This window comes from Amia ocellicauda, chromosome 17, assembly GCF_036373705.1.
Source record: "Amia ocellicauda isolate fAmiCal2 chromosome 17, fAmiCal2.hap1, whole genome shotgun sequence".
Lineage (NCBI taxonomy): Eukaryota > Metazoa > Chordata > Actinopteri > Amiiformes > Amiidae > Amia > Amia ocellicauda.
The window spans coordinates 13938698-14006447 of record NC_089866.1 but is presented as its reverse complement, the minus strand read 5'-3'; the positions used below and the strand labels follow the sequence as shown (position 1 = coordinate 14006447).

General features: G+C 36.6%; 1 protein-coding gene and 1 pseudogene across 6 annotated transcripts; one reads left to right on the top strand and one right to left on the bottom strand.

Moving 5' to 3' along the window:
• The first annotated feature begins 7056 nt into the window (after window positions 1-7056).
• Window positions 7057-53277, top strand: smurf1 (SMAD specific E3 ubiquitin protein ligase 1). Of its 6 annotated transcripts, none has more exons than XM_066688943.1 (18): window positions 7057-7335; window positions 37630-37668; window positions 39297-39429; window positions 40281-40426; window positions 40665-40730; window positions 40870-40945; window positions 41287-41525; window positions 42010-42094; window positions 44192-44338; window positions 45644-45845; window positions 46541-46644; window positions 46826-46940; window positions 47209-47387; window positions 47523-47660; window positions 48356-48476; window positions 49423-49624; window positions 50330-50405; window positions 50646-53277. In XM_066688943.1, the coding sequence occupies exons 1-18, from the start codon at window positions 7281-7283 to the stop codon at window positions 50743-50745; spliced, it is 2223 nt and encodes a 740-aa protein (XP_066545040.1). In that variant the 5' UTR covers window positions 7057-7280; the 3' UTR covers window positions 50746-53277. The 6 variants fall into 6 exon arrangements, with proteins under 6 accessions (XP_066545040.1, XP_066545039.1, XP_066545044.1 ...); XM_066688942.1 differs by having other exon boundaries at window positions 50321-50405; XM_066688947.1 differs by having other exon boundaries at window positions 7058-7335; window positions 39321-39429; window positions 40281-40414.
• Window positions 53278-53281: 4 nt separating this feature from the next.
• On the bottom strand, window positions 53282-56830 carry LOC136712391 (UDP-glucuronosyltransferase 2B1 pseudogene; annotated as a pseudogene).
• Window positions 56831-67750: the final 10920 nt, after the last annotated feature.

Here is a 67750-nt window from a genome sequence, read left to right as displayed (position 1 = left end):
AAGGGGCCTCTGTAGCTCCTGTTTGGAGTTGTGTTGCTGAGGCCCCATATCGATCACCTTGGGGCAGTTTCCCTTATCAGCTCGCTGACTCCTACCTTGCAACAGTTTTGTTATACAGTAATCCCTCCCCCTTAAGCAGTGCTTCCAACTTGAAAGATAACGATAGGTTGCGAATGTAACCCCAGTTATTTGAAAAAGGAAGCACTGCACAAGGGTTGCAAGGTCACGTGGGAGTCCTAGCTCCCGGCAAAAGAGGACGAACCTGCACAGACTGGGAAGGGACCTGTTCTGAGTGATGTTCTCAGGGTCCAATGGCAGCTTTGATAGAGTGATCTTTTCGATCAGGATTCTATGGAAGTGTGCAGAAACCCCTCCGCCTTGGGCAGTGCTTCCTTTTATAAAAAAACGGGGTTGCATTTGCAACCTATCGATTGAACACAACAGAAAATGAGAGGCAGTTTAATTACAATGCTCAAAGACTGTGGACTTCATTGCCATTTGTTACTAGAAATGCACCCTTGCTGACTGTGTCTGAGTCAAGACTTATGTCACATTTTGATTGTTTTTAATATTTGTATATATATTTTTTTTTGTTTTTTTATGTTTTTATTGTTCTCTGTATTTTATTCTATTTATGTGTTTTATCTTTATTTATTTATCTTAACTGCTTTGAGCTGCTCTTCGTATGAAAAGCGCTATATAAATATGTTTTTATTAAACACACACAGCAAAAGTTTTGGAACCAATATAATGTGCAGACAGACTAGGGCAGAGAACTGTCTGTTTTTCTTTTCTCTACTCTGGAATACTAATATCTCACCTTTAATGAACATTCAACTGATTCCCCTTTGAAAACCCACTGGAGACACCGCTAAAGTGTAATGGCACTTACACTCAGAAGTATCTGGTAAGTGTAATGGCATTCCACCTAGTCTGCCTTTTACTTGGGAAGGTGTGTGTCTTGCATGATAAATTATAGCTACATGCTTTCATTTCAAATTCCATTTAATACAATAAAGATTAGTTTTTTAAGCTATGTAAACACTTTTAATAAACCCTTTATCCCCTTATTGCAATGACATGACAAAATGGTGCAACAAAAAATTACAGTATACCTTCTTTTTACTGCTAAAAAAAAATAGTCTTGGCAAACAGTGCCACGGAAAAAAAATGTCAGCATTCCATCTTTTACGGCAGCATTTTTTGGCAGGAAACTGAGCGAATATTCCTGCATCGGCAGGAAATGTTCCTGCATCATGTCCCTGCTATGGCAGGAAAAGGGTAATATTTTAGACTGTTTGGATTTGTGAAAAAAAGATTGCACTTAAACACATTTCAGATAATTAGAAGAAAACAATTGTTTAAAGTGTTTAAATTGCAAGCAACCTAAAATGATTAATCAGAAGACACCAACCCCAGTTGTAAAAGGTTGGACTGTCATAACATTTCTGAGACAGGTTGTACAGCTGTGTCTACAGTGCATTATTAAACAGGAGTCTATTCTGGAGCAGGAAGTAATTTGCAATGCAAGCAACTTTTGACCTGTAGTCTACTGCTCAACTGTGGCTCAGAAGCATGGTCACAAATGCAACACAAAATGGCAGAGAAACTCCAAACAATGCAAAGAAGAATGGGATGATGTATGCTTGGAACAACAGAAGAGATGGAAAATAAATGTATAAATAAATAGATCCAGAAAAAAAATATATATATATGAAAGAATAAGAATATTAAAACGGCAATTGGATGAATTACATTGGAAGAAAAACAGATCAAAAATTAACTAAAGAAACTAGAATGGATCCAGAGACTAAATCAGAAGCTTTGCTGTTGTAACCTGTAAAGGAGACATTGTAGTTAAGTACTGATGAGGATCATATATATATATATATATATATATATATATATATATATATATATATATATACACACACACACATATATACACATATATACACACACACCGATCAGCAGATCCTTTAAGTCCTGTAAGTTGCGAGGTGGGGCCTCCATGGATCGGACTTGTTTGTCCAGCACATCCCACAGATGCACGATTGGATTGAGATCTGCGGAATTTGGAGGCCAAGTCAACACCTTGAACTCGTGATTCATCAGACCAGGCCACCTTCTTCCATTGCTCCGTGGTCCAGTTCTGATGCTCACGTGCCCATTGTAGGCGCTTTCGGCAGTGGACAGGACTCAGCATGGGCACCCTGACTGGTCTGCGGCTACGCAGTCCCATACACAACAAACTGCAATGCACTGTGTGTTCTGACATCTTTCTATCAGAACCAGCATTAACTTTTTCAGCAATTTGAGCAACAGTAGCTCGTCTGTTGGATCGGACCACACAGGCCAGCCTTCGCTCCCCACGTGCATCAGTGAGCCTTGGCCGCCCATGACCCTGTCGCCGGTTCACTGCTTTTCCTTCCTTGGACCACTTTTGATAGGTACTGACCACTGCAGACCAGGAACACCCCACAAGAGCTGCAGTTTTGGAGATGCTCTGACCCAGTCGCCTAGCCATCACAATTTGGCCCTTGTCAAAGTCCTCAGATCCCATTTTTCCAGCTTCTAACACCTCAACCTTGAGGACAAAATGTTCACTTGCTGCCTAATATATCCCACCCACTGACAGGTGCCATGATAACAAGATTATCAGTGTTATTCACTTCACCTGTCAGTGGTCATAATGTTATGGCTGACAGGTGTGTATATACACTCACCTAAAGGATTATTAGGAACACCTGTTCAATTTCTCATTAATGCAATTATCTAACCAACCAATCACATGGCAGTTGCTTCAATGCATTTAGGGGTGTGGTCCTGGTCAAGACAATCTCCTGAACTCCAAACTGAATGTCTGAATGGGAAAGAAAGGTGATTTAAGCAATTTTGAGCGTGGCATGGTTGTTGGTGCCAGACGGGCCGGTCTGAGTATTTCACAATCTGCTCAGTTACTGGGATTTTCACGCACAACCATTTCTAGGGTTTACAAAGAATGGTGTGAAAAGGGAAAAACATCCAGTGTGCGGCAGTCCTGTGGGCGAAAATGCCTTGTTGATGCTAGAGGTCAGAGGAGAATGGGCCGACTGATTCAAGCTGATAGAAGAGCAACTTTGACTGAAATAACCACTCGTTACAACCGAGGTATGTAGCAAAGCATTTGTGAAGCCACAACACGTACAACCTTGAGGCGGATGGGCTATAACAGCAGAAGACCCCACCGGTTACCACTCATCTCCACTACAAATAGGAAAAAGAGGCTACAATTTGCACAAGCTCACCAAAATTGGACAGTTGAAGACTGGAAAAATGTTGCCTGGTCTGATGAGTCTCGATTTCTGTTGAGACATTCAGATGGTAGAGTCAGAATTTGGCGTAAACAGAATGAGAACATGGATCCATCATGCCTTGTTACCACTGTGCAGGCTGGTGGTGGTGGTGTAATGGTGTGGGGGATGTTTTCTTGGCACACTTTAGGCCCCTTAGTGCCAATTGGGCATCGTTTAAATGCCACGGCCTACCTGAGCATTGTTTCTGACCATGTCCATCCCTTTATGACCACCATGTACCCATCCTCTGATGGCTACTTCCAGCAGGATAATGCACCATGTCACAAAGGTCGAATCATTTCAAATTGGTTTCTTGAACATGACAATAAGTTCACTGTACTAAACTGGCCCCCACAGTCACCAGATCTCAACCCAATAGAGCATCTTTGGGATGTGGTGGAACGGGAGCTTCGTGCCCTGGATGTGCATCCCACAAATCTCCATCAACTGCAAGATGCTATCCTATCAATATGGGCCAACATTTCTAAAGAATGCTTTCAGCACCTTGTTGTATCAATGCCACGTAGAATTAAGGCAGTTCTGAAGGCGAAAGGGGGTCAAACACAGTATTAGTATGGTGTTCCTAATAATCCTTTAGGTAAGTGTATATATACACTGATCAGCCATAACATTATGGCATTACAACTTTACGAGGTATGGTAGTATGTGTGCCAGGTGCACCGGTTTGAGTGTGTCAAGAACTGCAACGCTGCTGTGTTTTTCACACTCAACAGTTTCCTGTGTGTATCAAGGATAGTCCAACACTGAAAGGACATCCACGCAACAGCAGGCCAGTGGCCCTTTGATGAAAGAGGCCAAAAGAGGCCGACACAAATTGCGCAGAGCTACAGACTAACTACAGTTTGTCAACTGACCGTCCAGTACAACATTGGTGCCAAAAGACCCATAAAAGACTCATTGTACCTTGGCATGACTGGGGTATGGGTGCTGACGACCTAACACTTCCACTTTCAGCAAAACACAAAAAACTGTGGTTGCAGTGGGCTAAAGAACACTGAACACCGGAGGATTGGAAAAACATTGCCTGGTCTGATGAATTCCAGTTCCTGCTATATGTCTGCTAATGGCTGTTTTAAGCAGGATAATGCCCCATGCCACAAGGATAGGATTGTTCAGGAATGGTTCCATGAATGTGACATTGAATTCAGCTTATGGCAGTGGCCTACCCATTCAATAGATCTCAATCCAATTGAGAATCTATGGGATGAGATGGCATGAGCTATTTGGAGTTGAAATCCACTAGCAGCCAACTTGACACAACTGTGGGGAGCATTAGAATCAACATGGGCAGCACATGTGGAACGGTCGTTAAGACACTAACAGCTTACAGACGGTCTGCAATTAAGGTCACAGTTATAAAAACTTAGGACACTAAAGAGACCTTTCTACTGACTCTGAAAAACACCAAAAGAAAGATGCCCAGGGTCCCTGCTCATCTGCGCTAACTTGCCTTAGGCATGCTGCAAGGAGGCATGAGGACTGCAGATGTGGCCAGGGCAATAAATTGCAATGTCCGTACTGTGAGACACATAAGACGGCGCTACAAGGAGACAGGCAGGACAGCTGATCATCCTCGCAGTGGCAGACCACATGTAACAACACCTGCACAAGATCGTTACACCCGAATATCACACCTGTAGGACAATACAGGATGGCAACAACAACTGCCCGAGTTACACCAGGAATGCACAATCCCTCCATCGGTGCTCAGACTGTCTGCAATAGGCTGAGAGAGGCTGGACTGAGGGCTTGTAGGCCTGTTGTAAGGCAGGTCCTTACCAGACATCACCAGCAATAGCATTGCCTATTGGCACAAACCCACCTTCGCTGGACATGATTTCCTGACAGGAATGTCAGTGTCTGCCATGGCCAGCGAAGAGCCCGGATCTCAATCCTATTGAGCACGTCTGGGACCTGTTGGATCGGAGGGTGAAGGCTAGGGCCATTCCCCCCAGAAATGTCAGAGAGCTTGCAAGTGCCTTGGTGGAAGGGTGGGGTAACATCTCACAGCATAAACTGGCAAATCTGGGTCAGTCCATGAGGAGTAGATGCACTGCAGTACTTAATGCAGCTGGTGGCCACACCAGATACTGACTGTTACTTTTGATTTTGACCCCCCATTTGTTCAGGGACACATTATTCCATTTCTGTTAGTCACATGTCTGTGAAACTTGTTCAGTTTATGTCTTAGTTGTTGAATCGTTTTATGTTCATACAAATATTTTCAAATGTTAAGTTTGCTGAAAATAAAACCAGTTGAAAGTGAGAGGACGTTTATTTCTTTGCTGAGTGTATACATATGATGTAGGGCTAGGCAGCACTACATCTCTCAGAAGCTCTGGTGGATGAATCAGTATTTGGAGCACCTGACCTGAAGAGCTCTTATGTTAATCAGGAAACCATAAAAGCAGGAAGCAGCTTGAAAAAAGGTTGAGTGTGAGTGAGAGTGTGCTGTCTGGACCAGGGAGCAGATCCCAGAGTGCACTGAAGAGAAGACATAGTAATGAACATTGCTATTGAACTTGGACAGTGGATTTACAATTTTGACTGTTTATTGTCTGATTATATAAATGAGAAGGATGTAAGAAAAGGTAGTCAAGCTCAAAGTTTTGTTTTTCCTTTTTTTTCCCCGTTTTTCAATCACTGCCTCACTGTAAAGAATGTTTTCTTTTCCACCATATACCTGCCTTCATGTTTCTGTTTCCCAGCACTATACACTATTTCACAAGCAAGGCCCGTGGCAATACACCATGGTGTTAAAATGTATATATTGATATTCCACTTATGTATATATAAATCACATATGGTGTTCCATATGCCTAATTATTTTAAACTTGCTAATTAGAAGACATTACAAACTGCCATGCGTGTTAGTATGTTAAATGGTGACAAATGCTGAAACAATGGTTAACAAGGATCTGAAAAGTGTTAGTAAAAAAAGTATTTGTTTTTAAATCGAAACTATGTTTAGATTATGTTTACTACTTGCACTAAACTATGAAGCCCTAGAAAATAATCAATATGTGTGTTTAGACAGATATAGTTATATATATCAAGTGAAATGCAAGAGTTCTGTAGTGTACTGGCTAGCAAGTAAGACATAACATTTCAATAAAGGTTCAGAGTGCCAGTTATTTTGAGAAGTGCAGGATACATTTGTATTTGTATTTACCAAACAAACCTTCAGAAGCATTTATTCAGACCTCTCAAATTAAAGTGAAATGTCTCTGTGTTAAAAAAGAACAACTAAAGCGCTAAAAATGCTAAATACTCGGAAGAGAATGAGTTCAATTTTCTGTTGTGTTTTAGGATAATCGACTTAAGTTTAGTTTAGTATTTCGACTTAAAACGGTATATATTTAATTATACATGCCTGGATTGGGGATCACGTTTATTTATTACACTGCAAAATATGGTAGATATTGTGTCTACACTGTAAGCCTGTGTACATGTAAATCCAGTATGCGTGTATTCATAGTGCAAGTTGTGGCAATGAGTGATACTTGAAAAATGCAATCATCGGCTCCCACAGCAACTGCTTTTATCAGAAAAAATAATGGACACTGTGTTTCCCAGTGTTTTCCTGATCCTCTTGCACCGCCTCTCTCTCTCTCTCTCTCGGAGCCGCGGCCGCAGACAGTCAGCCGCTCGGACACCCAGACGCCATACTCGTGTGCGTGCACGTCCTTCCGTGCGGCGCTGACGTCAGAACGCCTTTGAGCTCGAAAATGTTTAGGAGTGTTATGCGAGCTGGGAGCTTCGGGGGATTTTCCGAGAAGGAAATAATTAAAATATACCCGTGATAAATCATTATAGTGCCCGAAAATTGGTATATTGTGTCTTTCGGCCGTTCAACTTCGTCTTGAAGTTTGAATCTTAGGTCAGTCCTAAGAGAAAGTTAGCTAGCATTTTTTTTCCGGAGTGATGTCGAATCCTGGGACTCGAAGGAACGGGTCCAGCATCAAAATCCGCCTGACAGGTAAGCGTTCACATCGGCCTCCACACGGGCTGGCGTGCAGCGTGGTCTTCTCGGCGAAAACGAGCACTTTCTTTGTGATGTGACTCGGCTGTGGAAGTTAAAGAGGAAGTCGGATTTTTTTCAATGGAAGCATTTTGTGGGCAGACCCTTGCTCTCCTCGAGCGAGGTGAAATACAGTGGACTTGGCAGTTTTTAGCATTGGCAATGAAGCAGACATTTCTTGTTCTGTGCTGTAGAAGGGGTTGTTGTGTTTGTGTGGAGCGTAAACCCTTATATACCCCGCAGGAATTCGTTTGTATAATATCCGTCTGACAATACGGTTTAAGCTGTATTTTGGATTAGGTTTGCACGGCCAAGAATCACATATCGATCGGCCTGTAATGATCCGTGTAACTTTTAATCATTTTGCAGTGCATCGTAGAGTATAGTTGCATAAAAACAAGAACGCAAGCAACGACGTAGCGATATTAATGTCATAATTGTGGGGGTTCCTGGTTACGAGATTGCGCTTTCCGTGTAAATAGATGTAAGGAGACTGTGCACAGGCGCATTCAGTTCGTGGTGTAGCTTCCTTCCTGCCAGATTGAGACTGTGCTAACCCGTCTGTCCTTTTCATTAACAAACTGCCCATATGATTTTGCTTCAGTGGGAGGATACATTGTACATTCATGCAACATCACAACCGTTTCAGGCATGATGTACACCGCTTAATGGAACAGAATTATTTCCAGGATAGGTGTTTTTAAAGCCCGATCATGGAGAAAACGTGAAAAGTCGATGTACATCCGTGACTGTTTATTTTTACATGTTACATATGATGTGTATTTTCAGTAATGTTATGATCCTGTACACTTGTTTCGATGTATTTTCTATTTTGACAGAAACGGAGGCCGCACATGTTCACTTTCTTTCATGGAGATCCCTGAAGTAATCATTGTAAAACGTTTTTCTTGAGTATATTATACATCCTGTAACATGAATCGGGTGTAGTGGGGTGCAGTTTACAGCCTCACGAACTCCATTGTTTTCCTTCTGATAGAGATGGTTTGGCTGGGCTTCTGTGATGCAGAAATCGCCTTTGGCTTTTCAGAGGTAGCAAGGCCTTCCTAATGTCTTAGCATGGTGTCTAGTCGTCTTTATAAATAAGTCCAGCACCTAAACACAGACCTCTACAATACAGTACTGCTCCATTTCCTCCTCAGCTTGGTCTTTACAACTTGGGTTGAAACAAGATAATGGTCAGCAGTTTCCTTTCGCCGAATATCCTGGTGGTTTCAATACACTTACTGTAGCTCATGCCTTGTCTTATTATACATTGTATCAGTCTGGAAGATTTGGATCTACCAGAAAGGCCCCCCGTTAAACGCCATGTCTGAATACATAGCACAGATGTATGTTTTTCAGCAGTTGAAGTCTGGCACATGCTTGGTTCATGCTACACTGGCGTGTCTGGTGGTGTGGCATGCCTGCTCTGATTGGTTGCTGTCCCACAATTGTACAAAAATGGTTTAATATGTCATTTATTTTAGTCGGTATCCGGGACAGATGGGATGTGAAAGCAACGATTTTCTTAATAACTTACTGTACGTGGACTTTAGTACTGACATTTTATTTTAATCTCAAAGAATCTAAAATATTGTATTTGCTTATTTCATGGTTCAGCTTGAATGATTTTGAATTATTTTCACTCTAGTTTGCTAATAGGTTTATTACAGAATTCACTTTACAGTAATGTATAGTATCATGATATGAATTGCCTGCTAAATTATTAATTTCAATACAAAGAAAGGCTTCCTGATGCATCAATTATGTCATGTGGAAGTAGATCACATTTGATACTCTTACTTGAATAAGATACAAGTTAGAAATGGCATGTATTCATAATGGTGATTCACATTTTTTGCCATTCATCCTTCTGGAACTCCAGGGTTGATGACAGGCTAAGAGGTATAGGCAATTCCATACACATGATTAACTTTCTATATTGTATTGCAATTAATCTGCCAAACCCTAGAATAAAATGTAATATTCTGAGCAGTTTTAAATTGTGTGAAGTAGCACTATTAGAAAACTGAATTCTTGAATATGGAAAATACAAATTGTTGAAAAAAGGAAACGTCAGTTTATATGTAGGCCTACATTTGAAATGAGTCAAAGTAAATACTGTACACAAAGTACAATGTACCACACTGTTCACAAAAGTGCTGCCATTATTAGTCCATAGTACATTTCCTTTTAATAACTTTGTATATTTGAAAAGCATGTATCTGTATATCTGCAAAATAATATTAAGTTGTCTACAAATTATTAGTTACTGTTTTCTTAACCATAATTTTATAAAACTCATGTGTTTTGAGAATCAAATGTAAGGTGTCAAGTCATTAATGTTTATACGTTATTCTTTCAATATATCCAGCAGGTAATTTTTTTTTTTTTTTTTAAATGGTGGCAAGACTTATTTATGTATCAAAGTCAGATTTATTATTTTATAACACTTGGCTTTTTCTATACACAAAAGGCTGTAGTTCTTGAAAATGCTATACTCTCATTGCTATAGTTTTTATTGTAGGTTTCAGATGTGGCTTGTGGCTTTGATACATTTTCATCAATTCTTAATAGGCAGATATTTTCTATTTCCGTTTTCATTTTGTGCGGAAATGTTCATGAGCAGCTTTAGTTTCACTAGTTTTAAATGTATGCAGTATGTAGAGCAGAATACATGTTCCTTGCAATGCAAATGTCACACTTCATAAGAGTGTTGTTGGGATCTAGACTAATCCATCAGTTCCAGCTGTGTTCAACCCCCCTGAGCAGATGAAAGGAATTCTAATTGGCTGAGGAATGTCTGGAGTGTCATGTAACAATGAGCATGAAGCCATTACAGTGGCTGCTGCAGTGTTTAGTCTTTCACATATTTTACCTCATCAATCCAGACCTTGTTCTGGGAGATGTTGCCAGGGAGAGTTGTACAGCAAGTTTGCATGATTTTTGGTTAAAATACCCCTTATTAGACCTCTGAATAGGGAACTGGATATTTTAGTTGAATGTTTAATCTAATTTTAACTGCATCAGACAGTTATGCAATGTTGTTTAGGCTAACCCTTGTAAATAGACATAGATAATTATATTAGACAAATATAATAATACTAGATATCTGTGGAAATGTTTGGCTGGATGTGCTCTCACTTTTATTTTTAAAATATGATACAAATAGTTTGTTTTGATTTTAAATAGACCCATATAATCTTGGTAATTTAACATTAAATACTAACAAATGCAAATTGCTTTTGTGAAATACAGAATGGCCTAGTTAAACCTCTAAACCTCCCTTGTTATATCCAGCATGAACTGCAAGTCACATTGTAACCAGCATTTGAAAAACTTTTAACAATTAGGGTACTTTTCACACTGAACGAGCAAGAGAACTTCGTGCTAAGATCGTACTGGCTCTTTTTTTAAGAGGTAAGACTTTTTGAAATCATGAGAGGAGTTAATGGTAAAGTAAAGCTCTGTTTTATTTCGTACTACATTTTCAACTATTTTATGTTTTACTATTAAAACATGTAAAGGATTGGGCCTACTTTAAATTTCTGTTAAAAAAGCATAGTTTTCATTTGAGATTCATATAACATTCCACTAATGATGATACAAATAATAACCATCATTCTAATCATCTTTGTATGAATTTGTATATTATTTCCATTTAATACAATACTTGTCAGCAAACATAATACAATTTAGAGTAGCCAATCAAACTTAAGCAGCAAAGACTTTTCATGATGTGGGAGGAAACAGGAGCACCCGGTGAAAATATAGTATAGAAAGTTTGTGTATTTCATTGGGTATGAAAATGTGATATGATAGTATTTTAAAGGGGTGAATTAAGGTGATAAATGAATCATGAACTTATTAATTCTATTCAATAGAACATGAGATCTGTAGACGGATACCGTTTTAACATGGCAAGAAGTCCAGTCATTATTCCAACACAATTTAAATTAAAATATCATGATCTAGAACAAAAGGTACTTCCTTATAAATGTGGCTTACTTTTTACTTTTTTTTAATGCAGTTTTGTCTTTTTCATCCACCTAAGACATTTGCACAGATGGCAATAAACTTCTGCCTGCAATCCAAATCCAGTGGAATAACCAATCACAGCACAGCCCACTTTCCCACAGGCACTGATCATAATATACAGCCAATCAGAACTTGATATTCAGTGTATAGTTCAACAACATAAGAAAAATAATGATGTCTTTGGCAAAAGCAAAAACTTTAGAAGACGCTTGTGTTTCTGCGGGCTTTGGAACAAACTTTTGGTAGTCTCGGACTATTGATTTTATGTAGGCCTACCTTTTAAACACTAGCTGAATTGATTTATTTTGTTTATTTTTCAAATTACTAATCTTTAACATTGTGCCGTTCCCATGAATTAATGGGAATAAAATGTATTTATTTTAAACTAATCATAACTTACAAATATTGTATCATGTTGTCTAGTTGTACAATGTTAATATACATTGTTTTACAGATTGACTCTTCAATTTTCTATTGAATTTATTACTTAAATGTATTGCTTTCAGTAAAGGGGAAAAGTTAAAAACTTAAGCTTGCTGACATCATGGGACCTGGTGGCAAATCCAGTCAGCATTATAAATTGACAAAAGTAGATTCTGCTTTTTCTTTATCAAAATTGCCTTGTGTAAACCTTTTACCAGCTTGGCAGAAATAGGCTATATTCCACGTATGTTATCTGTTTAAATTGACCATTCACATTCCCAAGGTTTCACAGAGCCTGATTAACACTAGTCTTGGATTTCCATACCCAGAATGTCATTGGGTAGTCCAGGGCTCAAGGTAGTCTATGAAACCAGCCCTTAGTGTCATTCCTTCATTGCCTTAGTTTCTGAAAATCTATAGTAAGAAAGCAGTCCTGAACCATTACTACCATCTCCTATTCTCCTTATTTTACATTCCCCATCTACGTGATGTGCTTTTTATTATCTGAATTCATAGATCTGTAGCATACACCTGTTAATAACCCCAGTGAGGTTTTATGCATGAGTTTCTCCCACATAGATTCTCATTAAATGAATATACTTCTGTGGCATTTCAGATATGAACTTCTTTGTGCTCCATCTCTCCTAACCTTTTTATATCCACTCATATGAAGTATTCCAAAATATGTTTCAGTGACTCCTATAACATCATAACTACATGCTAACATATGTTCCTGTTTTCCTTAGTCTTTAGAAGTGAAATAAATTCTCGCTGACTTTTAAGTGTTTTCCATTTCGATTCTGTATTCTCTTTCCAGTATTTGCGCCTACTTCCTTGAGGACTGTTAATAAGTTACACCTGAACTTCCTTAAATGCTTCTGTACAAGGATGAGAACACCAATTATTTCTGTGGTCCTTATCAATTATTGCAAATGACAAGCAGAACTCAGGAAAAAAAAAATATATATTGTCAAATATGCTGTATCTGTTGAAAAAGGTTTAGTGACTATTTTTTTAAAAACTCTAATTAATTTCTTACAAGTCTTATTGTAGCCAATCCAGTTATATTAAAACAAGTAATAATAAAGAAATTCAATTATTACTAGTTAGAAAAAGAAAACCATTATGAAGAGTATTAGTGGCCATTCAATAAATTTAGCCTACATGTTTAAAGAAAGTCTAAAACTGCTGTAAAAAAGCTGTGTTTAGCACAACAACATTTTTCATAATGGCAAAGTATCAAATTAAATGTTATGGGAAATACAGATATTTTTGTTGATGGTTTATATACACATTTTAAAATTATTCCTGTGGTGATATATATTTTCCTTTATAATACTATTTAGCAGTTATTTTCTAACTAGTAGTTTCTCTTAACAAGTTCTCTGTTTACCTTTTATAACTAACAGCCATTTAAATAATTTTACTAATAGTTGTTTATAGACTTTTAACAAAGTTAGTCAATAGTGGATTTTTTTTTAAAACTGTTATACTTCTATTAGTACAACTACTAATTTATAAAACTATTATTAGTGTTGTTATGGTACCTTTATTTGTAAATAAACATACACAACCATAACAACCATACACCATTGTTATTGTTAAGTTATAAACAAAAGTGCCATGATATACTATTAAAGCATCAATGCTGATTATATCAGGGGTGAAAATAATCTGCATGCATAGTAGACCTTCTTTCTGCACAACTAAATATTTACTGTCACCACTGATTGAAGGTAAAAGAGACCATGTTTCCAAAGAAACCAATCTCAGCAGTTATTTCTCACTTGTTATTGCTTTATGGTATGTTGTAATCTTGATATTTAACACATTCATGTTTATTTGCTACTTGTGTTGTGAAGTCAGTGGAAACAAAACAGTGTTTGCAGTCTTTTCTGCATTCACCTCTTTCATGGAGCTCATTCATGCAATAAACAGGCTAAATTCTTCATAGAAAGAAAAAGATGCCAGGAGAGACTTAATCATCGTACTTCTAGAGTTCCTGCTCTGCTTAGCCCACAAAAAAATGTTGTTCCTTGTAAGCAACCATATGGGATTTCTGTTTTACAGTTGCTAACTGCAGCAGTGGAAAACTTTGTTTAGAGACATTTGTTCTGTTTGCATATATTTGTTTGCAAAATAATTTCCCCATTTATATCATACTGGTATTATTAATGGAGATTTGTTAGTTCATGTTATTGAATAACCTTGACTTTAGTTTAGTTATTGATGAAATTTCAACCTGTACAGGGACATTAAAAGAAAAAGCCAATTTCTCATAATAAACTCCAGTTTGTACTATTTAGTGTAATGACAAAATATTGTTCTCGTATCATAAAGCTGCCAATGATCTCTTCGTAATGAGAACAAAAGGTGCATGCCATTAGTGCTGCAATGATTATTCAAAATATTCTAATCCTCAAATAAGTCGAGTGTAAAAAATATTAGTCAGGTATTCTCTAGATTTTCAAAATGGCCATAAGTGAACAAGCAACAAAGTTGCTCTGTGAGTAACTTTACCTTTTTATTTAAATTCAAAGAATTTAATCTGGTCAACACATCACCCAGTCAGCAGCATCCCATCCCAATCAGCGAGGAATGGGTCAGGATTGGGGGCAAAATGCATAGTACAGGCAAATCTTAAACTTCTTTCACACTAGACAGTTCAACCTGGGGTCACGCCGGATTGAAAAATAAAGTGCTTTCAAATTGTCTAAATGTATGAAAAGTTAAAAGATTACAATCCTAATCATATGTAGGGTAAAACGGTCATGTCCAACCCGGCAGGACTTGTAACCCCTGTATGTAGTGCCAGGCAAATGTGAATGCAATCAGGGGCGAGTTCCCCCAGGGCTGCCCCATGTCCACTCCACCTGGGGTTTGACGTTGTAGTGTGAAAACAGCTTTAGAGGGAAACCTGCTTGAATCAGCCAAGAATCAATAATGTGATGAAAATCACATTTCAGCAAGACCCAAAGTACAAGGCCAAAGCCACACTGGAATGGTTTAAAATGTCTTTCCAATTTGAATACAGTGTAAAAGATATCACAGTGATAAAACTGTGCTGATAGGTATGTAATTGTGAGCTGCTGACCTGCTGAGTAATGACACCACAGCCACTGTTGTCTGAATCCGTCAAGGACTTTTCCCAATTTATCCTGGAAAGGGTTGTTACTTGTCTGGTAATGTCAATGTTACAGGAGCAATCTGCATTACATATTTCTCATGAAATTACCATTACATTGTTTTGGGGTTAAAGTAAGACAGCACTGTGTTTTCAACAGCTAATATTCTTTTGAATGCTTTCTTGCTTTCTACTGTTTTACTTTGCAGCACATGTAAAGTCATTATTTTGTTGAAAATTAAGCCCCTCATTCACTGATTGACTTTCTGTGGGTACTGCATGAAGAATGAAATTGTAATGTAGCTTTCTCCTTTTATTTTTTTTCTAAGAAAGTATCAGATTTTAACATTGCCACTTTCCTTTTTTGCTGAAGGGCACATTACAGTAGAATGTTTTAAGTCTTTTTGACACTGTTTTGACACTTCCAACGTTGTTTCATGTTTCTGTGACATTCCTACCAATGACACACGCATAACAAATCCTCATGGTGAAAAGCTCTTCCTAGGTGTTTTCAATGATTCTTTCATAGTGATAAAAAAAGTTATTTTTTTTAGACCTACTAGTGTGCTTTATACAGGTACTGTGATGGGAATCATTCATGTTGCTGTTTATCAAATAGCCTAGTCTGGTGGTGCTCCAGAACCCTTTGTTTTTTTTAAACAGCTCAGGTAATCTATGTTTTATAATGCACTTGCCAGATCAGCTCTCAGTTGTAGTTCGATTAATTAAAAGGGAATCCCACTTTGTTTTGTATTGACAAGTGTTGGGAAGTTCTACAGGACCTATGTTTTGAACATAGATGGGCATAAAGGTTTATATTATGGAAGATCTTGCTGTATGGAGATTAGGCCTGTGCGATATGACGATGTATATCGTATGACGATAGAAAAACGTCTATCATTTCATATTATGCTATATCTTATATATCGTGGTGTCGCAAATTGCAATCTTTACGGCAGTATTTTTCGTCATTAGGACGCTTTGCGTTCTTCCCGGTTCTTCCACACGTGTCGGATGCGGCAAGAAATGACCATCAGAAACAGAGACATGAGGAGAGAGAAGTGACTCAATAACCAGCACAACCAAGAGATGCTTTAATGCGCAGGCGCACACGGTCCGCCCCGCTCTCGTCGCCGGGCTGAACTCGATCTGCAAGCACCCCCACCCCCGCTAATTTAGACTGATATCATTTGTATAAAATTAATAATAACGTTTGTTTGCATTTTAATAAATTGGAAAGCAATGCAAACACATGCAGAAAGTATCTTTTTTTTTATTAAGATGGTGAAATGGTTCAACAGTTTTTATAATAATAATAATAATAATAATAACAATAATAACAATAACTATTTAGTATTAACACGTGCTGTACCGGTAAGTACAATCGAGACGCGACTGTCAGAGGAGAAATGCGCCGCTATAAACCCGGCTGTGGTAAATCTGCCTGAATCTGTACCTTACAGCGCATGTGTTGCGTGATCACTATTACTTGTATTGTTATGCGACAGTATATCATACTGTGTGTATGTATAGATGTGCTTTGAGGAAGAGAAGTCGAAACGCGTAATGTGTGTGTATGTGTATATATACATATATATACATATATATCCCACAACAAAACACACGTAATGGTAATCACACAACACTTGCCCTGTAATGTGTTGCATTCTGTATTTCCCACGACAGCCTGCATGTGGTGTTTGTTAGTTTTGCATATTCAATGATTAATGAAGTACTTGTAGTTTGAATGTCTTTGGTCATTTTTTGTAGCTTGATTGGATAAAAACGAGTTATCGAGAGATATATCCTGTATCGCCCAAACATCTAAAAATATCGAGATATTATTTTTAAGTCATATCGCCCAGTCCTAATGGAGATACATCTAAAGATAGACAATATTGTAATCAGGAATCCTATCTACTATGTGACCCCTCGATTAAAGTCTGTTTTGTAAATTTGACAGTGCTTTTAACCAGGGCTAAATAATAACTGAGAAATAATATCACTAAAGATTGTAAAATTGCCCCTCCCATCTTTTTCTTAACAATTAAGCTTAGATTACATGTTAATCTGTATAATATATATATATATATATATATATATATATATATATATATATATATATATATATATATATATATATATATATAATTTATAAGCAGGTAGAATATTCAAGCAAAATCCAAGTTTGTTTTGTAGGTATATTCGTTACTGAAATGTAGTCATGTAGTGTTTATATTTAGTGTAAAGTATTTTTTTTGTGTGTGTATAAATTATAATGTCAAGAAACTTTTCAGATGAAAACGATCATACAGCACAGGAAATGTTTCAGTTTCAACAAGTACTCCACATACGTATTGTCAGTCTAACTTTTTTTTTTTTTCATTTTCCATCAAGCTTGTGCTGTTTTGGTTTAAACCTTTGGGAAAATGGAAAGTGCTATTTATAAAAAAAAAACTGTTGACTATCTACACTAGTTAATTATACATTATGATTTATGTAAATGCATTCTTACTTTAAAGGGTATGACCGTGTTTTAATTATGATCCTGATATACTTCAAATTAGAATACAGAAACCACTAGGGATGTGCATTTGGGTGTATTTTTGTAAATATTTAATTAGACATTGACGTCTTATAAACATTTATACTGTAAGGAAATGTAATTGTAGTCATGTAGGTGATTTGGATAATATTACAGTGTTTGGATTTGCCGATTAATGTTTTAATTACTGAATTGTCCTTTTTCTATTTTATGTTCCTTTAATTTACTTGGTATACACTAGTTTACACTTTACATAGGCTTCCATTTTGGCATCATAATTAGACTTATGATTCCACAGTCAAAACATTTCCAAGTATGAATTTTAATTTAAACATACTTGGCTTCTTTCAGATTCGCTTACCTTTCTTCTTTCTTCGCTTCATACATTTTGTTTAGTCTTCCCTTATAGTTTTATGGCTCTGCTAATCTACATCTAAATATTTCAAAAATATTTCATTTGCTACACTTAAAGAGATTGTATATGTTTAAAATAATTTTAGCAATGAAGTGCGGTTCACTTGTTTGACTTACATAACAAACCCTAACATGCAATGTTCTACATATAGTTTTACATTAAAATTAATCTGCACTACATTAATTTACAACGAATAACATTTAAGAGAAGATTACAATGATTTGCAGTTGTAATCTAAAGGGAATGTAGGCTATGCATTTTCAGCTCGCATTAGGCAGTACAACATTTTTGTAGGGGCTAGAAATGTAATATTTGTGACATTTTGCTGAAGCGTGTTTTAAGACCAAAATGACACCACATGTGTTTTTCCTATTTGTCATATCCCAGTTGGTGTAATCCTCTCCTCTAATACACCGGTACCTTCACATAGCAATATTTGGAGAATATCTATCCTTCAGGAAATGAGTTTAGATTTATGAACCTGTTTTCTTTAAACTGCTTGTAATTTTACAATGGTTGGGCGGTGATGCAAAGATCTATAAAAAGCTGCAGAAGTTTGGGACGTGTTTTAAGTAGACTATAAAGGTATTGTTCAAAAGGCAGCATGTGTGCAATGAAAACACTGGAAGTGTGCTTTAGAGTGGCTGATGGAGCTGTATACAAAACAGCTCCACTCCTCACTAATTTACTACACCTTCATTTCTGAAAACTACATCAGTGTAGCATGGCTAAGTAGTATTTCCATTTGGCAGAATTATATTTAATGTTGTGTTTAGGTGTTATGTACGAAAGCTATATGTTATTATATAAATAATACAGATCGATTTATAGCCACCCAGATATTTGTTAATTTTTGAATTTTCTATAATTATTTCAAGAGTTTGGTTGCTTAGAAAAAAAAAATGCTATGACATTGAAAGGGCTTTTACTATACTATAATTTGTTAGGTATGAGATAATCTTCTAAACTTAAAATAACATTTAAACATCAACTGAGGTCGTGGGCTACTGATTATTATATGGGGAACTGTCTGTCACTGTACATTATATCTCTAGTAACCATTAAAATGGGGGGGATAATCTGAGATGTTAGTTAAATTGAATACCTGGTTAAAAATTAGGCTCATCACATTTAACTTTGAGCTGGATTTGAATGCCATTAATTGTGTTTTAATAAATGGGATCCTAATGTTGGCTGGGATGTGGTATTCCCAGAAGCTTACAATTGGCACTGGTATTAATTACTTAAAAATGTTATCAAAAAGAGACTCAGGGTGATGTATAAACAATGAAGTCATTTCAATCTTGCAGATTGTGTGGAAGCACAGAATGTTTTTAAACTTTCAGCATCCGTCTGTCATGACTAAGATTGAGTTTTTGTTTTCCACATAAAAAATTTATAATTTTCGACTTCTTTAGTGCTTGTGAATAAACGGTAGTCAAAAATGCACAAGACCAGTGTAAACCTTTCTGTATACTGTCACATTAGGGTTTTTTTTTGCATTTTGTTTAGATTTGTTTCCTTCCTCCCTCTATCTCCAAGGAAAGGGGCATTGTAGTGTATGTTCATGTTAAAGCCATGTTTGCATCGGTGTAGGCATGTCAACTATGTGGCTTCTCTGACATTCCACTGTCTGTTATGTCACTCAGCTGGAGGAAGGAGAGGGGATGTGGTTTATTATGCAGTCTCCGGTGACAGTCTGCTGCACTACCCTTTGTAAGCCGACACTATTGATTGGCCTGCAATCATTAACTCAACTGTGTAAATAGAAGCTGCTTTGTATAATGGATACAATGAAAGGTAGCCTATATAGTGTACTAATTTCAGTAAACACTAACTGTTGTACTATACATTTTCCTTTTTGCTTTGAAGACTATTTATAATTTATAACATTTTTTATATGTATTTATTTTGCAAAGAATCTGCTTGGTGAAATCTGACGTTTACCTAGCATGAGTGACACAAAGCATGGCAAAGCAAAGCAGATGCATGAAAAAATGCGTACATTGTTCATGCATCTGCACATGTGCTATAGCTTGGATTTCGTTGCTTGCTTGTATAGGACTTCAAGCAAATTCTGCCAAACAGTACATTAGTCTGGATGCCTCTCATCTGGAGATAAGTTTGCGATATTTATGAAGACAATTTAAAGGATTGTCTTTGAATACAGAAAACATTAAATTTGTGCACTCCACATTGAGCCCAATAAATATTCAGCTGTGCAGGAAGTTCAGTTGTGATGTGTGTTGAAGTCACTGACCTTTTGTTTAGCTAGACAAGGAGCTGAATGCAATTAGTTTGTGTGTGTCTCTGTGTGTTCTGTTACAAGACTTCTGGAATTGATACATCCATTAAACTAAGGTTGATCCTTCTGGAATATAATTATAAACTATTGGAAATATTGTTAAAATATAGCCTATATAATGTTTCTTTGGGCAGTGTTAGTATTAAACTTTACACTTTTTTTAAATACAAAAATGATTGTACATTTGCATTCCTTCTGTTAAATTTGCTACAATTTATCAAGGGTATTCAATTTTCTCAGTCCTTTTTCAATCCCCTGCTGGATGAAGTATTCCCCAAGATGTTTCCACTTGTTTCAATGTGCCCCATATCTACAGATCACTTCACAAAGTAAAGAATAGAAAGAAAAAGAAGAAAACATTAGGCATGTAGAATGTACAAAAAACAAAAATCGTTTGGAGGAGATTCTCTTGGCAGGTCTGGGGTCGGCTTATTGCTTAGTCCTAATGGTTGCTTCACCTTAATGCAATATAATGAAATGGTTGATTTTAACATGGAGATCAGGAAGTCCTTTAACATGTCATAAAGATGGACTTTCCCATGGCTTTCCCCAAAACATTCACAATTGTTAGTCAGCAGTTTAGAGATCATAACCTGCTTATGGATTCACCACCTATGTGCAATACTAAAAGAAGACCAGAGACTTTTTTTTACACATTGAAATGTAGTTTATCTTTTATTGGATTGTCTAAATATTATATCATTAGTGCCAGAACATACAACTATGGTAGAAACACAACTGTCTAGTTTGGCCATTTCTGCGTCAGTGTCCGAAGCTTTGGCTCCCAGGAGGCATTTTATTTATACTGCTGCAGCAGAGTGGTTATTTTTTATATTTCTAACTATTGAATCGATGGAGTCACAAGCACCTTTTGGCAGATGCGCCACTAAGAGCAGCAGATCAGTTTTTGGGAGATAGTTGTGCAGGAGCTTTAGCTATTGATACTATACTTCTACAACCCCTTTTCAGAGATCGTCCTCATTGGTTTTAGCTTCTGCCGATGCAAGGTGCTCCCTATGTGTAGGAGAGGCAGGAGGAATGGAGGCTGAAACCGAGTCGTCTAAATCAGAGCCTAGGCAGACTGAGTCGAGACAATTTTCCCTCAATTTTGACAATTTTGATTTACCTCAGTGACTTCTCCCAGTGTACATGTTTTGTCTGTCAATGCTATTAATATAGCATTTGAACAAAGTGTGTGAAAACAAACTAAACATATTACACAAGATGCAGACAACAACTGGGTCTGAAATGGGACAAGCTCTAATCTCTAATTTATGTTGAAATTTGTGTTAGGAAGCTGCTTGCTGAAGTTTGTGCGCTGCTTGTTGCCTGCTGTGTTTCTGCTTGCTCTGCTCTTAGTGCTCTCTCTTATACAGTGCCTGTAGAAAGTCTACAACCCCTTGAACTTTTTTTCTCATATTGTTGTCAGTGCCTCAGAGTTTCATGCATTTAAATTAGGATTTTTTTCCACTTACCTACACACCATGTAAAAATGTATTGTATAATGTTAGATTTGTCAGACCACAATGTTTTGCTACATGGTTACAGAATCACCCAAGTTTGTTTTTAATGCATACTTAAAACAGGATTCAAGGTGGGCTTTTTTAGGTAATGGCTTCCTTCTTAATAGGTGTAATAAGCTTAATAGGCTAATTATTAATATTAATTTGTTTGAAGTCCTCTTTCCTTTTGTCATTGCTAGTGTCACAGAAGGATGTTTGGCTTTTAGGTTGGTTAACATACCAGTTGTAGATTTCTAGTAGTTTAATTGCACTGCACATGTTTTACACTTTGCAGACTTTTTCTGTGAGTTAGCCATCATTTGCCAAGGTATGTTCTAGACAAGAAATAACAACAAATCCCAACCTCCAGTCAATCTGCATTACTGAGAGCCAATAAACAGTACAGGCTTTCAAATAAAATCAATATTTACTTAAAAAATAATTTGGAATGTTGAGTTCACTTCTTGATAGTTGCCATTGTTAATTCATTATTATTCGACTATTTGGTGCCACCCCTACTATAAAGATCACCTTGAGAGATGAAGAAATTAGATACTCTTCTGGTGATCAACTGTGTTGCAGAGGTACATTTCAGCTGGTATAGAAAAAAAGTTGAATGATAGAAAGTATAATGTAATAAAAATGCAGCAGTGTTGAGTAGTGATCAGGGCTCTGGAATCCTGAGCTGAGGGTTGTGGGTTCAATCCCAAGTGGGTGACACTGCTGTTGTACCCTTGAACAGGGTACTGTACATGGATTACTCCATTAAAAACACAGCTATGTAAATGAGTAGTATTATGTACAAGTAATGCGATATATTGTTAAATTGTAAGGGTAAGTGTGTCTGCTAAGAAATATTAATAGTTCTTTGTGGTCATTTTTATAGCATGTTTAATTTATTTTGTCTTTCTTTAAAAAGTATGTAACGATTCAGCATTCACTGTTAGTACTGTGAAACAATTTTTTTCAATATTTAATAAAATGGGTTCTAAAGCTGAACTATGAATTCTGTGTGACCAATTGCTTCTTATGGACCAGTGCACTTCTGCTTTCAGCTATAGCTCTGCATTTTCTCAAGCAAAGGTTGATTGTGTATAAATGAAAAGCTTAGACATGTGCTGGTGTTCGGTTTTGACTATTGTGTAAATAGATTCACATTTTAAAATACCAACAGTGTGTTTTGATAAATATCCTTAAAAAAATAAATAAAACAACAACATTTTTTTAAGTGTGTAAAAATCCACTTTTCCAAAACTCCGGTCTTGCATATCAATTCTGAAAGATATAATAATGAGTGATTGTGACAAATTAAGATGCATTTGATTACTCACTGCTAAGTTATAGTAGGTGTGTTGTATTAATGCTATAATATCTGAATGTGTGTATGTACATGTGAATGTGTGTGTTACATTTTATAATTGTTCTTAGTGCAAAAGATTTGTTATTTAGAACTTAAGCCTAAGTCTTAAATGTTTTTGTTTTGTGGTTCCTTAAATTATACATTATTGGAAAATATGACTTAGTGTGATGTCTTTGCAATCCACATTTATGTGGATATCCATAGTTTATTATAATGCTATAATTATTATGTAAACTGAAGGTATTGTCATGAATGTGGATTTCTCCATCCCACAATTCCATCAAAATACTCTTCCTAGGCAGACAGACCATTCCTAAGCATATAAGTGTACTATGCAATCCACCAGGATTTTATTGACTCAAAAAATTACTCTGAATAAGGGTCACACCAGAGGAAGTGACTGATTCTAAAGTTATGTATAGGCCACATTTTACCCACATCTCAGTTACTTTGGATCTTATCTATAGGTCACTGCTTTTCCTTTGATAACATTTCCAAGGTGGTAATTCCCTTATTAAAATTTTAGGCGTGACATTAATTTTATACACAGAAAGAAAGGTATCGGAACTATAAAGTTTTTAGATCTCGGATATAGTTTCTCCCATGTGCTCCTCCAATGCCGCCTTAATCCTATTCACTAGAGATACACTGATATATCAGTGCTGATACTGGCAAACAAATTACATTATCGTCCGATTACTTTAAACTGGACGATATTTCTTACTTATGGTTCTGCTTTTACTGCGTCTGAACAGTGTCCAAGTTGCTCTACTCGTGTGCCTGACGTGCTAATTAAGTGCCATACTGCTTTGTTGTTTATATGTGCTTTGAATGTGCCTGGTTATGGTCAGGTGTCGATCAGGACAGCAGAAGGAGTATCAAGAGGAGGAAGCTCGGGAAAGTTTTGCAACTGAAATTGTTGTTGAAATACTTTACGGCATAATATTTATTTCCAAATGTTTTTTCTATGTATAAGTAGAACTTTTTAAATGAACATTTATTATAGCCTATTGGTTCATTTGAGTGTTTTTTATGCTTGTATAGGTAACCTAATTTGAAATGTCGGTGCTTCCAGTGTTAAACCCATCCCTGAACAAGTTTTAGACATCTGATTATGGTTTTAAATGAAAAGACAAAAAAAAAAAAAATGACTAACAAAATGTATGCTGGTAAAAATAAAATAAAAAAAATAGATCACTGTCGGGAGCTGCATGTTAGGACTTAAAAAGCCACGGTTTGCCGACCCCTGAACCAGCCCGACTCCCTTGGCAGCCCAAGTATTCAGTAATGGCAGAAAATGATGTCGGCATCACTGAGAGATTCATGGCAGTCATTGCCCTAGATGACCAGCCTTTCTCTGTTGTGGAGGACATTAGTTTTCAGAGGCTGATTGAGCATATTGAGCCCTGTTATACACTACAAGGTTGGTGTTATTTCTCAGATGTGTGTATTTGTTATTATAAAATAATATAGTATTATTTAATTCCTGTCACAGTTCTGTTAATAAAACCTAACAAAATGTATATCCAGGGATTGTAGCCACAATTAAACAGATGTGTATTTATTTTACTCATTATAATTTATTTTCTGTATTCACTGTGCCTTTTTTTGTGATTTAAGTATTTTGTTATTCAAATACATGGAAAAACTGTGTTTTTTGTCGAAGAATGTTACAGAAATGAATACTAAAAGATGTTCCATCACTTTGTAGTTGTATTGAAATTGTGTTAATTGAAAATCATCAAAAGCAAACTATTGATTCATTTTGTGCCAGGGTACACACATGTAAATAACAAAATATCGACATTGGTATCGGCCAATTGTTGTATGAATATCAGTATCCACCCAGAATTTTCATATCGGTGCATTCCTACTTCACGTTTAACCAAATAATATTACAAAATGGAAGGTATTCAGTATTTTTGAATTGTGAGAGAGAATTTGTATATAATAGTTTTTATCAGGACACCAACAAAACCCTATGCTTTAAACCACAATTTAATTTGGTGACATTCTCAACACCAGACCAAACTTAGAAAAGTTTAGTTATATGAGTGTGAAGTTCATTCAATAGATTTCTTCTGTTTGTCCTGCTTGTAAATATCTCATCTTATACAGTATGGGAGCATATTCCAATCTGAGTTTAGGATGTATATATGCCTTTCACCCAGTTTGGTACATCAGCCCTGAAAGGCCTGTCTGAAGGCTAATGTTGCATTGATAATTTGGCACTTCAAAGTGTGCCTATATACAGCTGTTTGGAAACAGATGACTAATATACAATTAACACACATTCATAACCGCAACAAAGTATACTATATGTTTTAATTTCAGTGTGCTCTCTGTGGTCTTTAATTCATTAGATACAGTGTGCTGCAGCTGGCATATTAAAGCCTATTAATTTATACCACCTGCAGTAAAACAATGTTATATATTCTATAGCCTAGATGTCAATAGCCAAATATTATTTCATCTATGTGGAGTGTACATGTATTTATTATTATATAATCATTATATTTATATACACTACAAGGGCATGGACATGTTACCCACGCTCTCAGAATATATTTTTGTTTTCTTTATTTTCTTTTTCCAGCATGCTTTAACCTTTTGCCTGAACTGTGAGATCCTACAGACATAAAGTTTTATATATAATATGCAATGTATGCAATTATTTTGTTTAATTGGGTACTGTTTAAGTTTTAAGCATACATTTGTAAATTTGTAATTCATTTTGTGAATGTATTTTATATATACTTAGAGTAAATACTGAAATAGTATTTTATTTGATAGTTTGCCTTTCTTAAATCTATCATAGTGTTTTTTAATTTAAAAGTATGTACATGAGTGTTATAATCAACAGTATACACCATTACAACTACTTCATAGGGGTAAGCAGATAATAGCAAGATTTGTAATATTACAAGCAACTTCAGTGTGTCAACATCAAAGCAATTTCTGTTATTGATTGTTGCGAGATTCAAAGTAATTTGGGCAGTTTTGACAATTGATGAATCGTAACAGTATTGTTGTTGTCTTTGATGCCCATACTACAGCAGCCCCTTCTTACCCTTAAAATTACTATAAGAGTGAAATGCTTTAGCTATCCAGAACAGAAATTGATTAACGTTGGAAAAAGTGAGTCCATTTGTCTGTTAAAAGGGTGTCATAAGTAAGTGTAAAATGACTCCAGGCTGGGTTACAGACCTCACAGTGTGGATTGAGTGTCCTTTCCTTACCCTTTAACTCAATAGCTTAGATACATTACTGTGCCTGCACTCAGCTTACTGCCCAAACACGCTATCATTCGCCATGTCATTGCAGGACTGTTTGTAAAATGTTGTATTATAGCAAATCAAGAGGCATTCTGTAGTCACCAGATTAGTTATGACATTCCCCTGAAACATCTGCTTTGCTTTAATACGGCAACACACTGTATGTATATAAACATTGTTACAGATTTTTATTTTTTTTATTAATATATGCACGAAACTTGTATTTTAAAGAACCAGATTGTGTTGACAAAATACCCATATACACTTGTCGACTGAGGAAATGTACATAGATTGATTGTACCCTTTTGTACAGTGACTGGAGCTTTGTTTGGCACTCTGAAACAATTTAAGTAACACATTTCTAAAATACAGACCGCAGAACAACAAAATGGGGAAAAAGAAAAGTTTTTTTTTTTTTTTTTTTTTTTTATGTATTATTTAGTTTGCTCCATTTATAGATATCTGGGATCTCATTTCAATGCAGCCCTGTGATTAATTCCTAATGCCATTTATCCAGTATGTGGCGCAATGCAGTAATGTGACTAATGCATTATAATAGCATTTGCTCACATCCTCACAAGTGGCCTGAATTGTTTAATATTGTATTTGAACACAGTGATGGGTCTCTGTACTTTCTGGTAGTACTTTTTATAATTTGTCTGATACAAGATCAGGAGTTAGGGTGACTCATTGGTCGGAAAGTATTATGTATGTGCTCCCTCCCCCCTCCTTTCTGTTACTTCAATCCATTTGTTGTCGCGCTCTAAAACCGTAGATTGTCTTTCTCTGGGAATTGAGCGGATTCAGTAGGAGGATGCATGCTTATTGACCTAGTGAGTCTATGCCTTAGGAAATGTCACATCTAGTCATGAACACTAGTATACCCAGTTCAATTACAGAACTCAAAGACTGCCAGTAGATTTATTTATTTTATTTTTTAAACTTGTTTAGCCTTAAAATATCATTGTACATTTCTGGAAAAGTTCTTATATGATTCCTATTTCCACATTCTTCATCACTGGAATTTAGGAAAGCTAGAGAATATGGATATTTCATCTGTTGCTGAATTCCTATGTCATTAGTTTTGTTAGTCTCTTCCAGCACTATAGAAGTAGGGTTGCCATTTTCTGTCTGTGTTTCCTGCTAGTGTAATTCAACCCTTGAAAGTAAACGAGGAAATGTTTTCCTTATCTCTGCTGTGTGAGCTAATTCATGTGCTCAGAAATAAACCACGGCTCCAGGCCTTGCTACATTCTCATTCATGTTCTCTCACAAAAAAAATTTTACCCTTAGAGAAATACTGTTACTGAGCCACTTAATATAGCATATATATTTATAAAGACATTTTATAAAAAAAATCAATTCACGAGATGGATTGATGTCTGTTTAATGCTGTGATAACCTTTTCACCTAAAGGATAATTATACTAAAAAATGAACACATTTAAAGTGATGGAAGGAGCTGACAAAATAATGGCACCTTTTTCTGACCTATGCTTTGCCACCCTTGCCAAAACACATTGGGAAAAGTGCTGATTGGGTTTAGACAAGGCCTCGTTTATAGATGTATGTAGCTGATGAATATTATGAAATAAAATTCTGATGATTGTCCTTTCAGCATGTTATTGTAGTGCATTTACAGGGTAGTATTTATTTAAATTCATACTGTACCTGTTTGACCAAGAAGAAAAATTTAAATATGCACTACAATCATGACCTATTGGATGGTACAGGGAAATAATTCTGCTTTATATTTGGAATGTACTTTAATGTGTGATTTGAATTATGTTACTATACTTTCATGATCTTGCACTGTATTGTTACCGACCATGTTGTCACACAATTGGATGCAAGTAATTTAGCAGCCTGAAGCGTACAGTTACAGTACATAAGGGCATTTTATAATCGTATAACCAGAATTAGGTTTTCAATTTATTTTGATTGGCAAAGACAAATGGGTTTCTCACTAAGTTGGTTTGATTTGGTCGAGTGATGGAAAAGCACTACCCTTCTCCTCCAAAATGGTATTTTGATATTTTGCAGGTCTTTTCTTTTTTATTTGGTCATTGAAAAGCCTTTGCACAAACTTTACTGGGTCGTTAACATTGATTTAGTCTAGCTGAATATGGTTGTGATGCCCTAGCATGATAACGACAACAACATAAAAAATGACAAACAAACATTTGAACAAAACCCATTCATAGAAAAAGACCTCAACAATTGCAAAATCATTAAAAATAGTATTAAAATATAAATAAACATATAGCCAGTGGTGAAAGTAATGGTGATTCAGGCAGCTACATTGATCTTCATGCACTCAAGGGAACATTGGTAGACTGGAAAGGTAGCCTAAATGTTATGACGAATATATTAATGTTTCAGGTTATACAGTGGTTATCTAATCATGTTCATAAACATACACTAGATGCATAACAAGAACTTTGAGCACATTATGCTGGGCCACAAAATTGAAGCATTTCAACAACTTTGTTGAATAAAAGTAATTTACCATTACATTTCACATATTAGTTTTCAATGTTCTGCATATCTTTCCATTGCCAAACATGTTTCCATAACGTTTTACAATAGGTGGGTCTAGTTTATAAATGTGAGTGTATTGGGGGTTTGGGACCTAAAATGAAAACTGGCAGCGGGACCTAAGTGATCATTGCTCTATCAGTGCTATAGCTACAATTATTTTTCCTTTTAAGCACGTTTTAATGTTATTTTGTACATATAACTTATTTCTATGAGAGTATTTGAATTAAATAAGAGGTGAAATACTAAATGATTTAGTATTTCTGCCTTTCTGGTTTTCAGATATCATCTTTAGAATATACAAATATCAGCTGTCTATTAGTTGACAGGTCTTTTGTTTTTGTTTTCACATTCCTACTTTCCTTCACACTTTTAATGTTTCTACAGCCCCTTTGGCTCAAAAGATGTTTTGTTTTAGTAGTATGAATTGGAAGTTGCGAATTAATAAATTCACTATCTTTAGCAATCGCAGGAGAGATTAATTATTTGATTTGGTCTAGCCCTAGGGCTGTGCGATATAACAATATATATCGTATGACGATAGAAAAACGTCTATCGTTTCATATTATGCTATATCGTTTATATCGTGGTGTCGCAAATTGCAATCTTTACGGCAGTATTTTTCGTCATTAGGACGCTTTGCGTTCTTCCCGGTTCTTCCACACGTGTCGGATGCGGCAAGAAATGAGCATCAGAAACAGAGACATGAGGAGAGAGAAGTGACTCAATAACCAGCACAACCAAGAGATGCTTTAATGCGCAGGCGCACACGGCCCGCCCCGCTCTCGTCGCCAGGCTGAACTCGATCTGCAAGCACCCCCACCCCCGCTAATTTAGACTGATATCATTTGTATAAAATTAATAATAACGTTTGTTTGCATTTTAATGAATTGGAAAGCAATGCAAACACATGCAGAAAGTATCATTTTCTTTTTATTAAGATGGTGAAGTGGTTCAACAGTTGTATTAATAATAATAATAATAATAATATTATTATTATTATTATTATTATTATTATTACTATTATAACTATTTTGTATTAACAACGTGCTGTACTTGTAAGTAGATGACGAGACGCGACAGTCGGAGGAGAAATGTCTCTGTCCAGCAGATGTTAATGCGCCGCTATAGACCCGGCTGTGCTCAATCTGCCTGAATCTGGACCTTACAGCGCATGTGTTCCGTGATCACATGACTTGTGTTGTTGTTGTCGTGTGACAGTAAATCATGCTGTGTGTGTACATGCGCTCTGAGGAAGAGAAGTCGAAACGCGTAAGCACTATGATGTTCACTTTTTCTCTAATAAATAATTTTTGAGACATCGGTGAATATGGACTGTTTTTAGACGGGAGCTGCTGTCCTTCCTTGACCGGATAATTGTCCTATATAAAATCCCTGGGATAAGGCACCCGCATTTAAGATTTATTAAAACTATTGTAACGCCAGCTATTTTTAAACTTATGTGTGTGTGTGTGTAATATATATATATAATGTGTATATTATACACATAACAACATAACACAAGTAATAGTAATCACACACCAATTGCACTGTAATGTGTTGCATTCTTCTTATATTTACCACAACAGCCTGCATGTAGTATTTGTTAGTTTTGCTTATTGAAGGATTAACAAAATACTTGTAGTTTGAATGTCTTTGGTCTTATTTTGTGGCTTGATTGGATAAAAACAAGAAATATCGAGATATATATCATGTATCGCCCAAACGCCTAAAAATATCGAGATATTATTTTTAAGTCATATCGCCCAGCCCTACCCCCATGTCATAACTGGTACAACATTTGCTTGAAGAAATGCCATTTCAGTACAGTACAGCATGAGTTTGGCTTCAAAAATCAGTTAAAAAAAATCTGGTTGAGCAAAAGGTAATATGTAGAAAAACATATGCAAAACCAGCAGTGTGATATTAGACTGGACAGCAAAATAGTCCCTCTCCATCTCACCTGCTTCAGCAGCACCAAGTGTGCAGTGCTATGTATGAAAATCAGTTAAATAAATTAAAAGAAAAGGATATACTGCTTACATTTATTGCCTTTCATGTAAGACAGTAATTCAAGAGTTTACTGGGACATGTTCCTTGGTATTTTAAGTAAAATATTGCTGGTTATGAAAATGTATTAATTGCTATTATGTTTTACATTACAAAAAATATACAATTTGCACATTTACCTCAGTTATTGAGTCGTATCAATAATCCTGCAACTTGTCGACTTTAGATGAACTAGTGTTCCTTACCAGCTTCATGTACATTTACTTGGCATGATGCCTTTCAGTCCCACAGCTCTTTAATACCAGAACACCTGGTCACACATGGATTATGATTATTATGTGAACTCGATGGAGAGATAGGGTTGGCAGGCATTAGGTCCCGGTAGAGGCAATTCACACATCCCAACATGACACTTCAGTACTAGCTTTACATAGGCTGACTTCCAGCCCCCCCCATTCCTGACAGCTAATTATAAGGCCAAACCTGCACATTGTGAGTGGCGGCTTCGAGGTTGAACTGTTCAGGTGCCTGAACTGCCTGCTTTGATCTGTAATAACTGCTGTGTGAACAAGGCTTGAGCGTTTTTTAATATCGTATTTCTGTTTAGAATATCCAATTATTTTTCTCCCTTTTCCTTTCTGATATGGAGTAGCCAATTACTGAACTCTGCTCACCGCTATGATCTCCATCTTCATCAACAAGTACAATACACCACACATGTCCTTCAAACTGCCCACTGTTAAAGCCATCCACTGTTTTTCACATTGTAAGCACAGCATGCTCTCTGCAAACCAATTGCTCAATGGTATCAATTGGGAGGATTTGGTGCAGATGAAACAGCCTACAACTTATTTTTGCCTGTAGTGAAGTACTAAGTGCTTTGTTTTTTTTCTTTACCAAAAATTTACAGATGTAGTCTTTTACATAAACTTCACTAACCAGTAATAGCTACTGATGTACACGTACAGAAATTCCTAGAGAGGAAGGTAAAAAAATATATATATTTGATGTATTTGTTTCACAGTTAAACATGTGTTCAGGACATGTGGAGGTACAGTGAGAGGAAAAAGTATTTGATCCCCTGCTGATTTTGTACGTTTGCCCACTGACAAAGAAATGATCAGTCTATAATTTTAATGGTAGGTGTATTTTAACAGTGAGAGACAGAATAACAAAAAAATCCAGAAAAACGCATTTCAAAAAAGTTATACATTGATTTGCATGTTATTGAGGGAAATAAGTATTTGATCCCTTCAACTTAGTACTTGGTGGCAAAACCCTTGTTGGCAATCACAGAGGTCAGACGTTTCTTGTAGTTGGCCACCAGGTTTGCACACACCTCAGGAGGGATTTTGTTCCACTCCTCTTTGCAGATCCTCTCCAAGTCATTAAGGTTTCGAGGCTGACGTTTGGCAACTCGAACTTTCAGCTCCCTCCACAGATTTTCTATGGGATTAAGGTCTGGAGACTGGCTAGGCCACTCCAGGACCTTAATGTGCTTCTTCTTGAACCACTCCTTTGTTGCCTTGGCTGTGTGTTTTGGGTCATTGTCATGCTGGAATACGCTGAGGGAAGGAGGTTCTCACCCAAGATTTGACGGTACATGGCCCCGTCCATCGTCCCTTTGATGCGGTGCAGTTGTCCTGTCCCCTTAGCAGAAAAACACCCCCAAAGCATAATGTTTCCACCTCCATGTTTGACGGTGGGGATGGTGTTCTTGGGGTCATTCCTCCTCCTCCAAACACGGCGAGTTGAGTTGATGCCAAAGAGCTCGATTTTGGTCTCATCTGACCACAACACTTTCACCCAGTTCTCCTCTGAATCATTCAGATGTTCATTGGCAAACTTCAGACGGGCCTGTACATGTGCTTTCTTGAGCAGGGGGACCTTGCAGGCGCTGCAGGATTTCACTCCTTCACGGCGTAGTGTGTTACCAATTGTTTTCTTGGTGACTATGGTCCCAGCTGCCTTGAGATCATTAACAAGATCCTCCCGTGTAGTTCTGGGCTGATTCCTCACCATTCTCATGATCATTGAAACTCCACGAGGTGAGATTTTGCATGGAGCCCCAGACCGAGGGAGACTGACAGTTATTTTGTGTTTCTTCCATTTGTGAATAATCGCACCAACTGTTGTCACCTTCTCACCAAGCTGCTTGGCGATGGTCTTGTAGCCCATTCCAGCCTTGTGTAGGTCTACAATCTTGTCCCTGGCATCCTTGGACAGCTCTTTGGTCTTGGCCATGGTGGAGAGTTTGGAATCTGATTGATTGATTGCTTCTGTGGACAGGTGTCTTTTATACAGGTAACGAGCTGAGATTAGGAGCTCTCCCTTTAAGAGAGTGCTCCTAATCTCAGCTCGTTACCTGTATAAAAGACACGTGGGAGCCAGAAATCTTGCTGATTGATAGGGGATCAAATACTTATTTCCCTCATTAACATGCAAATCAATTTATAACTTTTTTGAAATGCGTTATTTTTGGATTTTGTTGCTGTTATTCTGTCTCTCACTGTTAAAAAACACCTACCATTAAAATTATAGACTGATCATTTCTGTCAGTGGGCAAACGTACAAAATCAGCAGGGGATCAAATACTTTTTTCCTTCACTGTAGTAGAATGCTGTCATACATCAAAATACAAAAAAACTTGCTATTCAGTGTTTTAAAGGAGTTGAAGTGACGTCCAAACATCCTAGAAATGAACTAAATCTGAGTAATGCATTGATGTCAAAGCCTTGTGGTGATATTGAGAAACACATTCTTTTAGAAATATGATGGTGAGGAAGGGGTGTGATCTGTGACCCAATTTGGCAGGGCAGCCTGTCACTCTCAGTCCTGGCCCTGCAGGCAAATGACATGCCTCATTGAGTACAGTCACCAAAGAGACTGCAATGTTTTAACAATTACAAAATCTTTAAAGCACCAATGGGAAAACATCTTGACAAGACGAGTCTCAATAGAGCAGATCAGAAGCCACAGCCAGATTTATTCGTCTTTAAATTTTGATATTTTTATTTTCTAAAGCTTTCTTCAAAAGAATTTTCATGGTTTAATTTATCAATAAGTTGTCTTTTGTGTGTGAATTAGTTGGTTTTCATTCAATGTCTTGACACAATAACTGGATTTGCATTATTTTTCATTTGGCTTACATTATTCTGTGCTTTAGTACTTTTAATCCTTTTTTTCATCTAGTTTACTATTCATATCACATTTATTACATTGCTATTGAGCAAAGCAGGAACAAAATGATCTGCATTAATCCATATGGATCAAATGGTTAAAACAAAGGCTGGTCTTTGAAAATATCCTCCCCTGATTTCTGGTATTGCCAGTGACAGCTGACGGATCACACTATACCAGACTGTTTGGCTTCTAGTCAAAAGGCTTGGCAGGGTGGTTTGTAAAGCCAGATAGCCCCTAGGACAAGTTGTGAACAAATAATGCTAAACCAATGATTTTGTGCAAGTCTTTAGCCCTTCAGTTAGTATTTGTCCTGCATTTTGGCACTTAAGATTTAAGGATAAGTAAAATGAGGGTAGTTCAAATTTAATAATAATTTAAAAAACAAAGAAAAAACAATTTGTTTGTAAATAAAGGAATACTAATGATCTGGAGAGAATAAACAACAACAATTCCTGGCATCAACATTTTTTCCAAGAATTTGAGCCCTGAAAGGAAATGAACATCTCTACGAACCCTTCTTTGTTCCGCAGTACAACAGCAATTTCCTGAAAAAGGAAGCAGGTGGCAGCACTATGAACAAGTGCAATAAGAATTGGAAAACCAAATATGAACATACAATACATACAGTTCCTATAGAGTCCACCCCATTGTAATAGCAATCCTAAATTAGCTAAGGAAGGAATCTCCTTCAAAATCAAATTATTGAAAGGCAAAGATCGGGATAGGTATAAACAAATTACAATAGCAAAGGTCTTGAATATCCCTTGGAGCATGGTCAAGACAATTAAGAAATGGAACGTGTTTGGCACCACCAAGACACCTGGCAAAGACTGGCCAAAATGTCCCAAGCACTCTTCCCTGTAAGTATGCAAAAACACTCAGGGGATTCTGAAATTCAAGGTTTTGTGGTCTGACGAAACTAAAATGAAACTTTCTGGCCTAAATGCAAAGCGTTAAGTTTGGCACAAACCCAACACATCACTCAAAGAACACCTTGCCTACTGTGAAGCATGGTGGTGGCAGCTTCATGTTATGTTCTGTTTAAAAAAACTGGACTAATTGAGTGAATCTTTTCTGAATTACATTAAATAATGAATATGTTTTTCCCCTTACACCATCCAGTTCGTAATTGAGACAATATTAAAAATCATACATTGCAGACTTTAAATGTAAACATGTTGCAGAAACCGAACTGCATTTTACACCATTTCAAATGTTGGCACTACTAACTGAACAATAATCTCCACAAATAATTCAGTTATTAGTGGTGGATAGAGACTGGTGGCTATAGAGAGAGAGACAGTACAGGCAAAAGCTGTATCGAAGAAACTGTCACTCAATTAAGCACTTAAAAGATCATAGATTCTGAAGTGGAAGTGCTAGGGCTGAAGAAATTACAAATTGTTTGATGGAATTCGTAGCTCTGTGTGACCAGACATTTTCCACTCTTGAAGATACTGGATTCCCTCCATTAATTGTACGCCTTGAGCATCTGACGCACTCTATAGACTTCTCTATCAGAGGTGTACAGTGCTGTTTTAAAACAAATACGGATGCGGATTGAAGACGTACACACTTTAATGTGGATAGTGTAAAAAAGAGACCATGGGAACCGGTATCTTAAACCATGGAAAACCACAGGTTATTAATAGTTACCACGACTGTACTGTACGCATAATTGTGTTTGACGTATGCGTAACGTCTCATTTTGGGTCTTTTAGCAAAAATGTTATGATGGCATTGTCTTTTTGAATTTGTTGCGCTGAATTTTGTTTAAGAAATTGTTCCCGGATATATTGTGCACAACAAATGTATATGAAAGAAAAATGTAATTACCTTAAAAAAATAAAAAAAGATGCCTCAAAAAATGTTATGTTTTGGCTTTACAGTTCTACCTTTCAAAAAAGTTTTTTTTTTTTTTTTTATTTCCTGGAGCAAGGTTCTTGATAGATAAAGCTTCAGTTTATATTTAGATCCTAATAGGATTGATAGTTTCACTTCATCCTTAGCATTTTTATTGATTTGTATTAATAAATGTAGTCTTCCAGGTTGATATGCAGGGCAATAATGCATATTGTCTTCCAAATTTGGTGCTATATTGAAAATGTATTTAAAATCCTTCGATTGGGGATTTGTAGATTCAATAGTGTTTTTTTTTAATGCAGTAATCCTCCCTGTGTTTTTTTTTAATCTATTAAAGAAAAGAATATTGTATTAAAATATTTTGGTAAATGTCCTTGTTGTGATCCATCAGAATTTGAGCTTTGAAGTGTTTAGTGTTCTCCCATATTTTCAGTGAACACTTTCTGCCTTGTAAATGACATCTGATTAGCTTTATATGCTACAGCGCAAGACAAATAAGTAAGCTAATTCCGTTTTTAAGGCACAAGAGTCTGACTTGGTGAACAAAATTTAGGGTTTTATTTTTTACTAATCTTTGTTCTGTTTAAATTTGATCGTAAAATGTAAAGGAAGTAGAACTCTTCATAGTGGTGACTTTGTGTTTGTGGACTTTGTGGTTTAGAGAATGTAATACATATTTCAAGTATAGTGCCAGTCAAGTTATGATCTGACCTACATTCCTTACATATACATTTCATTCCCAGTTTAGTCGTGTGCCTCATGTACAAAGCATGTCGTTTTATTAAGAGTTTATCCTTTCTATGGAATTGAAAACAAGTTGCTCTAATAATCCCTAATTTTGCTTTTCGTTTTATCTACCATAACACAAGTTTGTTAATGATAAATGAGAATGAAGGCACATAATGTTGTATCCTCTCACACTGCTTTACTCTGTAACTAAATTAAAAGGCAGAAGTAGCCATACATGTATGTTCCTCCCTGAAAGTAGGGTAATTTCATAGTGTCAAATTGTCATATTGCTCTGAAGCTGATAACCACTAGGCAACTATCTGGACATGAAACATGAAAAAACGAAACTACAAATTCCAGTTGCTGACACTTCAGAGAAGAAAATGCTTTTAATGCTTTTTCTCATTCCATAAATAATGCTCTCTGGAACAATTACTCAATATCCCATGTTGAGAAGGAAGACAATGTTAAGCTACAATGACATAGCAAGTCAGCAATGCCCAGGAGGGTATTACCGTTTTTCATAAAAAAGGAAACGCAAAGCGATTTATTCTGCTCAAGCAGTATTGTATCCCCTAAGGGCTCAAGTTGTGCCGAGTTTAAATTATGTGTTCTGATGCTTCTGAGAACTTTGATCATCCAGGAGAATAGAAGGAAAGGCAGAAGAGACTTTGGCTTGGCTTTATAAGTTGTATTTTTTTTTTAATGTGATGTTTAATGTTTCTTAATAGAACATGGTGATTTACCATTATAATTATTTTAGTAAAAAAAAAAAGTAAACTTATTATTTTAAAGTAAAATCTATCACACCTAGCATAGTGTAGTTTCTAATGTTCATTGCTGCTGAGCACACCAACATGTCCAGTATTATATAAGCCAGTGCATGTCAATAAAGAATTGATTGAAAGCACTACTAATTACATCTTTCCTTTTTTCATTTCAGTATTATGTGCCAAGAATCTGGCAAAGAAGGATTTCTTCAGTAAGTAAATATCCATCAAGATCTTTCCATTTATATTAGTTAATTTTGTTGCTAGTTATTCATATGTAATTTTACATACTGAGTTTGAAGCATAGTGTTTTTTTTTCCCCATCAGTATACAGAATTTCTATTTCTATTTTTTTTTCTCTCTCAAACTTGTCTTAATAGGTTAATGTAGTATTAAGTTCTGATAGACTGGGAATAAAGACATTATCCTACCATTGCATTCCTTTTGCACAAAGAGATGTTTTGAGAGTTCTGACCTAAGCAGGATTAGCCTAGTTGAACTGTTTTAACACACTAAAACTCAAATAATTTTACTGATCCATATACTGATTTGCTAAAGTGAAAAGTGAATCTTCAGCTATATTGAATGGAAGCTTCTCCAAGATGTCTACTTGTTTAGATCTACAGCTCTTCTTTTCCATATTTATACCAGTGTGGGCACAACTTTAGACCTTAAATCAGAGTTTTGTGTGTGTTTTTTGTTTTTGTTTAAGAAATCTCTTACATACGTCTTATCACATTGCCTGTCTGATATGTGAAGATAACACAGTGCAGGCACCTCATACAAGTAACAACACTGGTTACAGTAAAGGGCTTATTATCTGGAGGTTCGGTTGGCCCTGCAATTCACTCCCTTGGGTGTGACAGAAGTGTGTGTGTGTGTGTGTGTGGTTTTAACCTTAAACTCTTGGTTTTAGATAAAAGCTTCGGCCAGATTTGAATTATTATTAACATATAACCAGGTCATCATTGAGTTGTTTATATGCAACTCTGCAGATGTTTCTCAGTTTTAGAAGAATGACCTGTATAGTTCTGGGATGTAAACTTTTATGCCTCCACTCAACATCAATATAGCCAAAAACTGACCCTTGCATAGGCTATCATTCTTGCATAGTAAAACATAGTATAGTGGAAAGTTTACACAATAGATCAATACTACTCCCAGTTTTAATATGGGAAATTCCTGAAATTACTCTGCAAGTTAGAATTTACTTTGATTTATAGTTTAAAACATTTACATATACAGTAGTAGCTGAAAGTGATTCCCATAGTAATCTGTGGTTAGCAAGCTTAACAACAATCAGTGGAGCAAATTAACATTCTAAGCCTTGACAATAATTCACAAGAACAGCTTGTTCCCTGTAATTGAGGCTGGTTAAGTGTTCACAGTGACGCGCTTTTGTCATCAGGGAGCAGCGCTGTGCAAGGCTTTCCCAAACTGTGCCTTGTCCCCCCCTTTCAAAGAGCCAAAAAGGTGCATTACAGCAGCACAAATGTTTAATAATATTAACCAAAAAATGGTATGTTCTTATGCAGCAAACAAGAAACGCATGTACTAGGTTTACAAGAGGTGCAGTCATGCAATCGATAATTGTTAACCAATCAAGTGTTACAGTACCACAAGAATTACGGTACTTGCATACTCTCTCCTAATTACTTTTCCATTACTTGCATTTTGTTTCTCTGTAATTAGAAAAAAAAAAAACATACATTTTTTTCCTTTCTCAATTCATGGATTCATTCAAATATTTTTATAGTCTATTTACCTGGGTTGCATTAAATGCACATTCCATTTTATATCTTGTTTCTTACGCTGTTGTCTTTTTTGTAACATGATTCAGGCTCATCATGTGTTTATGTCACAGGGTTACCTGACCCTTTCGCTAAAGTAGTAGTAGACGGATCCGGACAGTGCCATTCCACAGACACAGTCAAGAGCACATTGGAACCCAAATGGAACCAGCATTATGATCTGTGAGTGATTGAAGTCTCATTCTGTACAGGCGTGTGTACTTTATTTATTTTAAAATGTTTGTATTTTTAAATTATGCCTTTGAATGTTTCCGAGAATTTAAACTATTACATTCAACCCTTCCTTGCATTTACTATGTAATTTAATTACACTTCTGGTTGCAGTTCAGGATTCACATGTCAGCTGCTTACTGTGTTACTGTCCTGGTGAAAATGTCTCCCATTTCATGTTTGTCCTTTGCATTTCAATGACAAATCAGGTGGAATATTTATGCAAGACATTATCAGCTGCACATTTTAATTAGGAAGTACAAGGTTAGCAAAACACATTCCTGTTCAGTAAGCCAGTACTTGCTGCCAATGATTGGAGAGCACATTCAGTCAAATACTTATTTTTACATCAAAGACTACAACTAGCACTCATGTTAAAATCTCAATCTAAATTCATCCTAAACTAAGCATTATGTTTCATAAGCTGTCCACCAACCTTTGGATTTCTCCAGAATGGTGTAAAATGTTTCCTGTGCTTCAGACACTGATGCATTAAAGGTCACATGTAAATGCTGGGAGCCTCTGGTGCATTACTGGGTTGAGTGGAAATAATTGATTAAGCAATTATTCTACATCCTAAACAGATCTGGTGTGTACCAACTTTGTTAAAATGAGACAAAAAAAAGTATTACATACATGTTACATAAGGAAATGCACCAGACAATTACCTCTGGATTAGTAGCCTATTCGCTTTTGACAAAAGAAAGATTTTCCCTTTTCAAAAGTTAATCTCAAGCAGAAACAATCATTTTCCTGTGATCTGTATTTTATAACATGTTCTGTGTGTCCCCCTCCTTGATTAGATATATTGGGAAAACAGACTCCATTACCATCAGTGTATGGAACCACAAGAAAATCCACAAGAAACAGGGAGCTGGCTTCCTGGGCTGCGTGAGACTGCTTTCCAATGCAATCAGCAGGCTAAAGGACACTGGTTGTACGTACTTCTGTAAGATAATGAGCTGTGGGTTGTGTCTGTAAAATAGTTCCATTGCAAAAGATAGTTGAACTGTCCCTTTTTCACTCTAGGTTAATCATTATACATTTTTCAGTTTTTGCTGACTTTGTTTCCTCTAATGAGTCCCAAGTAATTTGTGTGAGTGTAGTCCAACTTACCTGTATATTCTGTTAATGAAGTGCAGTTTTTCCACCCACTATTGATTTAACTTATTTTTCCGTACCTGCAGACCAGCGTTTGGATCTATGCAAACTAAACCCCACTGACAGCGATACGGTCCGTGGTCAAATTGTAGGTAAGTACTGTGATACCGTTTAAAAAGTAAAATGTATCTAATCAAAAATTTGAGTGAAAATGTGTGTAATGCAAAATTATGATCTTGTTCAGTTTTTCTAATGATTCACAATTCAAAATGTCAAATTGGTGTATTTCAGTGAGCTTACAGACTCGGGATCGTATAGGTAGCGGGGGACCAGTTGTTGATTGTCGGGGACTTTTAGAAAATGAAGGGTAAGTGACTGAAATGCAAGTCGTTATTTGTTTTATTTTAAATTCGGGATGTATCTTTGATCCAGTACCACCACCTATTGGTCAAAGATGGCATACGTCAAGGTTTGTGCTTATGTGCTGTACAGTACCTTCATATTTAATCTTTTATTGTATTAATTTAGTCAAAGAATAAACAAAAGTATATTATACTTTTGCTTCAAAAGGTTAATGTATATAATGTTGTAATGTAAAGTTTGTAATATTAATAATCATATGATGATTTTTCTTGCGTATTTATTTAACTAAAGTATAGAAACTTAAAATCATATACGATAATGCTGATGTATGGCTCTGTCCCTCAGACCGGTGTATGAGGACTCTGGGCCAGGAAGGCCGCTCAGCTGTTTCATGGAGGAGCCTTTGCCATACACAGACAGCACAGGAGCTGCAGGCGGGGGAAACTGCCGCTTTCTAGAGTCACCCAATCAGGAACAGAGACTTCAGGCACAACGAATCAGAAATCAAGAAGCCAGAGGTCATGCACACACCCCTCAAACCCGACCACATGGGCACCAGTCACCTGACCTTCCTGAGGGTTACGGTGAGTTTCTTCTAAACTAAAACAAAATGTTCACCATGAGAGGGATTTAACTAGAAATTGCTTGCCTGATCGTCCTCTTTTATGTCATAACATTCACTTCACTAAACAGAACAAATTAAAGCATGTGTTTGATTTACCACAGCACAACAGAATTAATTACATGCTTTATTCCTCTTTTTAAAGAAGTAAATGTCCAGTCACCCTAAGCTTCTTAAGTTCAGCCTGATGACCAAAACTGCATGGTATAAACACACAAGTGTTCTTTAACTGTCTGAATAGTATAGTAGTTCCCTTTGCAACATGTTATACTGTAGCAATCAAAAAGTTTAATTGCAGAAAACTGACAGACCGAAGCTTTGCTCATTTGAATCTGAAGGCATACACGTTACAAGTGTTTTACAGTCTTCATTTAATTTAATCATGTTATTTTAATATTAAATATGAAATGTAGTTTAATGGAACTGTTTATATTTCCCCCCTTCAGAACAAAGAACAACAGTTCAGGGCCAAGTTTATTTCCTGCACACACAGACTGGTGTAAGCACTTGGCACGACCCACGAATACCAAGGTAGGTTAAGAACCTATTAGTGTCCAGTTTTTTGTTTTTTAATAGGTGGTATACCTATTCTACAAATATATATTTTGAAATTTGACTATCTGCCTTTTTGCTGTCTTATGCCTCCATTACCCACCCAGTAACCCACAACAGACTTTGTTTCTGTTCTTTGCTGTTTTCAAATTTGTTCTTTGACTTAATTTTGCACCAATCAGGTTTATGTCATAGAAGATGTATGCCCCTCCAAAATAACACAAAATAAAACTAAACATAACTTGTAAATTTGAATGATAATTAGAACAAAACCCCCAACCCTATTAAGCAAATATAAATTACTTTTTAATCTGAATGTTTACACAAAGTACTTTAAATAAATGCTTGTTATTGTTCTTGTGGAGGCTGAACTCTTAACATAGATATGGTTAGGAAATGGAAGCTTTGTCTGCTGACTTATATAATGTAGTGTTTATCCGTCTTTGCAAATTAAGAGAAAAGGCTTAACTCCATATGACAATATAAATCTAGTGTTTTATTATATCCATGAAATTGCCTATTTGAGTGACAATGCTAAATGACAGTATATTGTTACTCCCATTCCAGCAGACATCACTTTTTACACTCTGTAGGTACATTGACAGATAAAGTGAAATAGCAGCTGCTACTGGCAAGAGCCACCTAAGCAACAGTCTGTGGAAAAAGTGAAAAAAAAAAAGTCAAAGAAAATAATATTTTCAGGATACAGTTCAAACCTGTGCTAGTATGAACCTCCCTTTGGCAGAGTTTGACCAAGTTTGAAAGTATTTATATAATGAAGTTTGTAAGAATGTGCTGCTCCAGTGAGGGTTAATATATTGTAGATTTTACAGGACCACAAATCATTCAGACTTCATGTAAGTTACCATTACTGCAGATAATAAGAAATTAATATAATGATGTACTTTGCTTTTGTTTAGCTGTACGTATCTGAGTTATGTATGTTATTGTTTTAATTAAAGTAAATAAATGAAAAACAAAATAAACAATTAAGGGATCTTTGGGGTTCTGACACATGTAGCATTTTACTGCCCCAGGGATGTTTAATTAATGCTTTAATCTTGAAATAACATTGACAATGTTTATACAGTAGGATGTAAGTTTTATTTGTACTGAATGCTTTTCATGTTGATTTAACTGTAGGGGTGTGTGTGTCATGCTCCTCTTGTTTACTTTGACTACAAGGAGAATGACTTAAATAGATACATATGTGTTGCTTTATTAATATTCCCCATATCCCAGAGTAGGTAATGTAATAATGAACAGAGAAAACAACCCCTCCATTTCCTTTAATGGGGTCAATGCATGAGAGAATCGCAGATCATGAGAGAGGTTGCAAAGAAAGGATCTATGTTTTATTTGATAGAAAATGTCTGAATACATAATTCCACTTTTTCATGATGTAAGTTAAATAAACAAAAGCAAACAATAGGTAATGTTCACCGTTGCTCTTTCCAGCTCTTAACTCACATCTTCCAGGGCACATACTGGATATTTTGTTTTGAACATCTACACAATGCGTTCTTTTCTCATCATTTATTTTCCTCAACATGAAGTCCAGGCCCATATCCTATATAGTCCAAACTATTGCACCTCTTTGCAGGCCGATCTTCATGCTCTCTGAATTTGCCCTCTTCATCATATTGAGAATTCTGATGCTCATCTATTATTCTCTCTACATTTCTGCTCTCTTTCAACCTCTACACTGGCTTCCTATTGCTGCCTGTATTCAATTCAAGGCCGTAATCCCAGCATATTCCCTCGTCACCACGCTGCTCCTCCCTCTTTTCTCTCCCTATATCCCCTCTACATCCATGCGTTGTCCAGCTGTCTGGGCTCACTCTTTCCCCTCTATGGCCTCACAGTGCTTGAAAGATCTGCCTCTAACCTTCAGAACTGCATATTATCTCAATCACCTTTCGTTTTTATAGTGATGCTGTTACTATTCTTATATTATGTATGCAGAGTATAATAGGTTAGTGATGGTAAAACCTAGTATGTTGTGTTGAATGATGGATTAGTATCTGCCACATAACATGATGATGATGATGATCATGATGGTTTTTCCTCCTTCAGAGACCTCAACAGTGTGAGCTGTGAAGATTTAGGACCTCTTCCTCCAGGCTGGGAGGTTAGAAGTACAGTGTCAGGAAGAATATATTTTGTCGACCATAACAACAGAACAACACAATTCACAGACCCAAGGTTACATCATATAATGAGGTAATTATTATGAATTACTTTAATAAAGTTTAAAAATAAACTGGAAATGTTTTAGTTTTTTGCAGCCATATAGTAAATATATTTTTTAATATAGCAGATTTGTATGTTTTCTGTATGTGCTACCCTATTTACATATGTATATGTTATGTATGAGTATATAAGACCTTCTAAAATGTGAGCAGAGATTAAGTTAAAGTTGGAAGCCCACCCAGATTTCTGGCCTTGGTAAAGCAACTTCATGATATCCAAAATGTCAAGTGCAACAATGCTCTCACGCCTCCCTTCCTGGTCTGCAATGGCGAGAAGCAGAGCTTACGTTGACATTGTTCACCATCTTCATCAGCATCATTCTGTACCAGACAACAGAAGGCCTTGAAAGAGGTAGTCTACAAATGCTTTCGAACTGATGGGAGGTCTTTTCAACCTTGGCCATCTTCTGTTTCACACAGAGTCAGATCTTCAGCACAAACCGTCATGCTTCTCTGTGATAATTTTGAAGGAAAGGAAGTCCTGAATCAACCCACACCCCAAGGAGAGTACAGACCATAAAACTTGTCTATTGATAGAACTTAACCGAAAGCTGTCAACCAGTTCACCTGTTTGCAGAGTGCCATCTCGTTGAATGCCACCACAGACAAGGAAGTGGACAAAAGACTTCCCACAGCAACCACAGCCTCAGAGAACAGAAACATATAAAAGTATACAAAGTTTTTATCGTCTTTATCGGATTCAGCATGGTTCATATACTATCATCATGTATTCCTGGGCATTGATTTCATGAGCAACACCCTCAAGACCACATGACAGAACCGCATCACAAACATTGAAGTTCAGAAGCATCAAGACCATCCTCCTGCAAATCCATCATGGAAGAAAAATGGAGAAGAAAAGGCCCACCTCCTCCTAGCAGTGTTAAGAAATTAATCTGCAGTGGTATAGTTTGCTTGTTCTGTATAGACCTGATCCGTCATTGGCGGGCCAGCAACCGACACAGACAACCTTCCTAAAAATCTTCCTGCACAAAGAATGCCAGAGAAAGAGATGTGTGTGTGTAAATGCATTCATATTTATTCTTACCCATGATGAAGTGTTGTTCACAAGTGCAGGTTTCAAAGCCTGGAAGACCTGTAGATATTCTTATTGAAGTCCCTCCTGAGAAGATGAAACTTCTGTGTATCAGGGGCCTAATGCATCTGGAAATGCACACTGCGCGTGTGGTTCAGATGAAATTCTCTATAGTGGTATTTAGTCACGTGAAAAAAAAGTGCAGTTGACTAAGTTTGTCAATGTTTTTGTGTGTAACAGTCAACAGTCTCAGGTAAAGGAGTCAAGCCAGACGCTGCCCGTGCAGAATGAGGTCTCTACGGAAGAGGGTGAGGGGGAGCTGCCAGTGCGCTACGAGAGGGACCTTGTCCAGAAACTCAAGCTGCTCCGGCACGAGCTCTCCCTACAGCAGCCCCAGGCCGGGCACTGTCGCATCGAGGTGTCCCGGGAGGAGATCTTTGAGGTGAGTGCCGTGAAATCATACATTGCGGCTACATCCACATTATGGACTATTCTGTTCACTTATTTGCACAAGATAATTGGTGTTATTAAAATGTTCAGTAAGACATTCACTTCAGTCTTCACGTGATAAAAACAAATTCAGGTTTTTCTCATTTCGGAAATTCATAACCTGAAACGTGTGATTCATTTACACAGTGTGGGAATCCTCCACTGTTAAATTAAAGATATGGATTGAGAACAAATTCCCAAGGCACTTAATTGAAGCCTTTTTCCAACCAAACCAGCTAAATAGGCTCAGTGGCCTTCTGTCTTGACATCTTTTTCTTCTGATATAGTTTACATTCAACCTAACAGACCAATAGGTGTCAGTGTTGCACAGCAAACCTCCCATTCTGCTCCAGCACAGGACTGAGGCCTTGAAATCCTACGTTGTGAAGATCTAAGCTGCAGATCAATGGCAATGACATGCCCCTCATAGTTCTGCTCCATTCAGATGTTCAAAACTAAATTATATAATTATATTACTTGTAGTTTTCAGACTGAGCATTCATACATTAGTGACCTTATAGTTTTTGTTAATTTGGTTTCTCCTCACAATGATGCATTTTCCGTTTTTTGTTTTTCTTTCTCATTCATTTGATCAATCCCCACACTCACAGTTTTCAATGTGGTATTTGTACCTCTTTTTTTTTCTAGGAGTCATACCGACAGATCATGAAGATGAGGCCTAAAGACCTGAAGAAACGACTTATGGTGAAATTCCGTGGAGAGGAAGGACTCGACTATGGTGGAGTGGCAAGGTATGTTTTTTTTTTTTTTTTTTTTTTTTTACAAATGTACATTACAAATAGAAAGTGTTCATTTTAATGATTGGTTTCAATGTTCTTTTTTAAGTGTATTAATTTAAATGTAATCAAATCTCTCTGTTTAATTTAACATTCCCATTAATTGTATGACCCTGGATTTGTTTTATTTATTTAGGGAGTGGTTGTATCTCCTTTGCCATGAGATGTTAAATCCATACTATGGACTCTTCCAGTATTCTACAGATAACATCTACACTTTGCAAATAAATCCAGATTCTTCAATAAATCCAGTGAGTATTTCTCTCTTCTTTAATCCCCTGTAAGGTTATTAATCAAATTATATCCTTCATTACAACCTAGGCTGCTTATGGCAAAGAGCAAATATTATTCATATAACTATTATTAGAAGACAGATTGCTTATGAACGTTAGGTCTGCTTTGAAAAAACTGAAGACGGAAGTACAGCATTAGCCATGAATGAAATGCTTGCCTTAAGAGTTTATTTTTAATCACTCATCAGCTACGTGAAGACTAATGAAAACTGTTTGTGTGTTGCAGGATCATTTGTCATATTTCCACTTTGTTGGACGGATAATGGGCCTGGCAGTTTTTCATGGGCATTACATTAATGGAGGTTTTACATTGCCATTCTACAAGCAGTTGCTGGGGAAGCCCATACAGCTGTCAGACCTGGAAACTGTGGATCCTGAGTTACATAAGAGCTTAGTTTGGATCCTGTAAGTGAAATGTTTGTTTTGGAGAGTTTCTATTTTCATAAATTTCCAGAGCCAATGTTATTTCAGACTGGATGTCCAATCCGTTATTAAAATGTCTGTTTTCTTTTATCATATTTTCTTTTTAATCTTTCACAGTGAGAATGACATTACCCCAGTTTTGGACCATACGTTTTGTGTAGAGCATAATGCATTTGGCAAATTTCTTCAGCACGAGCTCAAACCAAATGGTAGAAACATTCCAGTAACGGAGGAGAACAAAAAGGAATATGTAAGGTGAGCCACTGATGAAATATTTCAATGTTCGTTTTGCTGAAATGTATAGAAGAATGTTTATGTGAAAAGTTAAACTTGCATTCAACTGGGACTGGTCATGGATTGTCATGGAACTACAATGCCTGTTTCTAAGAATGTACTGTCAACTGTATTGTCCCTAGTAAAATACATCATAGGGGGAAGTTCAATTCTGTAGAAGCATATTTAACTTTCTTATTTAAGGCCAAGCATGCCGATAACATTGGTTAAAACAAGGAACTTGCTTTTCTTATGTTATAGCTAATTTAATATATTATTACTAAACATTAACCACATTGTACCTTTATTTCTGGTGAAGTTGCACAAGAGCTATAAAACTGGACTGAAAAACCTGGAAAGTTGTGCAATTTAGTAATAAGGAACCCATTGAGACTTGCAAAACGTCTGACAGGATGGAGTGTATGAAGAAATAAAAGCTAGCAGTTGCTTTGTTTTAGCAATCAGTTCTAAACTCAATACATACAAAACAAAAAGGAAATGTCTGATTTTATCATTTAAAACATTATGCAATTTAATAAATACATTTTGTAAAGATTTTAGTTCCCCCCCCCCCCCCCCCACACACACACACACATATTTTGAGTTTTGTATATTGAAACAAATCCTGTTTAAATCTTAACGCATTTAAATGCTACTATGTCTTTTGTTTGTTTCAGGCTCTATGTAAACTGGAGGTTTATGAGAGGGATTGAAGCTCAGTTTCTTGCTCTACAGAAGGGCTTTAATGAGCTGATTCCACAACATCTATTGAAACCTTTTGATAACAAGGAATTAGAGGTAATGCACATTGTTGTAGTTCCAGTGACAGCTTCAATTTCATACTTAATGGAATTGACCTACATATGGCAAAATGACCATCGGTTTCCAGCAATAAGTTTCTGGCAACAGTGTAGCACCCTGTATTTTGTATTAACTTTTAGTACCAGGGATCCTGGTTTAGTTACCATACAAATTGTTGATATAACCATGAATGTTAACTAAATTTAGTTAGCAGATTATGGTCAAGTGCAAATGTAGGTATTTGAGGCAAAATGTAAAAAGTAAAACAAATGACATTCACTCATGCAATATTTGTAAACATGTATATTAAACCTGCCAAGTATTCTGGGGCCAACACTTTCAGTTATTGAATGTAAAGTTCATGGTTGTACAGTATTGGTAGGATAAAGACTACAATGGACAAATCAGTTGCCTCTAAAGACTGATTCATCCTCCCAGGGCTTCTGGGAGGTGTAGAGTTTGCCTGGCGGCCAACCAGCACTACATTGCAATATATAAATGCAGTACAATAATGCAGTTTTACTAATAAGAATGCAACTGTAAGTTTTATTACTTAATGCACTGCAGTGTATTTTATATTTTAATTATTCTGATTGGTGAATCCAATTCATCCACCCTTCATTTTGTTTACAGTTATTCCTATCACTCATGGATTTTTTTTAATTTAATAAATGCAAACTATGAATACAATCAAACAGTGCAAAGTTCATTTAAATGCATTCATTATCCATTGTTGTTGATGTTGAGCATGCAGAAGAAAAATATATATATACAAAAATATATAGACCTAAGTGTTTTCCAGAAATTGTGCTCTCAAAAGAGGAGTAGAGACTTGCACAAGAGTGTGACCGAAAACACTGATTTTGTTTTACGGTACTGATTTTTATTTTATGGTTTTATTGAGACTACTGCAATAGAAGTTGTACTTTGCACTGAATTGCAGTTAATCATTGGAGGCCTGGGAAAGATTGACTTGAATGACTGGAAGGCCAACACTCGGCTGAAGCACTGTGTGGCGGACAGCAACATTGTCAAGTGGTTCTGGCAGGCGGTGGAGTCCTTCGATGAGGAGAGGAGAGGACGGCTGCTCCAGTTTGTCACTGGCTCTACCCGCGTCCCTCTGCAGGGGTTCAAAGCACTGCAAGGTGGTTACCGAATGAACTGAGCTACTGCCTTTCTTTATACTTACATTTTCCAACATAGTATTCATAAGAATGACACTAGTAATGCTGACAAATCTTGAGTTAAATGAACAAGCAAAGTTGTTTGATACAAATTTGATTTATATATAATACAATTTATAATATTACACACATTGTGCATAATGTCCCAGAAATGGAGCAACACAATTGTCACAGACCTTCATCTATTTCCCATATTATACAAAGTATTAATAAAGATATTAACACATTGCCCTGGACCTTACCCAACCAAGATAACAAACAGGATTCCAAAGTGAATATAACCCAATTAATCATATACAAGTTTTCAGAGAAGTATTGAAAATATGCCAAGAATATGAACTTCGTCTGTGCCTGAGCTTTTTTTACTACAAAAAAGCATTTAATTCAATATGTACAAACTCCGTCATCAAGGCTCTTAAAAGATGAAAACGTTGAGGAAACCTATATAACTCTTAAGTAGAAATAAGTAGTTTAGCAATATTTATTAAACATAATCACAGGAATAACATTGTTTTATATACAGGATAAAAAACTTAAAAAATGGTTGAACATCAAGGTTTCTTTTTCTTCTATAAACACTATCAAACTGTAGTTGCTGAGGATGTTGGAGCTGTGAATAGTTTTTGGTCAGTGTTAACTAGAATGTATGTTTGTAAGGTTCTACAGGTTCTGCAGGACCAAGACTGTTCACTATCCACTTGATTGATGCCAACACCGACAACTTGCCTAAAGCCCATACCTGGTAAGATTCAAATTGCATTCATTGTGCATACCTCTCGACCTGCTCACAGAACTCCGCAATTGAATGATTTAGATGGCAGGAACATTCAAACTGTCCTACTTTTTGGTGATCATTTACACTTTAAAATGTTCACATTTCTTTTTAGTGCAAGTTTATCCAGTAACATATTCAGATGTAATGCCTTTACTAGTTATTCATGTAATTATTTATGCTCAACAAACTCCTGTTTTGTTTCCTCAGCTTTAATCGAATTGACATTCCACCGTACGAATCGTATGAGAAGTTGTATGAGAAGTTATTGACTGCAGTGGAGGAGACCTGTGGGTTTGCTGTGGAGTGAGGAGACCCCCGGTACAGGCTGCTTAGTGATGAGCAGAAACCAAATCACCCAAGAAGGCATGTTCTGTGGGCTTCCTGCTGAGCAGCGTGTAACGAGACAACCGTAACCGTTAGGCCTGGGGACACCGCCCAGAGCAGCAGTGTGAGGGAGAGAGGTAACTGTCAGTGGGTACACACCGAAAACTTTCTACGGATTTTAGGAGTATTTATTCTTTGTGTGGTTTGGGGGGCTGCTTTAACATGAAAGGTTTCACTAACAATGTCCTTCTCGAAATCAACTCTGTGCTGAATAGGTCATTGAAATCTTTATTTCTAGTCCTAAAGCTTGGTTGTGATTTAGCACATTTGGGCTGCTTAGCTGCAATAAACCCAATCCCACCCACTTTAACCAGTTGTCTACATCAAGCTGAGGTCATTTATATGGGCATATTATTTGCCTCTAGGCCTAATTGATAACAAAGCCAATCTACCTAAAGCAAAATCTTGCTTGAATAACTAGCGCAAAGATTAAATACTTTAATAACATAATTTTCAGAATCGTATGGTATGTCTGTTTTTTTTCTCACTGTGTCCATTTCAAGGTATTTTTATATTTCTTGTTTGAATACTAGAAGATGGCTTTGTACATTTTAGGCTTATGACCAGATACCCATTTCCTGTCTGCCACATTGTTTTATTGACACCCAATTGCTTGTTGCGTGAAATTTATAAAAAAGAAAATGTATGTATTTTTGACTGATAAGAATGCAAATAATGTCATGACAAAGACTCATAAAGGTTAGTCTTAGACCTCCTTAGTGACATATTGACACATATTTTGCTGCCAAAAATGTGCAGGGAAAATGTAGATCCCCTACAATTCTGGCCTTTTCTCCACAGAAGAGATGCACCTTTGGAGGAGTCGATCAAATTAAATTCCGATTAGAAAGGCAGCTTTTTAATTTTTTTTTTTTTCTCCTTTTCAAGATTTAAGCTTTAAACTTTATATAATGATTTGCACAAAGGATTATTATTATTATTATTATTATTATTATTATTATTATTATTATTATTATTATTATTATCATAGTTTTGTTTTTTAATGTAATGCTATTCTAGTGTCTTACAATGATATAAGCATGAAAGATTGCACAATTGGAATAGGTGAAAAGTATACAATACTGGGGAGCTGAGATGAACATTTTAAGTATGATCTTTACATATTATATATATATTTTATTTTATTTTTTTATAAAGGGAAGAGTGCACCCACTAAATTAAAAAAAAAAAAGAATAACTTTTCAAATCTGCCTGTCCATGAAATATCTTGTAAACTTCATACTGTTTGTTTTAGTTATGGGGAAAACCGTAGTGTTTAATGGGTAAAGTGGCCTTTTAAATGCAAAATAACAGGTATGTTTATACACATACAGCAATTTATAATAAATCTGATTATAGTAGGTCCACTGTTCCATTTAATAGGAATGTTTTCTTTTTTATTTGCACAAAAAAAGAAAGAAAAGAGAGGGGGCAGTATTACAAAACCATCTGGAGTCTTACATGAACCATGACAAACCAACAATATGCCAGAAGAGTGTGTCCCTCCTTGATAGACAGGGACAAGACTAGAAAGTTGAGAACAGTTCTTATATTCTTCAATTTTAGGTTTTATAGTTAATTTGTCTTCAGGAAATCGCACTACAGTGCTTTCAGTTTTAGCATCATCTTTTCCAAGTCAAAACAGACTTATGATATTCTGATATTCTGCAGCTGTTAGAAATTGAAATGGTGCCTCATTTTATTAAGCAGGCCTGTGTTTAATGAGTGAATGTTTGCAGCTCCAGACTCTTTCTAGGTTTGACTACAAAATGAATTCACTCTCATGTGTCCAAACACATTTTGTCTTGTAATCAGGTCATTTGTTGTTGGACAAGATGAAACAAACCAAATAATAATAATTAATAATAATAATAATAATAATAATATGTCCAAAATGTTCATTGTATGTTTTGTAATGAACAAATGTAGATATGTTTAGCTACCAAGACTTTGTACTACTACTACTTTGCAAATTGGATGAAAAAGCTTGAGTTCCCCATATCCTTCAGGCAGATAGGAATAAAACTGGTAAAACCAGACAGAAAAACTAAAAGAGAGGTCTAAGATTTCAGTGCTTGAAGTGCATGGCACCATATTATTCTTTTTATATTGAAAAAATGAGCCAACTTCATTGTTTTAAGTGTTCTGCAACCACTTGATTTTTTTTTTTTTTTTACTAATTATTTATTACTATGTAATGTCATTTTTTAAGTATTGCTGCTATCATTATTATTCCCTACTTTTTTAAAAAGCTGATTATTTGTGAAAGCTGTACACTAATCTCTTTATTTTATGTATAAATCAAAGTATTTAAAAACTGCTGCTATTATAATATTAGGTAAACCAGTAGAAGACCTTGAAGGTAGACAGATGGAGTTAGCAGTGATCTAGGCTCGACCCCGGAGGTCACATTCATGTTTGTGATATATGCAATAAAAACTGACAACTTTATATACGTGTTTTGTGTTAACATGTCATTTATTTTACATTCTTTAACTTAATGAAAACCAGCCCACTCTTCTTTAATTCAGACGTTTTGCTCAGTGCACAAACAGCTGTACTGGATCAGAAGCACATTTCACATAAGAAACCCAGTCCACAGCTCTCAGCTCTCCATACACAGAGATGGACATTAAACAATGTACATGGGTTTATGGATGAAAATTGAAATTTATAAAATTTACATCTTTTGTGACTTGGGTGCTGATTTTTAGATAAAAAAAAGAATTTATTAATTTACATCCTCCTACACCCTTACCTAATATGTTCTGTAAGTTGTACATTGACACAATTTCCATTACCTGTACAATTCTAAGCAATGATTGTTTTCCGATTCAAATGTAATTTTTTTCACTGGCTGCAAACCATGTAATTGCTCATATTTGTGAAATATTTATAGAAAATGTATATAAAAATAAAAAAGTAATAAATATAACATTTGAAGTATATCCTTCTGTTGCATTTTTTTAAACTACATTCACCTCTGAGGATTTTGTTTTATCTGTGCAAAGACATGCATTATACACCATATTTTATGTATGTATATGAACAATTTACTAAAATATTCAATCTTGTGGGATTGAGCATATATGTGATATACGAATGTAAATCATGTATTTGCACTTAGATTATTTATTCACTTGATTGAAATAGCACATAAATCTATACATTTGCTTACAATCCCAGATCATATTACACTAGAATGAATTGTTTTTCAGATAGTTAATCATTCTTCTTCTTTATACTGTAAAACAGTTTAATGCGAAGACCTTTAAATAAAGTCCAAAGTACTAATGAAAATAATACCAACAAAGTTAGAAGGAATGCCACAACATCCAGCATATAATACTGGTAGAAAGGCAGGTCATTACCAGCTGCTCTGAGGTGGACGGCGCCTTTGTGCCTCATGACATATTCAACCCAGAAAACAGCCAGTGCTTTAGGGGGAACGGGTACGTCTCTGTGCACCTGAGACAACTTTCTCATATTCGATTTGTAAGAAGGATCTTCTGTAATGATCCGAATGGCATTGAAAATGTCATGTCTTGTCAGTTGGTTTACATTTTCAATTAGAACTGCTGCCCCTTTGACTTTAAGCCGCAGAAGATTTTCATAGTTATCAGCATAAAGTGGAAAGCCAACTACTGGAACTCCGTGATAGATTGCCTCGTAAATCCCATTTTCACCACCATGTGCTATGAAAACCCTGGTGTTGGGATGGCTTAAGAGGTCATTTTGAGGCAGCCAACTAAGTACCTTGGTGTTGTTTCCCAAAGTTGAAATCGGTGGTCCACTGTAGCGCCACACAACTTTCTGTGGTAGTTTTGCAAAGCCGGCAGCTAACTCTGTGGCCACTTTTTCTGGTAAGGTTGGAATTAAAGACCCTAGAGAGAAGACTGCAATGCCATCTTCTCCAGCATCATCCATGAATTGTTGCAGATCAGAGGGCAGAGGTTGTGGCGGTCTGCACTGGAATCCCCCGATGTAAATTGCATTGGGCATAGTTGGCTTTAAAAATTCAAATGCAAAATCCACTTTCATCAGGTATATATCTGCTTTAGTATACAGTTCGTATATGCTTTTATCTGTTTCCAGGTAACGTTTGCAGAGTGCATCGTAAATTGAATAGATAAAGATCCGACTCCAAACTTTTCCGAACATGTACAAAAGGACGTTTTTAAGTCTCTCAGAAAATGCCATTCTGTCGGTTAATCTTGAATTTAACACCGGAACGTAGGAGAGGGGTGAGGGGGCGATCGCAAAGTGTATATCTTCAGTGGGCATCCATCTGCCAAACAGAATCACAGGTAGGTTTAAATATCGCGCCAACATCAGGCCCCCTGGATAGAAAGAGTCTGCCAGCACGAGGTCAAATGCAGAGGCTTGTAATTGCTTCAGAAGTTGGAGGTTCTCAAATGTTGTCTCTATGGCGATCTCATAATCCTGACTTACTGTCTTCATCATTTTAAAAAAGTACCAAAACGCAGATATGGACTGGCTCTCCATGTTGAAGGCAGTGTGTAATATCCAGGAGGCAGCACTTTTTTCCTTTTCTTCCTTGGTTCTGACTTGCTCCCCAGGAAGTTCGATTGTAACTACTTTAAAGTCGGTGGAGTCCTCCTCTATGTTAATAGAATTGGATAACCTCAGCACTGTCACTTCGTGGCTTCTCCCCACAAGCTCTAGTATCAGTATTTTGATGGTATTCCAGTGACTCCCGTCCACAGGTACTACCAGTACTTTTCCTGCATTCACAAGTCCATTATGCAGAACAACTATAGTGAACCAGGAGCAGATTGAAAATAAAAACATATTTTTTGTCATTGCTAGATTATATAATAGTCTTAATTTCTGTTTCTTGTTGGTCATCCAGCTACTACTCACTGAGCTGCACAGTCTGATTGAGTGTTTTTCCACTGTGTCTCCGTTTTTCAATGCAGGAAGTGTTTTTCTTTTCTCTTATCTCCCACGTGGTGGTGTGTAAATAGTCGAACGCCTTGTGAACTGTCATACAGCAGCAGATTGTGTAGGGGCCTGATTTCAGATTCTTTTAAACAAGATAAATTGATTTCATCTTAGACTGATGCAGAAATAATTGCATTGGTGGTGTGGTGGTTCATGAATAATTATGAATAACATCATTTCAGGATTTCTGGTAGTCGTTATCAGTTAGTGCATTCCTTTGATTTCTGGATAAACCTGTATTTATGATGTATTTGAATATGTATCCAACTGAAAGTGTGAGTGGAATCTAATTGTAGTCATTTGTTGGCTTTATTTTTATTTGAGATTAATTGACCTGCAAAGTGTGTTCATTATAATTTATGCCTTCATAACTGTGTTGTATGTGTTCTTTGTGAACCTCACCTTTGTGAGTCATGCAGTAGTTATGCACTAGAAGTTTATAATATGTTTCTTAGTCCTATTGGCCACACAGTATACATTTAGAACGGTCACAACATACAACTATAGTTTTTTCCATTCTCAGTCAAATTAATGTTTAACTTAAAATTGTCTTCTTAAATAATAAATCATCATATAAAGTACAACAGGATATTACGGGGTGTATGTTACACTTGAATAACTTAATAACAATTAAGTAATGCTAGGCTTTTGTACATTTAGGACTGACACCATGCAGTATAGAAGAAAAAACGAATGAATCTAAAAGTTAAATAGATATGCTTCCTGGGCAGACCAACATCACAAAAAGCAGTTTCCTAACACAAAACAATAAAATGTAAGTTGCATAAAGTGCATGCAGATACTTGAAAAAGATGTAATCATTGTAATTCCATACTATACTCCTTCACTATGTATTGCAGCTCTGTAAAACTCACCTCGTTGCGTCTTTCTTGCATGTTGCAATACCAACTTCCCCATTTCACTAAATGTCATTGAGGTCGGGGAAGTATTCTCAGAAGTTTACAACAGAGAGGTTCTCACACAGAAATGTACTCCCTCAATATGTAAGCGGAGAAGGAACACTCAATGGCTCAATTTAATTTGTATTTAAGTATTATTTATTTACTCAACTATATCGAAATGCCCCGGTGACACTCATCTAAAGTTTTTCAAAAGAACATACTGTCATTGAGAGGATTACTCCCTTGGTTGCTGATCAACATGACGTCAGTTAGGTACCACGCATTTTATCACACACTTCTTCTTTGTCTTCTGTTCTCCGAATGGCCTTGGCAATACACAGAACTGAAAATGCACTTGATTTACACCATCTTGCCAAAACAGTAATACAATTAAAGTATATCTGACATCTAGACAGGGCACTGTCCCGCATCACATGTAATATAGTAAAGGAGATACAGTAAAGATTTTTAACAGAATTAAGCCCAAAGGATACAACATACAAATGTAAGTATTATTATGATTATTATTCATAATCATAATACATGTATCAAATTAATACAAGAATTGTAAAAAAAAAAAGAAATCACAATCATTAAAATTTGAAAGTCTTAATCAGCCCGAATTTGACTCAGCAGCCTGTTGAAACATAACAACATGGCTTTTAGCAGAGAAATGGTTGGAATGGCAGAGGAAAACTGCCGGTTCTTCTGGCTGTCCTTGCTGCTGCTCATGTGGCAGAGAGCCAAGTGTATCAGGTCAGGCTTCTCCCGATGAGAACACTCTGTCTGAGAGAAGTCAGAAAGCATTCCCACAGGGACGCTCATAGCTCTGCGGTCATCAATATCACAAACCGCCTCTTGTGTTTAATGATAACATGAAGGCTACTTTCAGCATGTTTTCTGTCTCCCCTTTGATAGACAGCTTTCTGACAAGGATAAAGATCTTAAAAAGGGCAGTGTATTGGACAGTGTATGTTCTAGAGATGTTCATACCAAGCTACCATGCTCTTGTTTTCCCCCATGCTCTGATCCAGTTATTTTCATATGTCTTTAAAAAATCCCTTTGTAGAACTACAGCAGTGTTGTCACATCAAATGTCAAGTAGCATTGACTTTCACTAAGCAAATAAAATTGATCTCATCAGTCTGCTGTTCTTTATGCTTCATTTATTTGTTGACCCACAAATTTATTCGTTGGCCTGCAAACGCCCCCTTCTGGTCTATTCCAGTAAACCCCCATGGACTACCATAACACAGCAATCAATCATTTTAAACCCTTTCATACTGAAACTACATTCTAGGAAATACTGTATATCATATTTAGTTTCACCTTATACGTGCAACATGTTAAATACAAGATATAACTGATTCCACCTAATCATTGATAATGTGTTTGCCCCAGTAATTATGAAAATAGGTAATTAAGAAAATAAAGTGTATTTTTGTAAATGCATTTAACTGCAGATAAATACTTGATTCTGTTTTAGTTAGTTCTACTCTACTGTGTGCGTTTGCCCCCATGTGTGCAACCATGGCAAGAGGCATCAGCAGCGCTTCAAACATCTCCATCTCACAAGACCAGATCTAAAAAGATGCAGGTAAATGAGAAATAACATTCATGGTGGCAAGGTAAGTTCAGGGTTTTGTTTGTTTATGTTTAGTTAATTGCTTAAAGATATGGGCTGCTTGCAAGTAATGTAGAATACGGTATGTATATCTGAGAATTTGTTCTATCGCAAGCATCCAGGAGAGCTTCCATTGATGTTGGATCGGAAATGCACCTCAGAGAGAGAGAGCAGGGGGTCTCAAGAGGTAGAACAATAAGTGCAACAGGTTTCTATCTTTCTATAATAAAGTATCATTCAATCCATTGTTCAATACTAAATTGATTGGATAATAAATCAATCCCACAGGATTGTTCCTCATGTTTCTCATGTGCCTTCCTGAGCTCTGTAATTTGAGCCCTGAAGATAAAATGGAAAAAAATGTATTAAATGCACTTATTTGTTCCCTTCTAGTTCTAGAAGTCCATTATGTTGTGTAGTTTACCTTCTAATGTAGATAGTGAAACAATGTGACATTCATGCTATTGTGGTCTAAGTATACTTTGCAGTCAAGAGACAAACAATTCAGTCTGATGCAGACCTTGAGAAGCAAAAGGTATGTTTATTATCTTAGCCCACACAATGTTTCATTCTTTCAGTATTATAAAAAGTATTTGCATAAAGGCAAGGCCAGAATTTGTAAAGAAATGAAAACAAGACTTTGTGAGATATATATGTGAGAAACAAAAACTCCTTCAGGATGACAGAAGAAGGTTATAGGAGAAAATAAATCTCCTGGGGTCCATGCTTTAAGTTCTAGTCCTAATGGTTGCCTCCCCTCCAGGCAATATAACAGAAGCAAATAAAAATCAGAAAGAACTTTTGTAGTGTTAGGGAGATTTGATCTTAATTCGCCTCTCACCACTGAAAGACTGTGCTCATGAAGAGGGTGAGGGGTCTGCTGCAGAATGGCACGTCTGGACCTGTTATAGTTTTCTAGTGTTCTAGACTTTTTTTAAACATAGGGCAGAAATAGGGGTGACTTGCAAAATGTAAATAAATGTTTATGGAGCTACAGGCTGAACAATATATCTTTATCTAACTAAATATCTTTAGGGGAGAAATGAAATAAACATGAGAAATATAGAGTCTTTAGAACACACATTGCTATTATTGTTATTCTTCAGCTTTTCCATTCATTCTTTAAATGTTTTATTATTATTATTATTATTATTATTATTATTATTATTATTATTATATATAAAACATAGCAAAGTAAAAACAAATATCTTGCCATTTGTGAATTCTATCTAGAACAGCCAATCTGAATGAATTTAAAATATTATTGTGTGTAATATTGTCTCAAGGAAGAATAAATCCATTCACCCATGATCAAAAACCACTTCATCCATATATACAGCTCTGGAAAAAATTAAGAGACCATATATATATATATATATTCCTAAGAGATGGAACAATAATGAGATGAACAGTGGGTTCATTATTTATGCATCTAGTGCATCTTAGCATGGGGGTGCTGTACTGAAGGTATTAATACAATTATGAAAGCAATTTTATATGCATAAAATGAACCACTTTCACAGTGGCCAAATTACTTAAATACATCAGATCTTAACAATAAATTAATTATGCATTACATTTAGAGCATAGCATCTTTAATGTATTTGACCCTTTTAGCCAATTGTAACCACAAAGATTTGTTGTGGTTAATTAACTTAAATGGAAAATATATCAAGAAAAAGCAGATAGAGTTCTAGCCATAGAAACAGCATTTGAAAATAAATATTTACTATTGCTCATCTATAGTACTCGAATGCCAAGAAAATGTATAATTCCACAGTATTGTTATTTTTGTTATTTTTGTTTTGTTTATTATTAAATACCAGGTATTCCTGTATATGTTCTTCACATTTTAAACATAGAAAACATAAGAAAGCCCTCAAGGACAGCAGAAGTAGAAACACTGCAAGCTTTTCTCTGACATCTGAAAAGTTTCTGATATTATATCTCACAGCTCTTTCTCCAGGCTTAAGAAACTACAGTTCATTCATGCTTACAACCTTGGAGAATTGTATATTTATTTTGGAATGAAGTGCAATGTCGGAAAGCAGGTTGTATAAAAAGCAGGGCTCTATGACATAATGACCTGTGACATTAATCTAATTTAATAACTGTCTCTTCCACCATTAAGCAGCATAACTGTGCAGTTATAGAGAGTAACAAAATCAACTTAGGCTTGAAGAAGAACTAGAGTTATATTTTGTTATGATTTTCTTTTGTTTGAAAAAGCATTTGATTATGTGCCACAGCAACCTGACTGAAACGACTGCTGTCCCTCCTCTGTGCGTTGAATAAAATAGAGATCTGGTTGCACCAGGTCCTGCGCCACCAGTGTGTTTGACTTGAAATTTTCCATTCACCCCACATTGTATACACACTCCCCAACCCCAGTGTGTTACAAGAGCTAGACAAATACTCTTCGAGACTTGTCCTGTGACTTAAACACAGCAGCACTGTCAGACACATGTAGCGATGGGTTGAATAATTATATTCATAGATGTACCAGCTCCAGCTGACATTGACATTGCCACTTTCCTTCCACTATGCAACATAAATCATAGGATTAAATTAATCCTTGAGCAGGGTTTTTGTGACATCCTGGGAGAAAATAAAGTGGGACATATTCTCTGTATGTATATGCCTCTTGAATAATCCATGCCTTATTATTAATCTAAACACAAACAAATAAAAACAGTCACCATTCATTACGAGTGGATGGCCACACCTAATTGGTGACAGGGTGTGGATTCTTGTACTACTGGTGTCACTGTGACACACGGAGCCCAAAACTACGCCACCCCAGATGTTTAGTGAGAAAGGGAATGTCAAACCACCCCCAATGTGCCTGTGCGGACTCCAGACTCTGATCTTGAAAGACCCACTACAGACACAGGAAGATTGCACAAAATAATATTTTATTTATAATATAACGCATACACAGGGTGAGGAGTCTGTATTGTAATCTATAATAGGGGAAGCTAATCTAAAACTGCCTTTAAATATCCAATGGCATATGAAGGGCCGTAATTAATGTTTAATATAAACTGTATTATGTTTTATATTAGAAATAATAATATGCAGACTGAGCAAAGTAGATTTGTCAAGCTAGCAACAGGCAGTTGTTTAGGGCATATCCTCTGGACATTCTCCTTTCCACTTTGACTTCTGTTCATTATGATAAAAGGAACACCCAAACAGATAAATAGCCCGCAGATACCAGTTTGCTTAGTGTTTGTTTGGGGTTTCCTGTTCTTCTCTCAAGGCTGAAGATGCTACATTATAGTGATTGATTACCTCATTGTTCATTGTTAAAGAAATGTAAGATTGGGCAGTTTGTATGCCACAACAGGAAAACACCAGCTTCCATGATGACCCCACTCCTCGGGAAGACCACCACAAACATTCAGAAACCTGATCTCAAGACAACACTTTGGGAAATCTGTGACTGTCCCTGCCCACAGACCCACATGTCATGCATTGTATAAAAGCTGTATACTTCTGTTGTTCAATGAGTCTCTGCTGGAGAGCTCCCATGTTTGAGCCCTTCCAGGCCTGGTATGTTAAATAAATCCATGTTATCAACTGTGCATCAAGACTGGGTTCTTCAGCATAAAATAAAACTAAAACCCCTATAAGCTATTTCCCTATTCTAATATAACGATAATATTGTGTGGAATGGCAAAAGCTGCTAGCCAGTTGTTGGATGTCTCTCAATTGGTGCTGGTGCACGTACTTAGTGAATGAAAACAAGTGAATAATGACATAAGAACATAAGAAGGTTTACAAACGAGAGGAGGCCATTTGACCCATTGTGCTTGTTTGGTGTCCATTAGTAACTAAATGATCCAAGGATCCTATCCAGTCCATTTTTAAATGTTCCTATATTGTCGCTTCAGCCACATCGTGGGGAGTTTGTTCCAGATTGTGATGCCTCTCTGTGTGAAGAAATGTCTCCTGTTTTATGTCTTGAATACCTTGAAGCCCAATTTCCATTTGTGTCCCTGGGTGCGTGTGTCCCTGCTGATCTGGAAAAGCTCCTCTGGTTTGATGTGGTCGATGCCTTTTATTATTTTGTAGACTTGAATCAAGTCCCCACGTAGTCTCCTATGTTCCAGGGTGAAAAGGTTCAGTTCCCTCAGTCTCTCAGTAGGACATTCCTTTCAGACCTGGAATAAGTCTGGTTGCTCCTCTGAACTGCCTCTAGAGCAGCGATATCCTTCTTGAAGTGTGGAGCCCAGAACTGTACACAGTCTGAACAATACTGCCCTTGTTCTCAATTCTACACTTTTGATAATATATCCTAACATTGTGTTTGCCTTTTTTTATTGCTTGCCCATATTGTTTGGATGGTGAGAGTGAGGAGTACAAATAGACTTCTAGGTCTTTCTCATGCATTACTTCTTCCAGTCCTATTCCTCCCATAGTGTAATTATAGTGGACATTTTTGTTACCTGCATGTAATACCTTGCACTTGTCCACATTGAATTTCATCTGCCAGGTGTCGGCCCACAGCTGAATATTATCTAAGTCCCTTTGAATAGCCTGTGCTGCTGAGATTATATCTGCTGAGTCACCTATTTTTGTATCATCTACAAGTTTGCTAATGATTTCAATGATCACGAGAATGGTGAGGAATCAGCCCAGAACTACACGGGAGGATCTTGTTAATGATCTCAAGGCAGCTGGGACCATAGTCACCAAGAAAACAATTGGTAACACACTACGCCGTGAAGGACTGAAATCCTGCAGCGCCTGCAAGGTCCCCCTGCTCAAGAAAGCACATGTACAGGCACGTCTGAAGTTTGCCAATGAAAATCTGAATGATTCAGAGGAGAACTGGGTGAAAGTGTTGTGGTCAGATGAGACCAAAATCGAGCTCTTTGGCATCAACTCAACTCGCCGTGTTTGGAGGAGGAGGAATGACCCCAAGAACACCATCCCCACCGTCAAACATGGAGGTGGAAACATTATGCTTTGGGGGTGTTTTTCTGCTAAGGGGACAGGACAACTGCACCGCATCAAAGGGATGATGGATGGGGCCATGTACCGTCAAATCTTGGGTGAGAACCTCCTTCCCTCAGCCAGGGCATTGAAAATGGGTCGTGGATGGGTATTCCAGCATGACAATGACCCAAAACACACAGCTAAGGCAACAAAGGAGTGGCTCAAGAAGAAGCACATTAAGGTCCTGGAGTAGCCTAGCCAGTCTCCAGACCTTAATCCCATAGAAAATCTGTGGAGGGAGCTGAAGGTTCCAGTTGCCAAACGTCAGCCTCGAAACCTTAATGACTTGGAGAGGATCTGCAAAGAGGAGTGGGACAAAATCCCTCCTGAGATGTGTGCAAACCTGGTGGCCAACTCCAAGAAACGTCTGACCTCTGTGATTGCCAACAAGGGTTTGCCACCAAGTACTAAGTCGAAGGGGTCAAATACTTATTTCCCTCATTAACATGCAAATCAATTTATAACTTTTTTGAAATGCGTTTTTCTGGATTTTTTTGTAGTTATTCTGTCTCTCACTGTTAAAATAGACCTACCATTAAAATTATAGACTGATCATTTCTTTGTCAGTGGGCAAACGTACAAAATCAGCAGGGGATCAAATACTTTTTTCCCCCACTGTAAGTGTCATTTGGAATATTTTAATTTGCGGCTGTTGTTAGTTTTTAATTCTGCTAGTCCCTTTAGTACCTCCTCCTCATTTATCGTGATCTCTCTTAGGGTTTGACTGGACTGGTTGTTAACCTGTGACATGTTATCCATTTTTTCTTTTGTTACACTCTGTGAAATACTCATTTAGAACATTAGTCACATCTTGTTCATTTTCTAAGATTCTTCCATTTTTGCACTTTATCTATTTCACTTCCTCCTTTATTGACCTCTTGTTGTTGTAATATTGAGAAAAGCTCTTTGAATTAGTTTTAGCTCCAAGAGCTATGTTTCTTTTTATTTCTCTCTTTGCTTTCCTGATCCCTTTCTTAACATCTCTTTGGAGTTCAATATATTCTTTGTATTTTATTTCCTCTCTATCCCTTTTGTATGCGCTATACAACATTTTCTTTCTCTTTATCTTTTTGCATACTTCTATTAAACCATTTTGGCCAATGATGTTTGGTCCTCGCTTTGCTAAGTTTTGGTACAAATTTCTCCTGGGCCTCAAGTAGTATATTCTTGAAATATAACCATCCATTTTCAACTGAATCTGTAGCCAGTGTGCTCCAGTCTAACTCTTCCAAGCTGTAAAAATTGGTATTTTTGGGGGATATTACAGATTTGTTTATAAGTGCAAATTCAGCAGCAAATTAATTTAATATTGAAGGGAGTAGTACATATCAGTGGGTGTCTAAACAAATTCCAAAACTGCTGTAGAAATTGTAGGACATGAGATATTGGGTGAAATTAGTGAACTAGGGAATGATGCAATAAAGGCTCAATGTGAAAAGTTGTGAACCCTTTCAAATGATTTGTATTCCTGCATTCATTTTACCTAATCTGTAAAAGAAACTGATTAACACATAACACTCATACTTTTTAATGTATTTATTGAACACACATATCCAGCATTCACTGTCTTTGTAAAATAGACTTTAAAAAAGTATGTGAACCTCTCGGATAATCAGCTCTGAAGCACAACCAGTTTGTGTTTGTTTTATAGGGAAGGGCCCTCAAACTCATGATGACTGATTGTCATCGCATTGTTTGGAACATGTGACTCAAATTACCCCCTTAATAGAGCTGAACTATACATTGAACCTCTGTCTCACCACTGTAAGTAGAGTATATGACATGTTAGCTAGGAATCTAATTAATGCCCTCTGTGAGGATTAGGGGTGTAACGGTATGAGATTTTCACAGTACGATAACCGTCACAAAACGGTATTATGGTGTTTGTTGCTAATATTATTAGCAATTTATTTATTTTGAACTTTAGGACATCTCTTAATCAGATGAGAGGCAACAAAACAATAATGCAAAAACTAAGGATGTGACAGAGCTGACAGAAATCTGCATCCGTCTAATGTGGATTTTAAAGTATTAAATCCATCGAATCCGGATGCAGCGTATTTAGTTGTAGGTTGAGGGTCATTTTGTATTTGCCAATATTACTGTAAAATCAGTTTGCTACAATTTTTATTAAAATGAAATATATTTGTATATATATAGATATATATTTATTTAAATGTTGTAAATGTGAACGAGCTGAAAAAACATCAACTCATAGTCCTAAAATTTAATCTAATGCAGTACTTTTTATTATGATTATTTCACTGTTCAAATTAACAATTGCATGAGTCTTCAGACATTTTGAACTGTTCAGATGCAAAAGTTACAATTCAACATGGTTTCTTATGTTCTTAACAAGTATCTAATACTACTATTGCTAGTCACTTTACTACTTACATGTAGTTTAGGCTGGTAGTTGTACATTACATTTCAAAAACACAAGCAGCTCTGCTTTGTTAGGCAGTAGCTGCTGCTCTGAGCATCACAGGGTGGGTGACATGCAGGGGTTTAACTGTGAAGCGATGATGCGTGGATACGTTGGGCATCAGTTATGTGGTCAAGAAAAAACGCCCAGATAAGGATAAGTTAAACAAACATGTGAACTCTGCCATAGATACCACCAACACCGAAAACACATTCTCTTTCTATGGTGCTACAGAAAGATGCACTTCAGCCTATCTTGCAAGGAAAGGTAGTCGATACTGGTTCATTTTCCAGGCTATTAGGCTTTATTACTTATTCTCATTATATTATTTCATACAAATACACCGCACAAGGAAATGTTTTAAATACATTTATTACTAATTGTAACTATTTAGAATTGAGAAGCATGGGGTTGAGAGAGTGGTGCTGCTCCACCCGGCCCCCAGTGGGGAGGACAGAAGGAAAACCAACCCACTGCGCCATGGTATTTTACACTAGTTGGCTACTTATCTCTACTTTCTTATGCTCAAGTTATGTTATGTTCTTATGTTAAATGTAGCAATAATCCACCTAGCAGCCTAATGCAAACTTACTATACAACTAAGGTAAGGTAATGCACCTGAAGTTTATCCCCATCTTTCATTGGTGCTTCAGGGCTGCCACAACAAGCTAACACTATCAGCTACTTCTCGATAAAAAAGGGAAACGTAAATCTGAAAAATCTAAAAGTGGTTCGCAATTTGCACTTATAATTTCTCTTTTCTAATATGATACTGTATCACTATCTATTGCTTTACCACCAGTTCGTCACACTCATGTACAACAGTGGTACAGAACTGAAGATGAAATTTGGAAATTATCATTGGACAATGCAATGTCAATATTGTATTCTGGTTATTGATTTTTTAGGGAGTACATCCTCCTTTGGAGCATCATTTTACATGTTTTGGCCAATAACAGATTAGCATGAAAAAAAATGAAGTACATTAAATTGATATGAGATCCCACCCTAAGGAGGACAGCAGGGGCCCGTCCTCCTCTGCCCCCCCACCACTTCACATAGGCAAATGGTGCTCTGGCTCTGAGAACACGGTTATATGAGCCAACACGATAGAAGGCTGTTGGAGTTCAACACTTAACTAAAGCCCAGCTCTACCATACTCACTGTTGAACTTGCCATTAAATCCATACAAGTGTCATTAACATAATGGGATTTTGCACCAGGTGAATGCTTTTTCATATATGGGGATTTACACTGCCAGGTTAATCACACTGTCTGCCTCCAAGAGTCAGACTCAATCACTTTGGGAGATTTTCATCTCCCCAGACAAATATTGTCGGGTTTTACATTTAGCCCTTGGTGGGATAATGAACTGACTGAAAATGGCAAACCTCTAGTGATAGCTAAGGCAGCCCTGAAGAAGTAAGCATTACACAAGGCAAACACAATCATGGATAATGTGAGGCACAGGTTTCAAAGGGGAGAATACAGGTGGACTTGGATAAGAGTGTAGCAAAGACACTGGTAGATTATACAAAACTCACATATAGCCTAACTTGATGGCAGATCATTCAGATTGTGGCTGTTTCTCTTTCTGTGCTGGTGCTTCTTTGGTCTAAATCTTTCTGCTGTTATCAGAAATAAATGATTTCAGAGGCACTGAATACAGTAATTCCTGCAAATAGAGGCTGTGCTACGGTTCAGGCTGTGCCAGTGATACCAGTTAAGGGAGATCTTAAGAATGATTCATCATCTTATTTTTTCTAAAGAAATATATATATATTAATGTATACAGCATACAAATTATGTTTGTTAACGTGCTTGCTATTTGGCAAAAATAACCTTTATATTTTTGCATTTATTTTCTTTAAGGCTGGCATGTGGTGTATTAAAGATGACCTTGCTCTCTTTTTGAACTTAGATTTTTAGAAAGAGAAGGAAAAGAAGATGCAGGAGTTAACAAGTATGTTACTGATAACGGTAGAAAAATGTAACGTGGGCGGAATAA

Excerpts from the sequence above, each read along its gene's own strand:
- smurf1 (XM_066688942.1), top strand. The coding sequence starts at position 7,281 with ATGTCGAATCCTGGGACTCGAAGGAACGGGTCCAGCATCAAAATCCGC. Across the intron at positions 7,336-37,629 it reads CATCAAAATCCGCCTGACAG|TATTATGTGCCAAGAATCTG; the intron begins GTAAGCGTTCAC and ends TTTTCATTTCAG. Across the intron at positions 46,645-46,825 it reads GACTATGGTGGAGTGGCAAG|GGAGTGGTTGTATCTCCTTT; the intron begins GTATGTTTTTTT and ends TTATTTATTTAG.